Source organism: Dendrobates tinctorius, unplaced genomic scaffold (genome assembly GCF_039654945.1).
Source record: "Dendrobates tinctorius isolate UK_male_01 unplaced genomic scaffold, ASM3965494v1 ptg000014l, whole genome shotgun sequence".
NCBI lineage: Eukaryota > Metazoa > Chordata > Amphibia > Anura > Dendrobatidae > Dendrobates > Dendrobates tinctorius.
The window spans coordinates 30,934,726-31,006,814 of NW_027361682.1; the positions used below are offsets into that span (position 1 = coordinate 30,934,726).

General features: G+C 45.3%; 1 protein-coding gene across 1 annotated transcript; it reads right to left on the minus strand.

Moving 5' to 3' along the window:
• Positions 1–27,650: 27,650 nt before the first annotated feature.
• Positions 27,651–56,147, minus strand: FSCN2 (fascin actin-bundling protein 2, retinal). The gene is made up of 5 exons (XM_073560563.1): positions 54,967–56,147; positions 36,190–36,346; positions 35,512–35,633; positions 29,397–29,564; positions 27,651–28,379 (listed from the first exon to the last, which is right to left on the minus strand). The coding sequence occupies exons 1-5, from the start codon at positions 55,790–55,792 to the stop codon at positions 28,174–28,176; spliced, it is 1,479 nt and encodes a 492-aa protein (XP_073416664.1). The 5' UTR covers positions 55,793–56,147; the 3' UTR covers positions 27,651–28,173.
• Positions 56,148–72,089: the final 15,942 nt, after the last annotated feature.

Sequence of the window (72,089 nt, forward strand, 5' to 3'; positions counted from 1 at the left end):
TTATACTGTAGGAACAAGGGAAGCGCAAATAGGGTCTTATCCGATGGTAAGAGATATATGATTATATATTATCAACTCACCCGCTCCAGGAAAGAAAAAGCATGTAGGATATGCGTTCAGCTGCTGCACGTCCACGGGTCAATCCAGTGACCATAAGTTTTATACATCTCTCACATAGGTTATCACCCAGGTTCCTGACTATCAAATTTACATATACTTTTCATTTTTAGATATGTAAAACCATCTTACTTGGATTTAGCAGTAAAATGTGTGATCCACTCGATTAATGTGGACACTGTGGCATGACATAGGCAATTATTACTGCCCTTGCTACCCAGCTTTCCCAGATTCCTGAATGGAAAAACTGAATTTCATCTCAACTGTAATGTGAAAAACCATTTTATTTAGATCTGATATTGTATCTTGTGATCCTCTCTGTTGGTTTCAGCCTTTTACCACAACAGTGGCAATCATTACTGTTCTTGTTACTCAGCTTTCCCAGATTCATGAAATGAAAAAAAAAGTCTACATTTCAACTATAGAAAAAGACTTTCTTTGGATCTATCAGTATAAAGTATAATCCATTTGGTTGGATCAGCCATGTTACATGACATAGGCGATCAATCATTACTGCTCTTGTTACACCACAGCTTTCCCAGATTACTGAATGGTAAAACTGAATTTCATATTGTCTATAGTGAGTGAATCCATTTTATTTAGATGTGACATTGTAACTTGTGATTCTCATGGTCAATTCAGGCCTTGTAGTATGATCGAGGTGATCATTACTGCCCCTGTTACCCAGCTTTCCCAGATTCCTGAATGGTAAAACTGAATTTAATATTATCTATAGTGAGTGAATCCATTTTATTTAGATCTGACATTGTAACTTGTGATTCTCTTGGTCAAGCCTAGCATAACAGACGCAATCATTACTGGCCCTGTTACCGAGCTTTCCCAGATTCCTGAATGGAGAAAAAAATCTACATTTCATGTCAACTATACAAAAATATTTTATTTGGATCTAACAGAATAAAGTATGATCCCTGTGGATGGTTCAGCCCTGGTGACATGACAGTCCATTATTACAGCTCTTACTGTAATATTATTATCCAGCTTTCCCAGATTCCTGAATGCCAGATCTATATTTCATGTCTCTGTGAAATCATGATGTTAATTTCTTCTTGTAATTTGTGTTCTTCAGGGTTGATTTGGCTCTGAATAGAGGCGGTTCATTTACCTGTGGCGGGTTTATCCCATCTGATGGGTCGTGACTGCGGCCCAGCCCTGATGTGCACTCAGTGGCGGAGCGGAGGAATGCGCTCTTGCTCTGGCACGCCGTCCCTTACTTTAAAGTTTCTACACTGTCTTTCAGGTATGTTTCCTTATAAGGAGCCAGAAGGAGCCGGTGACATCACTGGGAGCTGTCCTCGCCGCTGCAGCTTGTGGCTTTGACATCCTAGAGGGCAAAGTCGCAGAAGCCGTTGGCAGCCATCTGTGCCAGCTGCCTATAAATCTGCTGACTAATCCCAACACAGAGAACTGCCTCACCCTCTGTACCCATCAGTCACATCCAGCAAGTGCAGAAATATCCATGCCCTTATGTATTGGGGGCCCACAAGCTGCCGGTAATGCCCCTTGATTACATATATATGTCCCGTGTATGGGATTGCTTTTTCATGCGATTGCCTATTTTAGAGGTCAGCATCCTGCAGCAGTCCAGCTGCTGTAAAACTACACTTCCCAGCATGCCCTGACCCTAACCTCTACCAATGGTGGAGTCGAGTGGAGCAAAAAAACAATTGTCGGGCCTCGTCAAACCTCAGACTACCTGTCGACATCCTCGTTATCAGGGAAGTTTGTAGGTAGTAGGAGGGTCGCAAGGCTCTGATCCGGTCGCCATGGGCTACCGCTGTGGCCACTGGACCAATTTTTTTGCCAATCTTTTTGCTCAACACTCTTAATATCGAAGCGGAGGGGCTGCAAGGGTGAGAACAGTCAAAAATTCACTTGCTCGCCGTAGCCATTAGCGTTAAAGCCATGTTGTGTGCGGTCACCATTTTGGTTCCCTGAAATCATGGATGGAAAAATCTGGCTAATTTCTTAAAGATATATCCTCCACTTCCAGCATTAGGCGTCTGGTTAGTTCACAGACAGCCCCTTAGTGTTGTACAAGAGCGTTCGTTAATATTGGCTATCACCCAGCTTTCCATGGATACTGAATGGTAAACTAGACAGAAGTGAAATCAAATATAGATATTTAATGTTTTTTTTTTTTTTAAGAGGGAAAGACTTTTAACGAAGCCACATAGACATGATTGTAAGTAGGGAACATCCCATGTCCTGTCCATTCAGGTTTGGGATCCAGTTCGTGGTTGATGGTAATCTAGATGAATCCCAATAACATTATGTCGGGTTTTAGAAATTGTCATTCACACGCTGCAAAAAAAATAAAATGTCTGGAAATGGGCCCTTAATGGCCTTGTATTTGGAATGTAAAAAGCAAAAAGAATCCCAGGACTCTGGTCACGTCGGTAGTCCAAGGCTACCGGATTAGAGTACTGCAAGCCTCTTCCTACCGTCAGCATGAGACATCATGGGGGCTACAAATCAGCAGAGGCAGTTCGACTGACGTGTCCTACTAGTCTTGGTGCTCAACTTTGCAAACTCCTTGCAGATGTTGTCCTTGGTGGGATTTGAACCCAGGACCCCAGCTCTGCAAGGCTGCAGTGGTAACCACTGAGCCACCGTGCTGCCCCATAACCTGTTTCTATTACACCAGGTTTTACTCACCACTTACAGGAAGTTTTCTGCTAATATTGTGAAGGAGGCCGCCGACAGATTTCACCTTACATGGTTCTTGCTTTGGCTTCCTGTTTGTATTGCAAGCGAAACCTGATGAACCTTTTATGTGATCTTTGCCCTGAGAAACTGCTCCAGTGTTATTCCATAAAAAACCATTTGTGTAACCTGCCTGCAAACACGTTAATCATTTCCATAAAGTCCAGAGGGGCATGTGCCCTGGTGGGCAACTTGGCTCTGGAGAGGGATCACTTGGTGCCCTTATGCAACTACAACCCCCATTAGATACAGCCCTCTACTTGGCACCGAGAACAGCGATGCTTGTGATCCATAACTGCTTCAAGGGCCCAAACATTATCAATGGCGTGATGTAATTGGGGCTCATGAGCTTCACTGCCGGCATAAAAATGAAAAAACTCTGCAACTTTTACATTTACTTTACATATCAATGCCTCTACATTGACAGGATCTGTGCTTGCTGTCAGTGGATGACCTGGCTCCCATAGTCCCATGCCTAGGAGCACTCCAGCCATTGCCAGACATCTCTGGCCACGGATTATGTCATAGACGATAAAAGAGAAGTCGGACATGTTGGATCTATCTGTCAGGGGAGAATCAGAGCCCCCCCATACACACTAGATCAAACACGTTGAAATCGACAGATTCATTCTAAGTGTATGCACGCTTGACTAGGTTAAGCGTACATGTGTTTTCAATAGCAAAAGAGAAATAAGCAGTTGCAGTGGCGAGTTGGGTCACCCTCGTGCACACCAGATCCATCCCACCTTCAATGGATCCTGTATTCTCAAACTGGAGGGTCCATGTGCAGCACAGGCGCGTCTCTCTGCGCTCCACATGGACCTCATATGCCCTAATAGGGTAACTAAGGGTTACCACTTTAACGCATTACTACCATGGAACACTCCATGTAGATGGCACAGGGCCATATCGGGTTATTCGCCTTGGCCATGAAGCAGACATTAACCCAGTGCGGTCCGGATGGGTATAGCGCTCCGGACTTGCTCTATTCGTTACACGGCCTTTGTTTTTAAATGGGAATACTATGCAGCGCGGACGCGCCTCGTGGACCAATCCTTGACTTCCTCCTTCCAGGCTCTGTCCTTATAAGGCGAAACTTTAGAAATGTTTCTGTGTGAACTCTCCCTTACCCCTCCCCGCTCACTGAGAGCCCAGCTCGGAGCCGCTGGCTGCCTGACATTCCTCTGACATTACTGCATAGTGTTGGAGAACATCCCTGCTAGGAGCTGTACTGCACCTCTCCCCATACTCTACTTGCTATACCTCCTCTAACCCTTTTATATAAAGGCGTAGGAGCATTTAAAGAGACAATGTCTCAAAGGGGGAAGCACATGCAATAAATGTTATATATTTATTTTACTCTCTTTACAGACATCATCATCACAGTCCCCATTGGGGCTTACTATATAGATTCCCTATCATTATGTCTTTGGAGTGTGGGAGGAAACCCACGCAAACACGGGGAGAACATACAAACTCCTTGCAGATGTTGTCCTTGGTCGGACTTGAACCCAGGACCACCAGAGCAGCAAAGCTACAGTGCTAACCAATGATATATATGAGATTTTTATGAATTCTCTGTTAATCAGACCACTACATTCAGGTGCTAAGCGGCTGATAACAAAGGACAATAGCATAGATTTTTAGTGGGGTCCGCCTGTGTCCTGTTTTATATTCGCAGTGTTACATGAGCAGCTGCTGTGTACCAAGGGAACATGTACTCTGTATCCAGAGCTGTCACGGTGACTTCCGCAGGCCTTGGACGGTGGCCCCTGCATTATTCAAATGGTTTCAATGTCCCTCCTGAATGTTGATTTCCCTTTTTTGCTTTTTTTGTTTTTTTATTTTAGGGCATTTAGCCAAAGACAGAAGTAATTCTGTCAGTAGTGAAAGGGGCCAGGTTCCTCTCATGGCTAGTGTTAACAGTACGAGACAATGAACTGGCGTAGATCCTGAAATGTACCCATCTCTTCTTGTTTGTTTTTTGCTGTTTGTTTTTTTACAAATGCCTAACTTTTATATGATATGGCTAAAAGTTTGTGAACCCCTGAAAAATTACCTCTGTGACACTAGAAGAGGAAGTTCCATGAAATCAAAATCCAAATTGGTTCCCGGAAGAGTAGCTGAACTGAAGCTTGTGCGGTTTTCTGACTGCACCCTGCTTGGCACTTTTATATGTTTACTGTGGTTGTCTCTAGTATGGGGGTTCTCTCGTTAGCACTGTTCTGAAGGCACTGAGGCTGTAAACATGGTATTGGGAATATTGTAGCACTGTTATGGTGGCACTCTTGGTTGAACTTTAATGAGGGCATGGACGTAATGTAGTACTGCTGGTTGGCATTGTTATGGCACCATCTTTAGTAGCACTGTTAGCTAGGAGGCTATGAAGGCTCTCTCCCTGGCACTGTTGTGAAGGCTCTCTCCCTGGCACTGTTATGAAGGTTCTTTCCCTGGCACTGTTATGAAGGCTCTCTCCTTGGCACTGTTATGAAGATTCACTCCCTGGCACTGTTATGAAGATTCACTCCCTGGCACTGTTATGAAGATTCACTCCCTGGCACTGTTAAGTCTCTCTCCCTGGCACTGTTATGAAGGTTCTTTCCCTGGCACTGTAATGAAGGCTCTCTCCTTGGCACCACTATGAAGGCTCTCTCCCTGGCACTGTTATGAAGGTTCTTTCCCTGCCACTGTTATGAAGGCTCTCTCCCTAGCACTGTTATGAAGGCTCTCTCCCTAGCACTGTAATGAAGGCTCTCTCGCTTGCACTGTAATGAAGGCTCTCTCGCTTGCACTGTAATGAAGGCTCTCTCCCTGGCACTGTATTGAAGGCTCTCTCCCTGGCACTGTAATGAAGGCTCTCGCTATGACACTGTTTTGAATGCTCTCTCCCTGGCACTGTAATGAAGGCTCTCTCCCTGGCGCTGTAATGAAGGCTCTCTCCCTGGCACTGTAATGAAGGCTCTCTCCCTGGCACTGTAATGAAGGCTCTCTCCCTGGCACTGTAATGAAGGCTCTATCCCTGGCACTGTTTTGAAGGCTCTCTCCCTAGCACTGTAATGAATGCTTTCTCCCTGGCACTGTTTTGAAGGCTCTCTCCCTGGCATTGCTATGAAGTCTCTCTCCATTGCACTGTAATGAAGGCTCTCTCCCTGGCACTGTTATGAAGGCTCTATACCTGGCACTGCTATGAAGTCTCTCTCCCTAGCACTGTTATGAAGGCTTTCTCCCTGGCACTGTAATGCAGGATCTCTCTGACACTGTTTTGAAGGTGGGTCGCCCTCCCAGGGCCGTGGGGCACTCTGTACTGGGCCGGTGTCAGTGTGATGTGTCACAGCAGCAGTGACCCGGCCCGTGGCCCTGGGCGCCCAAGTAATGGGGGAGGAGGTAGTGTAGTTTAAGTGGAATGGAATAGTTCGTGACGCCACCTGTGGTGTTCGGCAAGTGAGATGTTAGGCTGACGCTGCAGGCGGATCCTCTGGGGCTGGTGATGTGTTGTAGCATAGATGGTGTAGCTCTCCACAGGTGAAGCTGTAGCCCCAGGGCCGTGTAGTTGTAATGGTTGAGGAGAGGCGCAGGCAGTGTAAAGGATGGTACCCAGATGTAGCAGTGCTAAACGGGTTGACGCAAGAATGAATGGAGGACACCGGGGCTTGTAGTTCCAAAGCTTTACTCACAGTCTGCGGTACACAATGGTGCCTGCCTCCGGGCCGTGTCCTCCGGGTCAGAGACTCAGCCAACCTCCAGGCAAGATGGAAAGCTCCTCTCCAACACTCCGCCAACATGTACCTTTCCTGAACGACTCCTCTATTGCGCCCTAAAGTGAGAAGATCTCCAGAACCGTGGTACACTGGAGTTCCTCTTTACAGATGTTCCCAAGAACTCTTCTTGAACGGCAGACAGCTGTAGCCTGCTTCAGGGACTCCCTTCTCCTGAGTCCCGGCTCTCTATCCGATTGCTGTTGTGCCCCAAGTCTTAGATGGGAGTAATGCATTTACAGCCAACTACTCCACCAGTGTCTGCTGCAGAACCATAAGTGTCCATACAACCTTGGGGACCTGGCCCCGGCCTTGTGCTGAGAACCTATAGGCAGGGTTCCTCTTCCAACCCACGTCCTCTCTGTTCTCCTACTCCTTCGTTCCGTACTTGTCTTTCTCTCTTGTAGAACTGAAACCTAAGCTTCCATGTCTTTCTCCTTTTCCTTTCCCGTGCCAGCTGGCTCAGATCACTGAGGCAGCTGCAGCACTCCTTCCTCCATCCTTTCTTCCAGGGATCCTCACTCCTGTCTGAGTGACTTCTTACCCGCCTGACCTGCCAGACTGAACCTGTCATCCTACACTTTCCCACTCTTTTATGTATCTAAACTCCACCCACCTCCCAGCACATCCAGTGTTCCATGCAGGGAACCACCAAGGCACTCCTAATGTCTAGGAGGAAAGAGACACCTCAATGTGGTTGTGCAGAACTACCCTGTTGTGTGGGGTGCGAGTGTTGGAGTGTGGAAAGGAGCTCCCAACTTACCTAGGTGGTGGGGTACTACACCTTAGGAGAAGGTGCATTACCTCTGTGGCGACTGAGCCTCCGGGGCACCACATACCCCCCTATTAAACACAGCACGTCCGCGGGCTGCAAAACAAACAAAGCTGACAGTACAGGAACATACAAATTTTTGTAACGCTGCATAAACATTTCTTATATTAAACTTCCTAATATAGGAGGCATTGTTTCTTGAACGTTGCAAACAATTCTTAACTATCTAAATTTCAAGTCAAAAGTGCAATTTTTCATACTTTACGTAATTATAAGTGCTATCATCTGTGACTCACTATCACTTCAGTACTAGTCATCTTTCCTTCTCTAGTACACATTTTCTACTTTCTTAGTGACACCTGTGATACCTGGTTCACCGTTTACATTTACATTTCTTTATTCCAATCTCTCATTCCTATTCTATATAAAAGCCATTTCCTAGTTACTAATACTCTCATAAGACACATCATTATCAAAAACATTTCACATTAAAACTTTCAACAGTTATTCTTGTAAATACTGGACACCGCTCCCAGTCGGGATCTCTTGCAGTGTCCTTTGAGGCAGACATCATCTTCGCAAAGTGTCCTTATGTAAAATCTTGACATCATCTTCGCAAAGTGTCCTTATGTAAAACCAAGAGAGGGCACCTAAAGAGGTGCAACTATTTACAAGTAAGAGTTTTTGGATCACTCCAAGTTCATGATTGCTAGTTCACTTTGAAGAACGCTGCCAATCCAAACAGGGCAACTCTGGAAAAAAAACAAAACCATGGTAGAAAAACAAAAAGGCACAGCGGTGCTAAACTAACCCTCCTGGGTCACGAGAGTTACTGTAAATCACTAATGCTGGTCCCCTCCTGGGGCTCTGGAAGCTAATTGGGAACTGCTACCAGATGTGGTATCTTCATCTTGATTCTGGTTTCTTGCTATAGGGCACAGAGCTGTGGTAAAGGGAACCCATGATGCATCTCAATGCCCATCAACTGCTCCTCCTCAATAGGTGATTCCGCTGCTCTGGTACGAGGCCTAGCACCGAGGGATTCCGCAGCTTGTCGGCGCTGATAAGCAACTATACGAGGGTTGGGCCGCCAAGGGATCCCGAGGTCACTATCCCAAAGCGACTGAGACTCATCTATTCCCCGAAGATGTTGAATCGTGCGCACCTGTTCCAGCCGTACCCTTCTCAGTAGGGACCTCTTCCACCTCCCCATCTCTGACTGACTAGCGCCCCCAGCGGACTCTTCCAACTGCCCCATTTCGAGTTGTCGCAAACCCGCCTCAGACAACATGAATTCGGAGGTCAACCCATTAGGAGGGCCGGGGTATATACCTGGTGCCTCCTGGTGCTGCGGCCTCTGCTCCGCTGCAGGCATGGTGGCAAAGGGGTGCCGCCCGGTGAGACACCGGGGATGGTGGTGGAGCCAATGGCAGCTCCGGCTCAGCGGGGGTCGCTGGTGGGACCTGCACAGCCGCGTCAGGTCCGGGCAGGGGCTTCTCTTCCTCTGCTTCAGCTCCCTGGGCTATGTATAACTCCTCTGACTGTAGCGGCAGAGAGGGAAGAGGGCACGCTGCCGGTGACATGGCAGCGGTCGCAGGCTCCACAGGGTCTGCCAGGAAAAGGTCCGGCGTAGCAGCGGCTGGTACCGGTGTCGCGGGTACCGCAGGTGTAGGCCCCTCCTGGGCGCGCTGCAGATTCAATGTCCATAATGCTTCCTGCCTCAGTTGCAGGCGGCGCGTCAGCTGGGCAATTTCGTCCTACAGCTGCTGGCGGTTCATCTCTGAGATGGGGTCGAAGCCTTCAGCCATGGCGCCGGGGAGGTCGAACTTAACCTCCACGCGCTCTACAGGCCTCCTTCCCTCTCTCTCCAAAATGGCGTTCTAGAATTCTTCCTTGCTTGGCCCCTTTCCCGCCACTGGCTTCTTCTGACCCTCCTAGCTGTCTACAAATATCTAAAGGGCTGTCGCATTGTAGAAGGATCAACTTTATTCTCATTTGCACAAGGAAAGACTAGAAGCAATGGGATGAAACTGAATGGGAGGAGACACAGATTGGATATTAGAAAAAACTTTTTGACAGTTAGAGTGATCAATGAGTGGAACAGGCTGCCACAAGAAGTGGTGAGTTCTCCTTCAATGTAAGTCTTCAAACAGAGGCTGGACAGACATCTGACTGGGATGATTTAGCGAATCCTGCTTTGAGCAGGGGGTTGGACCAGATGGCCCAGGAGGTCCCTTCCAACTCTACGATTCTATGATTCCTTCCGGGGGCGGTGTCTTCCAGTGCCTCCATACCAAGCCAGCATACGAACCCCTCGGGGGGTGGGCCATGTCGCTGTCACATAGTAATTCAGGCAGGGGAGGCCCAAGACTCTTCGCGGTCTTTTCCTAGGACCTCATCTCTTCACGCCCTTCTTCGCTTCAGCGGCCATTTTTAATATTCATGTCACAGTCTATTAATTTGGGTCTTCTACACATTTTCAAAAGTTCAAAGTCCAACAAATCTCAGGCACACAGAACCCGATGGCATCGGGTCTCGTCATCCTGTTCGTGATGCCAAGTTGGGTCGCCCTCCCAGGGCCGTGGGGCACTCGGTACTGGGCCGGAGTCAGTGGGATGTGTCACAGAAGCGGTGACCCGGCCCGTGGCCCTAGGCACCCAAGTAATGGGGGGAGGTAGTGTAGCTTAAGTGGAATGGAATAGTTCGTGACGCCACCTGTGGTGTTCGGCAAGTGAGATGTTAGGCCAACGCCGCAGGCGGATCCTCTGGGGCTGGTGATGTGTTGCAGCATAGATGGTGTAGCTCCCCACAGGTGAAGCTGTAGCCCCAGGGCCGTGTAGTTGTAATGGTTGAGGAGAGGCGCAGGCAGTGTAAAGGATGGTACCCAGATGTAGCAGTGCTAATCGGGTTGGCGCAAGAATGAATGGAGGACACCGGGGCTTGTAGTTCCAAAGCTTTGCTCACAGTCTGCGGTACACAATGGTGCCTGCCTCCGGGCCGTGTCCTCCGGGTCAGAGACTCAGCCAACCTCCAGGCAAGATGGAAAGCTCCTCTCCAACACTCCGCCAACATGTACCTTTCCTGAACGACTCCTCTGTTGCGCCCTAAAGTGTGAAGATCTCCAGAACCGTGGTACACTGGAGTTCCTCTTTACAGATGTTCCCAAGAACTCTACTTGAACAGCAGACAGCTGTAGCCTGTTTCGGGGACTCCCTTCTCCTGACTCCCGGCTCTCTATCCGATTGCTATTGTGCCCCAAGTCTTAGATGGGAGAAATGCATTTACAGCCAACTACTCCACCGGTGTCTACTACAGAACGATAAGTGTCGTTACAACCTTGGGGATCGGGCCCCGGCCTTGCACTGAGAACCTATAGGCAGGGTTCCTCTTCCAACCCACGTCCTCTCTGTTCTCCTACTCCTTCGTTCAGTACTTGTCTTTCTCTCTTATGGAAGCTTAGGTTTCAGTTCTATGTCTTTCTCCTTCTTTTCCTTTCCCGTGTCAGCTGGCTCAGATCACTGAGGCAGCTGCAGCACTCCTTCCTCCATCTCTTCTTCCAGGGATCCTCATTCCTGTCTGAGTTACTTCTTACCCGCCTGACCTTTTGCCAGACTGAACCTGTCATCCTACACTTTCCCACTCTTTTATGTATCTAAACTCCACCCACCTCCCAGCACATCCAGTGTTCCAAGCAGGGAACCACCAAAGGTGCTCTGCTACTCTCTAAGCACTGAGCCGCAATGTGGTTGTGCAGAACTACCCTGTTGTGTGGGGTGCGAGTGTTGGAGTGTGGAAAGGAGTTACCACCTTACCTGGATGGTGGGGCACTACACCTTAGGAGAAGGTGCAGTACCTCTGTGGCGACTGAGCCTCAGGGGCGCCACAAAGGCTCTCTCCCTGGCACTGTTTTGAAGGTTCTCTCCCTAACACTGTAATGTAGGCTCTCTCCCTGGCACTAATTAAGACGCTCTTCCTGGAACTGTTTTGAAGGCTCTCTCCCTGGCACTGAAATGAAGACTGTTTTCCTGGCACTGTTTTGAAGGCTCTCTCCCTGGCACTGTAATGAAGGCTCTCTCCCTGACACTGTTTTGAAGGCTGTCTCCCTGGCACTGCTATGAAGTCTCTCTCCCTAGCACTGTAATGAAGGCTCTCTCCCTTGCACTGTAATGAAGGCTCTCTCCCTGGCACTGTTATGAAGGCTCTCTCCCTGGCGCTGTAATAAAGGCTCTCCCTGGCACTGTAATGAAGGCTCTCTCTCTGACACTGTTTTAAAGGCTCTCTCCCTGGCACTGTAATGAAGACTCTCTTCCTGTCACTGTAATAAAGACTCTCTTCCTGTCACTGTAATAAAGACTCTCTTCCTGGCACTGTAATAAAGACTCTCTTCCTGGCACTGTAATAAAGACTCTCTCCCTGGCACTGTAATAAAGACTCTCTCCCTGGCACTGTAATAAAGACTCTCTTCCTGTCACTGTAATAAAGACTCTCTTCCTGGCACTGTAATAAAGACTCTCTCCCTGGCACTGTAATGAAGGCTCTCTCCCTGGCACCGCTGTGAAGACTCTCTCCCTGGCACTGTAGTGAATGCTCTCTCCCTGGCACTGTAATGAATGCTCTCTCCCTGGCACTGTTATGAAGGCTCTCTCCCTGGCACTGTTATGAAGGCTCTCGCTATGACACTGTAATGAAGGCTCTCCCTGGCACTGTATTGAAGGCTCTCTCCCTGGCACTGTAATGAAGGCTCTCGCTATGACACTGTATTGAAGGCTCTCGCTATGACACTGTTTTGAAGGCTCTCTCCCTGCCACTGTAATGAAGGCTCTCTCCCTGCCACTGTAATGAAGGCTCTCTCCCTGCCACTGTAATGAAGGCTCTCTCCCTTGCACTGTAATGAAGGCTCTCTCCCTTGCACTGTAATGAAGGCTCTCTCCCTTGCACTGTAATGAAGGCTCTCTCCCTTGCACTGTAATGAAGGCTCTCTCCCTGCCACTGTAATGAAGGCTCTCTCCCTGCCACTGTAATGAAGGCTCTCTCCCTTGCACTGTAATGAAGACTCTCTCCCTTGCACTGTAATGAAGGCTCTCTCCCTGGCACTGTAATGAAGGCTCTCTCTCTGACACTGTTTTGAAGGCTCTCTCCCTGGCACTCTAATGAAGACTCTCTTCCTTGCACTGTTTTGAAGGCTCTCTCCCTGGCACTGTAATGAATGCACTCTCTCTGACACTGTTTTGAAGGCTCTCTCCTTGGCACTGCTATGAAGTGTCTCTCCCTAGCATTGTTATGAAGGCTCTCTCCCTGGCACTGTAAGGAAGGCTCTCTCCCTAGCATTGTTATGCAGGCTCTCTCCCTGTCACTGTAATGAAGACTCTCTTCCTGGCACTGTTTTGAAGGCTCTCTCTCCCTGGCACTGTAATGAATGCACTCTCTCTGACACTGTTATGAAGGCTCTCTCCCTGGCACTGCTATAAAGTGTCTCTACCTAGCACTGTTATGAAGGCTTTCTCCCTGGCACTCTAATGAAGTCTCTCTCCCTGGCACTGCTATGAAGGCTCTTTACCTGGCACTGCTATGAAGTCTCTCTCCCTAGCACTGTTATGTGTTTACTCAGGCCCTGTAATGGGAAGACACTGTTAAAGGGACACTGCCCCTTCAGCAATGTCACTACTGGTATGGGGGCACTGTGGCTTGCACTGTTATGAGGTCCTTCTTCTTAGCAATGCTGCCTAAATACCGTTATTGGTGATGTTAGACTGGCTCACATATGGGGGCACCCTGGGTAGAAGTGAGAATGAGGGGGGCATTTTCAATAAGTCGAAGCATTGTATTTGGCGCTCACATTCCTGGCCCAGTACAGGGAGTGGAGCCACTATCACTGGAGGTCTATGGTACCTGGCAGCGCCCTGATATCAATGGAATTCCTTGAGATGAATTAACTTTATCTTTGTTGCATAAAGTTTACAGAGACGTTGTCCGTCCAGAGCCCTGGGAAATGTGCAAGGAGTCGTCTGGAGACGGCTGAAGGGAAACTCACTCTGCAGATTATCACCATACGAAGAAGGGGTGGCCTTTTACGTTCCTCTACATTCCTGCATAATATTAAATTAGGGTAATTGTCCCCCACCCCAGGCGACACCTAATGTGGATGCTCAAGTTAGGAATGACTGCAGTGCACCTCATTTTTTTTTTTTTTAAACTACAGTATGTCCATTCTTTCAGCACTTCTTTTTCCATTGAATGGATAAAATGATGCTGAAAAAAGCACGTAATGTGCGCAGCGTTTCTCCTTTAAGCTCTTTGTGTTTTTCATGCTGCAAAAAAGCACTTTGTGAACATACCATAGCAAATCCTGCTCACCATCCTGCCAGCTACCACTCATAGGTGGTACTTGTGAGAGTTTCTTTTGTTCTGTGAGAGAAAGCTTTTTTGCATATTTTTCTCCCATGGAGCATTGCCTGAGCAGTCCATACTCCCAATCCTCCCCCAACAATGTATCAAGGGAGATAAATACATTTTGGTAAATAGGACCCTACATTTGTCAAAGACGATTGCCTGTCTGGGGGTCCCCTATACACATTTAATGCTAGTCGATAGGATCCACTATAAACTTGTGATTGGTGAGGGGGAGAGAAAAAATGGTGAGATTTTCGATTTTCCTACAGTTTTGCTGTGATTACAAAAAAAAATTCATATCATGAACTAGTTGTCTACATACTATGGATGAAGATTCGCAGGACCTGGTCTAGCTGACACATCAGTAGCCCATGGCTGCCAGACCAAGGACCTGTCAACCTCTCACAAGCCACGTGCCCCTCTGCTTTGTAGTCCACCACCATGTTGTGACTTTGCTGGGCCTACTAATCAGAAAGGGCTCCATGGATGCTGCAGAGGATCTCTGGGCTCTGGTTCGGACCACCGTTGAGGCCAGTGGACCAGGGTCTCTTTGATTCTGGAATTGTTTTTTTTTTTTTTTTTTTTTTTTTTTTTAATCTTAGTTTACGTGAAACTGAAAAGTGCTGCAGTTTGAGGTGAAACGACTTGGAAGTTTTGATGCTTTTTTCACCACATGGCCATAAGCAACTGATGTAGTAATAATAATTTTATTTCTATAGCGCCAACATATTCTGTAGCACTTTACATTATAGAGGGGACTTCTACAGACAATAAAAGACATTACAGCATACCAATAAACACATAGATCAAAAAAGATACCAAGAGGAATAAGGGCCCCTGCTCGCAAGCTTACAATCTATAAGTAAATATACCTTTAGTATAAAGACCGCCCGGCATGGATTGCAGATGTCTGGCGGTCATTGTGTCCAGCAGCTCTTGCCTCTCACATGTGTTAAGTGGAGAACATGTGGCCTCTCTTAAATGTCCATATAAGGAACGGTATATAGACGCCTTGTGAATACAAAATGCTGCCGCCTCCTAATGTACAGTAAAGTGCTGCAAACCAAGCAGGAAGCCAGTGGTTATCACAGGGGGCCGGAAACAATACGCCCGGTCATGTGACTGCCATGCAGCACCAGGTAGAAAAGAACAACAATAATAATAATAAATAAAATATTATATTAATAAAAAAAAAATTGAAAAAAAGAGGTTATGCACGATCTGACTGCTGCCAAGCTGCACTCCCATTATCTGCTGACAGGATGAATCCAGCTTTGAGCTTGAGTTCCACAGAACTGACAGCACCGAAGGGCGATGAGACTTGGCAAGAGGTTTCCAGACAAATCAGATTATATATGTATCAATTTAGGGGGCGAGCCAGCGTTTAAATGAATTGTCTGATTGTGACCAAAAATATTTTTTTCCTTGGATTGTCCCAAAAATAAAACTATAAAGATATGGGATTTAAAACCGTTTGGAATCCGGAGCAGTTTCAGCAATCTGGAAAAGTTGGGTGGGAGTCTCCCTGTTGATAGTTTTGCTTTGGTGGTAATTTTGACATAAAAAGCAATCCCCTAATAAAAATGTTAACAACCTGAGCTCCTGTCATGCAGGGGGCAGGTAGGTGACAATGTATAAATGGATACTTCCAAGAATGCAGATCACGGAACAAGGAGAGAATGCAAGGAGGTTTCTGCTCTGAAACCCGCAGATTTGTGAGTGTAGTTTAAGTCCTCATTCAGACATCTGCTTCTTTTCACACAAAAAAAAATGCATGTGAACAGCCCCTTAGACTATAATGGATACTTGTCCTGTCCGTGAAAAATCCGCAGAATAGTGAGTGCAGCTCTGGAGTATAAGGGTATGTGCCCACGATTGGAGTTGCTGCAGGTTTGACGCTGCGTATTTATGCAGCGTCAAACCCGCAGCAGTCTGCTGTTACAGCATAGTGGAGGGGATTTCAAGAAATCCCATGTCCATTATGCAACCACAGTCGCACACGGAGAAGGACATGTGGTGCGTCTCTCCAGCATGTCAGTTTATCTTATGGAGACATGAGTCTCCGCAAGAGAAATTACATCAATAGAATATATTGAACGCAAATAGTGAGTGCAGCTTTGGGGTATAATACAGGATGTAACTCAGGATCAGGGCTGGCGTTAGGAGCAGGCAGATCAGGCAGCTGCGTAGGGCCCCTGCTCTCCCAGGGGCCCCCAGCTAGTGGCACATCATGCATCCGCTATGGGGTCCCTGTGAGGCAGGGGGGCCCCACCTGCCCTCAGCGCCGACTCCCCCCGCCGCCGCATTGAACTGTACCGGCGTCATAGACGCTGGTAGAGTTCACAGCAATGATGGAGGAGAGAGCGTAGTCGACGCTCCCTCTCCCATCATTCCCCGCTCTGCCTCTGACACAGCGGGTGCGCGATGACGTCACATCATCGCGCGCTCACTGTGTACCAGGCAGAGCAGGAGCCGGGAGCAGCACGAGGAGAAGGTGAGGAGTGTTTTTTTTTTTTTTCTAATGCAACAGTGAGTACTGTACCTTGGTGCTGTGCTGGAGGGGGCTGTATACCGCTGTGCTGTGCTGGAGGGGAGCTGTATACCATGGTGCTGTGCTGAGGGGAGCTATATACCATGATGCTGTGCTGTGCTGGGGGGTGTTGTGAATTCTCTTTCTGGACTCCCTCTGGTGGTTACTGAAGGTAGTGGAGCTGGTCAGATTGACAGAGGTGTTGCGAGTTCTCTTTCTAGGCTCCCTCTGGTAGTTGCTGGAGGTAGTGGAGCTGGTTAGATTGATAGAGGCTTACCACCTTATAATGATGATGACAATTGGAGTTCTGGGGTTTCTGACTGGTGTATTTAAGACAGCTGACTTCCTTCAATCCCTGCTGGTGATTTTCTTCCTGTGCCTTCTGAGGTCTGATGTCTCCTGCTCTGTTCCTGCATGGTTCAGCTAAGTGGTTCATTTGCTAATCTTTTTGCATTTGATCTGGTTTTGTCTATCTCTGCTTAGTGCGGGTCAGCTTGCTCCTGCTGGGGCTGTGCTGGATCACCGCCCATATGTTACTGCTTGTGTTAGCTTTTTTTTGTCCCCTGTTATATTGGTCTATTTTTGCTTTCCTTTCAGTGTATACCAGAGTGCTGATATAGTGGGGGCAAAGTCGTGTGACTTCAGTGTTTTTTGTGCATCAGACGTGTTGGATTTTTCAGGGTTTTTGCGTGATTGCAGACAGTGTGTTTCCTTTCCTGTCCTGTCTAGTCAGTTTGGGCCCCATCATTTGCTCAGTCTATTTTTCTGCCTGCATATGTATTTTCATCTTGCCTCACCGACTATATGTTTGGGGGCTGTCTATTCCTTTGGGGTCTGCTCCGGGGCAGTTTAGATTTCACCTTTCTTGCTTTAGGCTGAGTTAGTTCTCCGACTGTGCCGAGGCGTCTAGGGCATCATAGGTACGCTCCACGGCTAATGCTAGTTGTGTGGATAGGATCATTGGTCTGCAATCTGCTTAGATACCAACCTCTCTGGTTTTCTGTGGCTTAGCCTGGTCCTGCTATCCTCCTTAGTGACCCATTCATAACAGGGGGGGCTGTATACCATGGTGTTGCATGCCATGGTGCTGGGCTGGGGGGGCTGTATTCCGCGGTGCGGTGCAGTGCTCTGCTGGGGGGGAGGGGGGCTGTATACCATGGTGCTGTGCTAGGGGGGCTTTATACCATGGTGCTGTGGGGAGGGGGGCTGTATACCATGGTGTGCTGGAGGGGGGCTGTATACCATGGTGCTGTGCTGGGGGGAGGGGGCTCTATACCTTGGTGCTGTGCTGTATACCATGGTGCTGGGGTGTGCTGTGCTGTATACCATGGTGCTGTGCTGGGGGGGCTGTGCTGTATACTATGGTGCTGTGCTGGGGGGGCTGTGCTGTATACTATGGTGCTGTGCTGGGAGGGCTGTGCTGTATTCTATGGTGCTGTGCTGGGCGGTGTACTGTATACTATGGTGCTGTGCTGGGGGGGCTGTGCTGTATACCATGGTGCTGTGCTGGGGGGCTGTGCTGTATACCATGAGGCTGTGCTGGAGGGCTGTGCTGTATACCATGTGGGGCTGTGCTATATACCGTGGTGCTGGGGGGGCTGTGCTGTATACCATGTGGGGCTGTGCTGGGGGAGAGGGGGGCTGTGCTGTATACCATGTGGGGTTGTGCTGTATACCATGGTGCTGGGGGAGGGGGGCTGTGCTGTATACCATGTGGGGCTGTGCTGGGGGAGAGGGGGGCTGTGCTGTATACCGTGTGGAGCTGTGCCGTATACCATGTGGGGTTGTGCTGAGTCTAAGAGCAGATCCTGCTTGAAACGTGTACAAAGCCTCTCTGGATTATCCCCATGCAGTAATTCCTTTGGATATACAGATTTTAGATCACAAGCAGCCATGTATTTAATTTTTAATAATACCAAATACATTTTTCGAATTTTACTTCTTGGAACTGGACTTTTTCTTTCTTTGTTGTGCTGTATACCATGGTGCTGTGCTGGGGGAGGGGGAGGCTGTTCTGTATACCATGTGGGGCTGTGCTATATACCATGGTGCAGTCCTGTATACCATGTGGGTCTGTGCTATATACCATGTGGTGCTGTGCTATATACCATGTGCGCTGTGTTATATACTATGTGGCTGTGCTATATACTATGTGGCTGTGTTATATACCATGGGGAGTACATTATATTCTATGGGGGAGGCTGTGTTATACAGTATAATATGGGGAGCTACATTATATTCTATGGGGAGGTGGGCTGTATTCTATTCGGGGCTACATTATATTCAATGAGGGGCTGTATTATATTTATTATATCCTGTGGGGGTTATTGCATCATACTCTACGAGGGGGCTACATTATAGAATATGAGGAGGCTACATTGTATTCTATGGGGGGCTAGATTATATTCTATGGGGGGGCTGCATTATACTCTGAGGGGGCTGCCATATAGTCTATGGAGAGGCTGCATTATATTCTTTGTGGAGGTTACATTGTATTCTGTCTGGTGGCTGTATTATGCTCTAGGGGGTGGCTGCATTATACTACAAGAGGGGGGCTGCATTATATTCTATGGGGGGGTTAAATTATATTGTATGGCAGGGCTGCATTATACTCTATGGGGTGGTTGCATTATGCTCTATGAGGTGGCTGCATTATACTATATGTGGGCTGCATTATACTGTATCAAGGACTATGGGGAATACGTTATACTATCAAGAACTATGGGGTGCATTATACTATGGAAAGTGAATTGTACTACATGGATGACTGGCGTTGTATTATACTATATGGAGCACTATGAGGAGTGTATTATACTATGGAGGACTGAGCAGTGTATTTTAATATATGGAGGACTATGAGGAGTGTATTATTTTATATGGAGGACTGAGTGTATTTTAATATATGGAGGACTATGGGGCACATTATATTATATGGAGGACTATGGGGTGTAAACTGTAGAAGTGCTGCTGATAACATGATACTGTATCGGGACAGATTGATCTATTAGTGATTGTTCTGTCCCCATCATTCTTTCTCAGACGGTGGAAAGACGCCGGGAAACAAGTGTTGAACGACATAAATATTGTCGATCACACTCAGTTAGTGGCCTGAACTCAGCGCATGTAACTACAATCGAAATGGTTCTGTGTGATGTGCAATATGTCAGCATTTGGGCCCCATTTTAAACTTTGCCTAGGGCCCCACTTTGACTAAAACCGGCCCTGCTCAGGATCAGTGCAAGATCAGTAATGTGACTGCACCAGCAGAATAGTGAGTGCAGCTCTGGAGTATAATACAGGATGTAACTCATGATCAGTACAGGATAAGTAATGTAATGTATGTACACAGTGACTGCACCAGCAGAATAGTGAGTGCAGCTCTGGAGTATAATACAGGATGTAACTCAGGATCAGTAATGTAATGTATGTACACAAGAGCGGGCCCATCCTCTGGTGTAAGCTGCAGAGTATGGCCTCAGGGGGCACCATTTATACCATTGGCGATTGGCACTAGCTGGGCATACGGGGCTTTCAGGTGAGCAGCCGTGTGTTTCACTATGATGGTGAGGATCTATATTGCGCAGCACACGATCTATAGTCACATCCTGTTCTGCTTCCTCCTTCATGTGCACAGCGCGGACGTCTCTGTATCTCCTTATATAGAGAAATACGTGGCACTGAATGTGAACACATCCTGTAAACACCAATAACAACAGGGGGCATTGCAGGAGATACTGATAATCCCATACATTACTGTCCAGAGGTGATCCTGCACAGTAATGCCCGCCATCACTCGCCTCTGATTGTAACATCGCTGCTGGCATCATTGGTGTTAGTCAGAAGTGCAGCCAGGTGGAGACGAGGTCTATAATAGGCAGAGGGTTCATGAATAGACCTTGTGCAAAAAGGAGAAAAAAACGCCACTATTCATAACACACACAGGTTGAAACAATAACGGCACACACCTCTCGCGATTATTAGAGAACTTCTGGTGCTTCACCAAATACAAGATTTTCGTGAAACTTCAAAGAGAGGAAAGGCGGCACCCGCTGTCACGTAAAAACGTCTTTTATTGCAGAATCATTAAAAAATGGATGCAGGAGAATGCAGGTGCAAGAGACGGCTGTTTCACACACTATGGTGCTTTAACAGGTCCAAACAACATCATGAACAGACCGTGGTATTGCACTCGTAACTTGCCGCATGGTGCCTACTCATTACTGCAAGTTATAGAGACTAGGTGAGAATATTACCTGATTAGATAAAGACTGAGTATAGCCTCAGTGCAGACTGTCTCGGGTAAGTGCAGACTATATGTAGACTAGTAGACTTTATTCTGAGTAAGTGCAGAATAAAGACTGTGAAGAGCTGGCACAGGGTAGGCCAATATATAGGAAGAGTAGGTGCAGGCTATGGAAAGGGTAGGCCAATCTATGGGTAGGGTAGGTGCAGGCTATGGGAAGGGCAGACTCTGGCTACAGGATGGGTAGGCACAGGCTATGAGAAGGGCAGGCGCGGGCTGTGGGAAGGATAGGCTTGGTCTATACAAAGACAATGAAGGCTTGATGAGGATTTAGGTGAATATGATCCAGACTTGACATACTGTACACTAAGGTAAAGATTTGGTACACACTAAATGGAAGTGGTAACAGCTAGTTAAAGATTACATGCATAACCAAAAGTGTATAGAGATTACATGTGGACCCCGGGTGTACACAGAATACATGCAGACCCCGGGTGTGTACAGATTACATTCAGACCCAGGATGTATACACATTATATGCAGCCTCGGGGTGTGTACAGATTGTATGCAAACCCCGGGTGTGAGCAGATTACATGCAGATGTCGGGTGTGTACAAATTACATGCAGACCTAGGATATTATACAGTACATACAACATGCAGACCCTGGGCGTGTACAGATTGTAGGCAGACCCCGGGTGTGTGCCGATTACATGCAGACCTCGGGTGTATACAGATTACATGCAGTTCCTGGGTGTGTGCAGATTACATGCAGACCTCGGATGTATACACATAAAATGCAGACCCCGGGTGTGTGCAGATTACATGCAGACCTCGGATGTATACACATAAAATGCAGACCCCAGGTGTGTGCAGATTACATGCAGACCTCGGATGTATACACATAACATGCAGACCTCAGGTGTGTGGAGATTACATCCAGACCTCGGATGTATACACATAAAATACAGACCTCGGGTGTGTACAGGTTACATGCAGACCCCGGGTGTGTGCAGATTACATGCAGACCTCGGATGTATACACATAACATGCAGACCTCGGGTGTGTACCGGTTACATGCAGACCCTGGGTGTGTACAGATTGTATGCAGACCTCGGATGTATACACATAACATGCAGACCTCAGGTGTGTGCAGATTACATGCAGACCTTGGGTCTGTACAGATTACATGCAGACCTCAGATATATACACATGCAGACCTCGGGTGTGTACAGATTACATGCAGACCTCAGATATATACACATAACATGCAGACCTCGGGTGTGTACAGCTTACATGCAGACCTCGGATGTATACACATAAAATGCAGACCTCAGGTGTGTGTAGATTACATACAGACCTCGGATATATACACATAACATGCAGACCTCGGGTGTGTACAGATTACATGCAGAACTCGGATGTATACACATAACATGCAGACCTCGGGTGTGTACAGGTTACATGCAGACCCTGGGTGTGTACAGATTGTATGCAGACTTCGGATGTATACACATAACATGCAGACCTCGGGTGAGTACAGGTTACATGCAGACCCCGGTTGTGTGCAGATTACATGCAGACCTCGGATGTATACACATAACATGCAGACATCGGGTGTGTACAGGTTACATGCAGACCCTGGGTGTGTACAGATTGTATGCAGACCTCGGATGTATGCACATAACATGCAGACCTCAGGTGTGTGCAGATTACATGCAGACCTCAGATATATACACATAACATGCAGACCTCGGGTGTGTACAGATTACATGCAGACCTCGGGTGTGTACGGGTTACATGCAGACCCTGGGTGTGTACAGATTGTATGCAGACCTCGGATGTATACACATAACATGCAGACCTCGGGTGTGTACAGATTACATGCAGACCTTTGAAGTATACACATAACATGCAGACCTCGGGTGTGTACAGATTACATGCAGACCTCAGATATATACACATAACATGCAGACCTCGGGTGTGTACAGATTACATGCAGACCTCGGATGTGTACAGATTACATGCAGACCTTTGAAGTATACACATAACATGCCGACCTCGGGTGTGTACAGATTACATGCAGACCTCAGATATATACACATAACATGCAGACCTCGGGTGTGTACAGATTACATGCAGACCTCGGATGTGTACAGATTACATGCAGACCTTTGAAGTATACACATAACATGCAGACCTCGGATGTGTACAGATTACATGCAGACCTTTGAAGTATACACATAACATGCAGACCTCGGGTGTGTACAGATTACATGCAGACCTCAGATATATACACATAACATGCAGACCTCGGGTGTGTACAGATTACATGCAGACCTCGGATGTGTACAGATTACATGCAGACCTTTGAAGTATACACATAACATGCAGACCTCGGGTGTGTACAGATTACATGCAGACCTTTGAAGTATACACATAACATGCAGACCTCAGGTGTGTTTCAATGTGAAGCAAAAAAAGAAGAAATATGCAGCACTCCCCAATGTAGCTGAAAAACTGTGAGTCTTTATTTCACATAATTTCCATCAAATGTGTGGACATGCAGGACGTGGAGGAATGCTAGGGGAGGGAGGTGCCGGACAACGTAAAAGTGAGTAATCGCGAAACGGCCGTTGTCCGGCACCTCCCTCCCCTAGCATTCCTCCACGTCCTGCATGTCCACACATTTGATGGAAATTATGTGAAATAAAGACTCACAGTTTTCAGCTACATTGGTGAGTGCTGCATATTTCTTCTTTTTTTGCTTCACATTGAAATATTCATGTTTTTTCACGCAAGCACCTCTATTTTTGACTGAATCATATGCCGCAATACTTCAGATAAATAGCTCCGTCTGGTAATGTGGTGATTTGTGTGCCCTAGTATGCCGTTCATCTGTTTCCTCTTTGCTGAGACCTCAGGTGTGTGCAGATTACATGCAGACCTCGGGTGTGTACAGATTGTATGCAGACCCAGGGTGTATACACATTACATGCAGACCTCAGCTGTATGCACATTACATGAAGACCCCTGGTGTGTGCAGATTACATGCAGACAGTGTCTGAATGTGGTGACAAGGGCCTACCACAAACATTTGAATTATGCCAAGTACTACCCATACAGTGAGGTTGGGGGCCTAGAGCTACACAGGAGCCCACCGGGGGATTCCTCTGTTACCCTGTGGGCCAGTCCGAGCCTGAATGCAGACCTTGGATGTATACACGTAGCATGCAGACCCCGGGTGTATGCACATAACATGCAGACCTTGGGTGTGTACAGATTACATGCAGACCTCGGATGTGTACAGATTACATGCAGACCTTTAAAGTATACACATAACATGCAGACCTCGGGTGTGTACAGATTACATGCAGACCTCAGATATATACACACAACATGCAGACCTCGGGTGTGTGCAGATTACATGCAGACGTCGGGTGTGTACAGATTACATGCAGACCTTTGAAGTATACACATAACATGCAGACCTCGGGTGTGTACAAATTACATGCAGACCTCAGATATATATACATAACATGCAGACCTCCGGAGTGTGCAGATTACATGCAGACCTCAGATATATACACATAACATGCAGACCTCGGGTGTGTACAGGTTACATGCAGACCCTGGGTGTGTACACATTACATGCAGACCTCAGATATATACACATGCAGACCTCGGGTGTGTACAGATTACATGCAGACCTCGGATGTATACACATAACATGCAGACTTCGGGTGTGTACAGGTTACATGCAGACCCTGGGTGTGTACAGGTTACATGCAGACCTCAGGTGTGTACAGGTTACATGCAGACCTTTGAAGTATACACATAACATGCAGACCTCGGGTGTGTACAGATTACCTGCAGACCTCGGAAGTATACACATAACATGCAGAACTCGGGTGTGTACAGATTGTATGCAGACCCAGGGTGTATACACATTACATGCAGACCTCAGCTGTATACACATTGCATGAAGACCCCTGGTGTGTGCAGATTACATGCAGACAGTGTCTGAATGTGGTGACAAGGGCCCACCACAAACATTTGAATTATGCCAAGTACTGCCCATACAGTGAGGTTGGGGGCCCAGAGCTACACAGGAGCCCACCGGGGGATTCCTCTGTTACCCTGTGGGCCAGTCCGAGCCTGAATGCAGACCTTGGATGTATACACGTAGCATGCAGACCCCGGGTGTATGCACATAACATGCAGACTCTGGTTGTGTGCAGATTGTATGCAGACCCTGGGTGTGTACACATTACGTGCAGACCCCGGGTGTATGCACACAACATGCAGACTCTGGGTGTGTACAGATTGTATGCAGACCCTGGGTGTGTACACATTACATGCAGAACCCAGATGTATACACATTACTTGCAGACCCCAGGTGTGTGCAGATTACATGCAGACCCCGGGTGTGTACACATTACATGCAGACCAGGGGGTGTATAGATTATGTATGTTTATGGATGACAGTAACAGTATAAATATAGATGTTTCTGCTTACAGGATTACAGGTTGCAGCACATAAAGGGTTAAGTAAATTCTATTGACAATGAGGAAAAAAAAAGCATTAGTTCCTCTGAGCTAAAATACTAGTGGCCATAAAGGGACTTCCAATTTAGGGAAGGAGTTTGTGCAGTGGGAGGGCCCTGGACTGTGAGAGCAAAGGGTGCGCTCCTCTCATCTCCCCACATATGGTAATGGCAAGGTCTGGTCCACCACTGTTACTGACCCTCCCACTGCATGGCCATTGTGCAGAAGAGGACAGGGGTGACGGGCACCCTCAGCGCCTGCCTGACCGCAGCTCAGGGTGCATTGTGCAAGCCTGGCGTCATTACTGCTGGGTAGGCGGTTAACCCCGAGGGCTTGAGCAACAACAAGGACCTAATGTATGATTTAGGCCTCCTGACATAAGGATTTGATCATTTAAAGGGATTGTCCACTTTGAGCGCAAACATTTATAATTTTTTTTTTACATGGGCTCATAAATTCGGACCATGATTCTTTGCAGCAAATGCCACATAACACCTTTACCAGGAGGTGCGGCTGCGCGTCCACTTTTGCTTCTTTATGTGTGGGAGGGGCAGTGACAACCACTCTGGCCCCTGTTTCTCATCCTCATTTTTTTGCCATCCTTTAAGCACCCGCCACGCAAATACCGGCTGCCAAACCACAGACACAGCGGCACCCCAAATTCAGAATGCTCATGGTTGATTTAGTTAAAGGGAGTGTCCAGGATTCGAAAAACATGGTTACTTTCTTCCAGAATCAGCGCCACCCCTGTCTGCTGGTTGTGTCTGGTATTGCAGCTCAGCTCCACTGAACATGTTGGATGTCCAGCCATGACCGAGGTTCGCTCGGTGCCTCTACTGTACTGCACCACCATAGAAGTGAATGGTGACTCCTACATGGCTCTGGGCCAAGCAAGTTGCAAAAAATCCAACGGTGTGAGTTCTTCCGACCTGCTTGTTGCCCCAGCAGTGACCCCATTCATTTCCATAGTGCTGTGATGTAGCAGCCGCATCGGGCCAGCCTCAGTCATGGCCTGTAGCCCTAGCCTACAGAAATGGGCCCGTATACATTGCCCTATAGTATGGGGTCCTTTTCGCACAATAGTTAGCGACTTGTGGGGTTTTGTCTTCTCGCTGCTTTGAAAAATGGTTCTTAATGTTCATTGTAGAGAAAAAAGAATGAAAGCATTTCTTCACACACGGTCACGGAGCTGCAGCTCTATAAACGGCGTGACCGCTTGAGCCTTCGCTTTATTGTGTGCATGTATCTTAAAAAAAAAAAAAAAAAAAAGGTTTTTTTTTTTTGTTTGTTTTTTTACTGGCCACACCATAATAGCAGTATAAGCTTACTTCCTGCTGAAATTAACCCGTTCTGTGCCACTGCACATGCAAGAGAGATGATGATGCTTTGCTGCATGGCTAGCGAGGCCTGAGGGACTTTTTAAAGAGGGGCATTGTGTCACTCGGGTTACAACACATTAGGAGGCATTCCGACATCACATGCATGCCCTAGTACGACTGCTATTGGTTTTGGCACAATCAGCATGCATGGTAATCTGACTATAAAGAGGACCCAGTGTGGTTGCCATGGGTTACAGCGCATTCAGCATGCATTCTGTGGCGAGTGCTTTAGTTAGGTTGCTATGGGTTACAGCACATCAGAGGGAGGAATCTCACTATATGCAGGATTCAGATTGATTGCTAAGGGTTACAACACATTTAGTGCATTCTGCAAATGTGGTGCCTTCACATTGATCGCTAAGGGCTGCAACATTTGGGCATGCAGTCTGACAAAACATGGATGCTTTATTTGGGTTGCTATGGGTTACAGCGTATTGGGGGGAGATCTTACTATTTAGAAGATCCAGTTTGGTTGCTATGGGTTACAACCCTTTAGGGGAAATTCTAGTGCTACTAAGTTGCTCCATTTTGGTTGCTGTGGGTTACAACACATTAGTGAAGCATTCTAACACCACACGGATGCACTAGTTGAGTTGCCATGGGTTACAGCGCATTGAGAGTGCATTCTGTGACGACATAGGTGGTTTAGTTGGGTTGCTATGGGTTACAGCACATTATTGATCATCCTGTGATTGTTTGGTACCTCAAGATTGGCTACCATGTGTTACAGCATATTATAGGGGGATCCAGCTTGGTTGCTATGGGTTACAGCTAATTTGAAGTGTATTCTATGACCACATAGATGTTTTTGTTTGGTTGCAGCCCATTATTGAGGTAATTTGGTCACTATATAAGGATCCAGTTTGGTTGCTACAGGTTGCCGAACATTTTAAGAACATTTAATCACTCTGTAGAGGATCAGCTTGGTTGCTATGAGTTACAGTACATTAGGGAGTGCAATCTATGACTAAATGGATGCTTTAGTTTGGTTGCTGAGGGTTATAGCACATTGTGGGGTATATGGTCACTATGTTGAGGATCCAGTTTGATTGCTATTGTTTACTAATTCACCCATGAGTTAAGCAAGTAACCCATTTTTTGCCAAATCCATGACTTGGATGTATAAATATCTGTCATGTTGGTCACACATGAGACGTATTCTGGAGTCACAGACTGAGAGCCACAAACTTTTCATGGATTTGCCAACATGTTCATCTTTATTGATATTATGAGTGAATGCAGCAGCACCTCAATTAAAAATGTTATAAAAAAAGACCCCCTATCCTGTAGAAGGAGGGCCGCTCGCCCTGAGCTGCGTATAGCGTTCTCTTAACCCCCAGGGGGCTGCATTGGTCGCCACTCTGCTAAATTACGCAGTATGTAATCGCTGCGATTGTCCAGCACGTGTCCACATTTCTATTATTGGTCCCTCTAAATCTTGTGCCAGAGAAGTAGAGGCTAATTTTCATATCTAAAACTAAGCTAATTATAATAAATTATTTAGATAATTACATGCATTTCCCATGAGCCTAGTGGGATGTTGTCTGTGGAGGGCCATTATGTCCATAGGACATTGTGAACCACCAATTAGAAGCTGGTCACCATTTGGCCCACTGCTTGCCTCTCTACGAACTCATTTGTTGCACCAGTCTATGACCCTGGTCCTCGAAGCTGACAATCTAATGTCCTCTAGACCTAAGCTGTGGTGGCTGGTGACTCAGTATTCCCAGAGGGTGGCAGAGATTACAGATTCTGCATCTGCCTTTAGGGTGCCTGCTTGGTCCCCACGTAGATATTTGCCATTTTTGCCCTTAATGGCCACACGGTTATATTCTCGAAACTCGAAGAAGAAATCCTCGGACATGTCTCCATCGGAGCAAATCATGCCATTGCTGGAGATGTACCAGAACTTCCCACCCTGACCTGTAAGAAATAAAGCAGAAATTTAGTTTTATGAACTACAAAAGAAATAAACACACAATACAGAGAAAACTATTGGGACACACACCCGTCTTAATTATTAAATTCACACTTTTCAGCCAGTCCCAGTGTATAACATCCAGCCCCTTACATCCAGTGCATAACCTCCAATCCCATTGAATCCAGTGTATAACCTCCGGCCCCTCTCCCCCAGTGTATAACATCCAGCCATTGCCCCTGACACAAACTATTTGGCCCCATGCTCTGATGTATGACATTTGGTCCCTCGCTCCTGGTGTATAATATCTGGCCCCTGGTATATAATGTCCAGCCCCTCGCCCCGCCATGCCATTGGCCTTTACTAACATGATATAATGGCTTATGGTAAAAAGCTACCTGATTATTATTATTATAATACCAGAGTGGTGTTCAAGCAGCTGCATGCAGCCTTACTTCACCAAGCACAATGCCGAGCGTGAGATGGAATGGTGTAAAGCCACCACTACTGGACTCTAGAGGACGTGTTCTGTGCAGTGACGGATCACACTTCTCTATCTATCATCGGATGGACGATTCCCGTTTTGGTGAATGCCAGGAGATCGTTACCCGCCTCACTGCATTATGCTGCTGTACAGTTTCATGGAGAAGGGATAATGCTATAGCAGCACTTTTCAGGGTTCAGCCTCTGCTCTTTAGCTTCAGTGAAGACATTTAGGATTTTTGTAGCTTCCAACTTTATGGGAACACAAAGCAAGGTCCATAAAGAGATAGCGTGAGTTTGGTAGGAAAAACATGACCGTCCACACAGAACCCAGACCACAAACTAATCCAACACCTTTGGGAAAAACTAGACTGGAGATTGTGAGCCTATAGATTTAGAATGGAAGGTCATGGAAGCTCCTGTAGGTGTCCCAACACTTTGGTTCATATATTGTATGAATATTGATATGAGAGAAATAAATATTATAGTTATATATAGATGGACAGATACACATGACTAGATTGTATGGGATATCTAACCTTTAATTTGGTAGGCTCCGTTATTAAATATGATCTGGAAGACGTCGTAAGATGAGCGGTTTGCATCCAGAGTATTTGAGGTTTTATGGTAGCAGACAAATCCCAGATCTCCACGAAGGACCAGAATCGGTCTGTTGATTAGTTTCAGTGTGAACTCTTCATCTTCACCTGCAGAAACATGGAGGCCAAGTTGTTAGTCACACTAGTCATTCATCTATGCACCCACCAACATTGTCCAGTCATGATGATAGGGAATGGTCTGGAGACCCCAGTAGCCAGCCACCAGCCCAATGTAATGATTCAGTCATGTTTGTGGGGGGAAGGTGTGTGGAAAAGAAGAGCTTGATATCTATCAAAAGTGTTAGACCACCTAAGTTTTCCAGGCAGAGGAATAACTTGAAGAACCTGGCCCCTAAGCAAAATCTATAACCTGGCCCTCACCTACCATGTGCCATTTATAATACTGGTGCCTTTTTATGTATAAGACGGGTCGATATAATTAAATGAGCCACTAAAAAGCCTCATGAAAAAGCCGGTCTAATTGGCCATGTTACATTCTGTCACCTCGCCTCATACAATACATCCTGCTGAGTAACAGATGTTCCTCATAATTTCCATAATCAATGCCTGCACGCTGCCCCCCATAGTCATGGATTACACTGGTGAGATTATCCCTTTTTCTTTCTTTTGTTTTACTGTCTCTTTAAGAGCTCAGATTGACATGTACGAAACCTCAATAAAAAGATATTTAAAGGGGATTGTCCAGTTTTGGAAGTGCAGGGGTTGTAGAATGTGACCTATCACTGTTTAAAATGTAATAACTTAAAAAGGAATTCCATTTTTAGGTATTTTATAAAAAGAATTTATAAAAAGATGTGACACGCAATTGTAGAAAGGAATAGATGTGGCGCTCAGTAAAGCCACTTAAACATGTTACTGGCTGTAGATTTCTGTAACTTGGACTATTCTGTTTATGGCCATTACTATTTTTTTTCTAGAGTTCGAGATTGTGCTTTCCATTCAGGAGAATAAAAATTGTGCCACGCAAAAAAGGTGCACAAAGATGCGATCACCACCATAGGAGAAAGCCCCCAAGAAACTTTCCTTTGGCTCTCCGGACCAGAAGGCCATAGTGAGAAATAGGAGACGGTGGCCTCACACTTGGCGAAGTTTGGTGAGAGGCCTGTCTTGCTCCCAGCATCCACATTGGCTGCCCTCCCTGGGGAACTCAGAGCTCAGTCTAGATTGGCTTTCGACTTTACTACTGGAACTCTCTACGGAACGATCTCCCTCTAACCAAACTTTCTTCTTTTCATTTCTTCTTGAAGGCAGCAGCCAGGGTTATATTTCTGTTCAGCCGCTTCACCAGTGCCTCCACCGTGTTCCAGTCATTGCACTGGTTGCCCATTTGCTACAGAATACAATACAAGCCTAACTCTCACCCACAAAGCTCTCCACAGTTCTGGATGACCCTATTATCTCCTCCCTCATCTCTGTCTATCACCCTACCCGTGCCCTCTGTTCCATAACTGATCTAAGCCTAACATCCCTCATAATCCGAACCTCCCAGTTCCGCAGTTCCGACTCCAAAACTTATTTTGTGCTGCTCCAGTTTTCTGCAATGCATTACCCCGGACGATACAACTGATTCTTAGCCCCCTCATTTTTAAGCATGCTTTAAAAACACATCTCTTTAGACAGGCCTATCCCCTCAATTCACCAACCTAACTCTCCTCTTCCCTTCGAACCTGATCTCTCCTATTCATCTATGTCTGCACCCTCCATGCACCCAATAGTACTTGACAACTACCTAGACAGATCCTGACTGGTGATCGGATCATGCAGCTTATTTGAAACATCCTATTTATTATAATGATGGCTGGACCATATATGACAAGCACTTTTTATATATTGTGTCCCCCTATTTCCTAGAGTAAACAGACTGTATATTTGTGAGCAGGAACCTTGCTCCACCAGTAACTGGTGAACTGTGTTACTTTGTGATGTCTTTATTATTTTTACATGTCCCTGCTTCTTTGTAAAGTGCTGCAGAATGTGTAGGCGCTATATAAATAAAATTATTATTTTTATTATTTCCTGCCGGAGGGGCAGTGCCAGAGTGGTGCAGAACCTGATGGCCACACACTCTTACCCTACACTGGTCAGGAGTGAAGCTCATATATGGTACCGCACTCTTCAAAGTAATTTTGAGAAAACCCATGTGAAAAAGTGGACACAGAGGATAAATTAAATAAGCAATTTAATGTGTGTAAGGGAAGAGTCAGACAGTCGTATAACTCAAAACAGGATCGGAGTGGCCAGCTGCTCTCCCGACCCAAGTGTGACAACTCCATAGAAACACATGCTGTCACGCTTGGGTCGGGAGAGCCGCTGGCCAATCCAAGCATTGCGTTGCGATCCTTTTCCAAGTTACACGGCTGTCTGACATTTCCCTGGGACTGGGAATTAAAAAATTGCTCTACCTAGCCAGAAGGCTCGGAATAAGGGTAGCTGCTCACGAAAATTAAAGTGAAGTGCTGTGTATGTGCACCATCACTTAAGTTACGTCCCACAAACCTGTGAGTTCAAGCACCCCAGGGACACCACTTCTGGGGCACTACTACACCTTTGGCTTGTAAGCTGCTCATCCCATGGCTTTGGGGGTTAGGGACATCTGCAGTTGGCTACACGGGTAGCAGGTTAGCACAAAGCCTGTATGTTATTTCCAACTTTGCATGGGCTCCCTCCATATTGATATGGCATTGTGAGCCCCAATGGGGACAGTGGTGACTATGTCTGTAGAGTACTACAAAATATGATGGCGCTATATTAGAAAGCATAATAGAAAAAAAAAAATATAAGCCACCCTGCGTACATTCCGAAGCTTCCACCCAGTGTGCATTATTGTAACCACCTTACATCGGCAAGCCAAGCCCACAGATAAGAGCAGACACTACAAAAGGTCGAGTGGGATATACTGTAGAGCTGAGCGGGATATACGGTAAGTAGTAATAGGATGTTAAATTTTGGGAGTTTCTGGCTGTAGTTGCTCAGACCTGTCTCACTGACATCTAGGAGGCAAGAACACACATTGGGGTTACGCTTGGGGTGATAGAATGATGACTGACTCTTGTGTCGTAAAACATTGACACACTGAAGGTTATGAAGTGCAGCAATATAGGGTGATAAAAATATAATTCTTTGGGTCTCAGATCATTGACACACTTGAAAAATATGACACAAAACCACTGGAGGAGGTAAGATAATGATACATTGACATTGGGGTAGATGATAATGTCTTGGGGTCCAAAACAATAACAAATGAGGATGAATGAACTCATGGAGATCAACATCCAACACTGCGGAGACACCATCACGTGTTTCTCAACGCAGTGATTCTAGAGCACTGCCCCCATCCCTTATGGGAAATATGCAAAACATGCAAAACAGAAGCTGGGGAGACACCATCACATGTTTCTCAACGCAAGCAATGACCAGCCAGGTCTTTCCCCGGGAAGGAACAACCACGGGAAGGGCAGTCTCCAATGAAGGAAGCCACCTATGCCAAAACATGGTATCCATCCACAGACAGCTGTTTCGGGGTATTGCCCCTCATCAGTGTGGAGTAGGAAACTGGCTGGTAGGAGCAATGCCTAGTAAAAGACTGTGAAAAATGAGGATGAATGAACTCATGGAGATCAACATCCAACACTGCGGAGACACCATCACGTGTTTCTCAACGCAGTGATTCTAGAGCACTGCCCCCATCCCTTATGGGAAATATGCAAAACAGAAGCCGCAGAGACACCATCACATGTTTCTCAACGCAAGCAATGACCAGCCAGGTCTTTCCCCGGGAAGGAACAACCACGGGAAGGGCAGTCTCCAATGAAGGAAGCCACCTATGCCAAAACATGGTATCCATCCACCGACAGCTGTTTCGGGGTATTGCCCCTCATCAGTGTGGAGTAGGAAACTGGCTGGTAGGAGCAGTGTTGGATGTTGATCTCCATGAGTTCATTCATCCTCATTTTTCACAGTCTTTTACTAGGCATTGCTCCTACCAGCCAGTTTCCTACTCCACACTGATGAGGGGCAATACCCCGAAACAGCTGTCTGTGGATGGATACCATGTTTTGGCATAGGTGGCTTCCTTCATTGGAGACTGCCCTTCCCGTGGTTGTTCCTTCCCGGGGAAAGACCTGACTGGTCATTGCTTGCGTTGAGAAACATGTGATGGTGTCTCCGCGGCTTCTGTTTTGCATGTTTTGCATATTTCCCATAAGGGATGGGGGCAGTGCTCTAGAATCACTGCGTTGAGAAACACGTGATGGTGTCTCCGCAGTGTTGGATGTTGATCTCCATGAGTTCATTCATCCTCATTTTTCACAGTCTTTTACTAGGCATTGCTCCTACCAGCCAGTTTCCTACTCCACACTGATGAGGGGCAATACCCCGAAACAGCTGTCTGTGGATGGATACCATGTTTTGGCATAGTTGGCTTCCTTCATTGGAGACTGCCCTTCCTGTGGTTGTTCCTTCCCGGGGAAAGACCTGGCTGGTCATTGCTTGCGTTGAGAAACATGTGATGGTGTCTCCGCGGCTTCTGTTTTGCATGTTTTGCATATTTCCCATAAGGGATGGGGGCAGTGCTCTAGAATCACTGCGTTGAGAAACACGTGATGGTGTCTCTGCAGTGTTGGATGTTGATCTCCATGAGTTCATTCATCCTCATTTTTCACAGTCTTTTACTAGGCATTGCTCCTACCAGCCAGTTTCCTACTCCACACTGATGAGGGGCAATACCCCGAAACAGCTGTCTGTGGATGGATACCATGTTTTGGCATAGATGGCTTCCTTCATTGGAGACTGCCCTTCCCGTGGTTGTTCCTTCCCGGGGAAAGACCTGGCTGGTCATTGCTTGCGTTGAGAAACATGTGATGGTGTCTCCGCGGCTTCTGTTTTGCAAAACAATGACACACTGACGCTCTGTATCCCCAAATTTTACACATTAGTAGTTAGGGTCATATTGACACAGCAATTATAGAATGCAGACAAACTGATACAGGGCACATAACACTGATACGGGGGATTTAGAACAATGACACACTGACACAGGGGGGTATAGAGCAATGACACTGACACTGGGGACATAGAGTAATGACACACTGACACTGGTGCCATAGAGCACTAACACTGGGCATTCAGTAAAGACAATGACATTGAGGTTGTAGAGCAATAACACACTGACACTGGGGTATAGAGAACTGACACTGGGAGTATAGAAATATGACATACTGACACTGGGGTATAGAGCAATGACACACTGACACTGGGTGCATAGAACAATGACATACTGAGACTTGGGCATAGGGTAATGACACACTGACATTGGGGGTACAGAGAAATAACACTGACACTGGGGGCATAAAGCAATGACACAGACATTGGGAGTGTAGAGCAGAGACGCTGACACTGGAAGTATAGAGCACTGACACTAAGAGCATAGAATAATGACACACTGACAATGGGGTATAGAGAAATGACGCTGTCAATGGGGGGTATAGAGCAATGACACACAGACACTGGGAGTGTAGAGCAGAGACACTGACCCTGGACGTGTAGAGCAATGACACACTGACACTGGGAGTATAGAGCAAATACACTGACACTGGAGGTAGAGAGCACTGACACTTGAAGCCAAAGTAATGACACATTGACACTGGAGGTATAGAGCACTGACACTGGAAGCACAAAGTAATGACACACTGACACTGGGGGTAAAGAGCAATGACACACTGACACTTGGACCCCAAGATGAAATCCACACTATTTGTTTAGAAAGGCTGCATTCACACATCCGTGTGTCACAGTCCGAGTGCAGACCAAGATTTACAGATTGGTCACTGGTCTCCTGACCCAAACATGGCAGCCTTATATATGTCTATGAGGTTGTCAGTTTCATGTCAGGGGACCCACAACCTGTCTGTGAATCAAAGTCCATGCCTTATACATGTGTGAATGCGTCGAAAAAGACAGCCCTCCTCCTGGTCGCATCACCGGTTCCTTGTACCATACTAACTGCATTAAACAGACATGTTTTCTATGCACTCACCAACTGAGTCGCACACAGCTGCCAGCTGCCCGTTCTTCTTGGTACAGATGTACTTCCCATTACTGGCCCTCAGCGCGACTCTCCGACCCCTCCATTCAATATCAAACATTGTGTTGGCAGCTCTGTGAGTGAAACAAGAAGAAATCCCTATTATAAGCTATTGCCCTGTTGACTTTATTACACTCCAGAGCTGCAATTAGAAATCTGCAGGCTGGTATTGAAATTTGTCAAAGGGTTTGTTGACAGACCCAACTCTGCCACATGACGGTGTTATCAAACGTTTTCAAGAATGCTAAGTAACCAATGAAACTATGCTGAGACACTGAACAAGCAGCTAATGCAGAGACGTGAGCTCTTTAGTTTGACAGAACCTTTTCTTTAAAAAAACTACGTGGGACAGTGGAGACTGTCTTCTGAAAACCGTGCCACTTGTGTCTACAGCTTGTGTGATGTTCTGTCCCATTCCTATTTAGTTGAACATCAACATCGGACACAGGTGTGGAGCTATTTCTAAGAGAAAGCAGACATGATTTTCTAATCTTCGGCCCACGCGACTCCGATGTAACATTGCTCCCAGTATACTTCCTTGGTTCAGCAAAACGGAAGCTGCTTGGACGTATGGAAGAACTTCAAGATTCAGTTTTGGCAAAGAGCTTTACTCATACAGCAAGGACTTACGTTTCAGTGGCCGTGGACTGGATCCCACCGTGACTCACTAGGGTCCAATACTTGCCAGAATTGGTATGGAAACTACACTTTTTTGTTTCCTTATTGATCTGCATCTGGAAGGTTTCATAGTCCGTCTCCTCATCTTGGTTGGCAGAGACATTTACTCCTGGAGATGGGAAATAATAGATTTATTTACAAGGCAAGAAGTTATTAAAGGGGTTTTTTTAAATACATAATTACAGTACAGGTAACAATAACACATTTTCCTCCATCTTCCTGGTATGTCATTAAAGAAAAAAATTGAACTACTCTCTTACCAAAACAGCATCACTCCAGTGGACTGCGGGGCTTGTATCACAGCTCGGCTATGCTTGCGTGAATGGGGCTGGGCTGCGATATCAAGCACTTTTTGTGGTCAGTATAAGCACTGTTTTTCAAAGAAAGCACCCATGTCTAATTAATCTTTGAGAACCCCTTTAAGATGCTATTTCTGTAGATTTCCATCCAGATTTGCAACCATGTTTCAAAGCAGCAATGTAAAGCACAGGATGCTGTTTTGTTCATCAGCCGGGGTCTCACTTTTTAGACATTTATAGAAACATTATAAATGTCTTGTCTATACATCTCTAAGAAGGTATTATGAGTGCCTGGTGAAGTCAAGGTGTGTCCTTGATCTACCATAGGTATCCAATAGACAATAAAAGGTCTAAAGCACCATCTTGACAGGTGCAACACGTACGTGACATGGTTCATGGACTCACTGTGCCACGGAGCCGCACTTAACTAGGAAGGTTGTGACTAAGTACGGTAGCTACCTTGCCTTTGCGAGAGCTCCTGATGGTGGAATTAGACTTAAGCTGCAAGTAGCTGCCAGGTACCACTCCTAGGCAGTCTCCGATACTGCAGCTGTCTGGCAGATACGGACTGGACTCTGAAAACTGGCAGGACAGGATACGGATTCTGTTCAGACTAAACAAGTTCTAGATCCTTGGGCAGAAAGGGTACTGACACGGAATCACAGACAGCGCTGGATTCTGATATTGGAACATGCTCAAACAGTACGGATTCTGGAACACTAACCAGGATAGACACTGGTACAGGTTCAAGTACCGCGGGAATGGTTTCGGGTACCGCTGGTACCTCCTACTGAGGAGGATGACTTTTATACAATATGCTTCCCAGCTATTGGCTGAGAGCATTTCAAAGTACGCACGCTGCCTCCTTATCAACAGGAGAGTGCAAGTGCACTAGGTGCGTAGCCGGGAAGCCTGTGCGGTGTGCACAGGATCAGGACAAAGAGCACGAGGAAGAGGGATTATGCCAGGGTGCTAGCATTAGAGTTATAGCAGGACTTTGGATGATTCTTGGCTGTTTGGATGGTATACTAATCCAATATTAATGTATGTATAATACTAAACGTTTTAGGCGGATGTGGAAAGAAATGCTACAAAGTTACAATACTTAAAAAAAATAAAACTGTTAATAGTTTATTTTTATCAATTAACAAAATGCAAAGTGAATGAACAGAAGAGAAATGTAAATCAATCAATATTTTCTGTTCCCACCCTTTGTCTTGATAAGTTCTTCTCAATATATTTGAACACAGTTTTTGAGGGAATACAGCAGGGAGATTGGTGCAAACATCTTGGAGAACTAACCACAGATCTTCCATGCATGTAGGTTTGGGCAAAAACCTTTTAACTCTTCATGTGATCCCAGACAAAGTTCATGATGGTGAGTAAGATCAGGGCTCTGTGGAGGACATGTCATCACTTCGAGGACACGTTGATCTTTTTAACGTTGAGGAAAGATCTTAATGACATTCACTGGATGTTTGGGGTCGCTGTCCTACTGCAGAATAAATTTGGAGCCAATCAGACATCTCCATGATGGTATTTCATGATGGATAAGTATCTGCCTGTATTTCTGAGCATTGAGGACACCATTAATTAACCACCCGCCTACTCCTTCTCCAGCCTGGACTTATTACTGGAGGATGACTCATTATCTTTCATATAAGAACACTCACTACTAATCATTTCCCTTTGCCCAGGAGTAAAAGATTTATCCTAATCATCAGACTCCTCTTCCCCCTGAAACTCCATCTCCTCAACATGAAGCACTGGATCAGGACAATTGCTCCCATCTTTTGGAAAATCACTCAAGATGGTATCAAGAGCTTCACTCAATCATCCTGAGAGGAGCCATGAGACTCTCTCTTCCAGCTTCACAACTGCTCCCTTTTCTCATGTGTACCTTTTTCTCCACCTTTTTCCACATATCCAAATGGAAACTTTTTTCCATGCATCTCAACACTATCAATAGAATTATCCACATTCATGTCCCTGGGGAATATTTTTCCACCTTCCTGTGGACTAATTTCTTTAGCAAAATGCCTTTCAAGCCCATACATAGTGTATCTATAGATTTTTTTTTTTACTAAGGTCGCTCTTGGACTATTCAGGAAGCTGGATGAAAACTCATGTAGCTTACCTTCTCCAGTTCATTATGGCACATACACAATTGATCCCTCAACTTTTCACGCTCTAATTTAGGAAGGAGGCTCCATTTCATTTCCCAAAAAGGCTTAAAAGCTTCACAGCATTCATAAAACTGTTCTGTGAAATGAGTAAAGTGGAATCTCTTTGAGATGGCCATACAAAATGTTATGGTGTTTTAAACAGGTGGTCTTCAGCAAAAAAAAACAACAAACAATGTACAGGGGAAATGAAAAATCTGCAGACAAGAATTGTGGTTAAGATAAAGGTGTGGGCTTCTCAAATAAGTCATTTTTTCGAAAACCTGTGCTGTAGGGTATCATATGCTATGGTAGGTCTCACCCATTTGCCCAGTATTTTTATAAGACCTTAATCTTTCAAGAAAGCTTGTGGCCAATTCTCCACCAAGAATAGAGAGTGGACTTGTTCTTGCAATTGTTGATGATGTCAGTAGTAGGATGCCACCAGTAAAGCCCATCATACAAATTATATTGATGTACTCAGTGGACAGCTATCTCTCCCACCTTCCCAATACCTTGGAGGTGCTCAGTTCTCTATGAGACTCCTCTGGCAGTGGCTTATCTCCCAGAGAACAAAAGGATTCTGGGCTTCCTGCTGTGGAGACGAGTGACGCGTGGAGCCAGGCGGGAGGACGTCAGGATCGCCTCGTCTGACAGGTAAGTAGCGACCCCTGCGATGTCGCTGGTGAGATCTGCCTGTGTGGCAGCTCACTAGCGACCACTTAGCGATGCACCAGCGATCCTGACAGTGTCATATCGCTGGTCGGGATCGCTGGTGCATCACTAAGTGTGACAGTACGTGGACAGTTAGAAATACAACCTGGAGGATCCTTCTCTCCCTTGACATTATCTGCTGGGGGATAGTTGAGAGGTTGTTGGACAATTTCTACGATCTTAAGGGGCCTTAAGACATTTATAAAGAGGAATAAATCAGCACTGTGATGTCTGATGTATATGAAATGCAAAGTCAACAAGATGGTGGTCATAGTATATCCAAACAGAAGGTCAAGTGCATCAGTTAAGAAAATTATGCATTTTGGTGCCTACGAGTTCTTGGTGTAAGGTCAGTTGACCAGGACAATACAGTACATCTCATGGTGTTACCTAGTGGGTACCGATGTGGTATCCACGAACATAATGTTTTGTACTGCCAAATACTCTGCTCATAGGGCATTAGTTTGGGAGCTGTGTGTTTAGAGCCTCATTGAGGTTGGTTATGGCCTCCGCCGGGGGCCTCTTTGTCTACTCTCCCATGTACGTTATTATCATTCAAGCACCACTTAGGTAGCTCTTCACGGGCATAGATAATTAAAGTGGGATTGACGATAGGAGAGTAAAGGGATCAGAGGCCACCCGAGAGCTGTCTACCAGCATGCTACCTCCTCTTTGTGCATGGACTACCATCCCTGTGAGAGGTGCTGAATGATTGCATTGTTATCACATGAAACCATGTGGCTGGAGAGGAACGTCTGCAATTTGGTGCGATCCAGGACAAACTGCAATTTTCCTGAAGAACTTTACAAGGACTGAGCGGAGTTAACACATTGCGTGTTTGCAGCCTCCATCTCTTGCATTTTTATGTATGTACAGAATGCAATGCTTATATACTGTATGATACCACATAATGTTCTCATGTCTCAGTTTTCCCCAGATAGCTACATTTTGTTTGGAATTGCATTCCTTAGGTTGAAATACTATTTTTTTATACATTTCTTGCAAACATATGTTTCATGTTAAATAAAGGATTTACTGTATTTAGTACCCAGGGGAAACAAGTACCGTACTAGCTTTCCTAGGTCAAAAACTGGATTAAAAACCCAGCTTTTGGTGGACTTTGTCCGCTCATCTCTATCACTCTAATAGCTGATATCAGTGAAGTTTTTTTCTGTCTTGACATTCCTTGGAATAGCATCATGTCAACACCATAGCCTACTACTAAGGTACTTCCATGGGGACAAACTGACTGAGTGCCAAAGAGGTTTCTTTTGACATCAGAGAAGTATTCATAGGCATATCTTTCTTTTGCGATGCATGAAAAAGCATGCTTGAGTGATGTTCAGTACAGAAAAAAATATATAAAGTGCTGTCAGTGAGAGAAACAAAATAGGAATCTTGTGGGTATGATACCTTTTAATGGCTAACAAATAATAGTGAATGTTGTTACAAAGCAAGCTTTCGGGACTGCTTATGTCCCTTCAGCAGGCTGATATCAGCAGGCTGATATCAGCCTGATGAAGGGACATAAGCAGTCCCGAAAGCTTGCTTTGTAACAACATTCACTATTATTTGTTAGCCATTAAAAGGTATCATACCCACAAGATTCCTATTTTGTTTCTCTCACTGACAGCACTTTATATATTTTTTTTCTACTGGCTAACACGGTACCAAACCACTTTTTTCGTTCAGTACAGAAGCATACAGCATGTTTTTTTTTTCCTGGGAGCCTTTGAGCAATGTACTCCAGAGCCTATGTAGTGGCATATGTTGGAGGTATACATTAGAAAACACTCTGACAGAAGGATGGAACACAATGTGAACAGTCCTTGTAAAAAGCAATGTCTTTGAGGCTTTTGTGCCATATTCTAGACATGAACTAAGGCTTGACAATCCCCTACAACTTCAAAGAGGGTACTTGTACCAAGAGGATGTTGAGAAAATACCCTTTCCCATTGGAATGAAAAGTATGTTAGAACTTCAAAGGTTGGAGGCTGCCAGACACTTGGGTTTTCAGTTCTTGGTTGAGTTGTCTAAGTATAAAAGTTAATTTCAGAGCAATCTCCTTTAAAATTATTGAGAAGAGAATGACACCACCATTGTCATGGCCTCTCCTGTTTGGATCTCCTAAACTCTGTGTCTACTTGTCACCCTGTATTATTGTGTTTTTGCTCCCTCTGTACAGGCCCAAGTTGTTATTCTCTTCAGGCAGGAGTTATCAGATGAACTGCCTTTAATCCTTCTCGTGCCATGCCATGCTTAGTAGCCTTCACAAATTGTTTCCTTGAGATTTAGCTCATCACTGGCTTGTTGGCACTTTTCTGCCACCTCCTTTCGCCCAATCCGGTAAGACTTCAAATTCCCTCCCTAAACAATTGGCACTAATTGAGCCAGTTAATCTGATTGCGGCTCTTTCCATCTGGCTAGCTGTTCCAGCTCTTGCGACCCTCACCCTCTTTTAATCTTGGCTGTTAGCCTTCGTTCTGCATAATCAGCTTTGAACGGGCTCAGCCCACTTCTCAGAATGCATGTATGTGCCCCTCCTTCACCGTAGAAAATATCTCAATGTAGACATTAGTCGTCTTAAACCATGTTGCCAACCACAGAGAATATAAAACAACATAAATAGACAGTTGCATTGCCCAAAGTGCTGTGAATCATCAGTATAATTTCATAAGAGCGGGAAAGCCTTAACTCTTGGCTCAGTAAACATTACTGTTAGGAAATTTCCTATAGGAGTCAGATCTGCCTCAGGTAAGTAACTTTTCCATGACTTGCCTGGCACAGACTAGTAATTGAAATCATGAGAAAAAAAGAAAATTATTGATAACCATACAGAGACATAATAGAAATATTTCTTAAAGAAACTCCATATTTCATTGTTTCGAAGATGAGCAAATTGATTCACAGGACCTTGTTCCAGTGGCCAACGTCGTTAGTCCATAACCACCACACAGGAGCCCCATTAAGCTTTTCCTATCTGTCGGCATACTTGGCCACCTCTTCTAGTTTGTAGATCCGGTGTTGTCATTACAGCATGACACATACATGACGCCGCATTGGTCCTACGAATCAGTTCAACCAGGTAAGAAGAGACATGTAGGGTTTCCATCTAGATCTCAAACGTGACCACTGGACAGAAACCCTGCTAACCTCCTAAAACCTTGAAGCATCCTCAGCAACCTTTTCCAATTTGTAGGTCATCGTGACACACACATAATATAATGCTGGTCCTACGAATCTAAAGAGGTGCTGTTGACCATGGCTTCCAGACATGAGCCCTGCGAGCCTTCTCGTGCAGGACCCATACCGACGGACAGCGTGGGTCCCAGAGGAGAAGGCTCACAGGGCTCATGTTTGGAGGCCAGGACTACAAATGTGGCCGCTAGAACAGAGCCCTACAAATTGATTTGATTCGCATTGGTCTTCATAGGTCACACTTCTGTTAGCCAAGGATGAAAGCTATGCCAGCATATCTTTCACTGTCACATGAACCAGGGAAGTGGTTTGAAGCTTCTCATCCCCAATGCAAATTCCTGAAACCATCCAATGCAAGTTAAAGAGCTTTTCCCTCTTTGATGGCAGATGTGACATCGGGTTTCCTTAGGCATTTTGGCCTCGATGTAATTGGTAGGTGTGCACCCATTCCAGCTGTACCACTGATGCCACCCTTTGTAAAACACAGATGGTCCTGATGGCAACTTATCACAATTAGTATCATGGTTGTGGCTCTTTCAACCATTTGAGTTTTTTCCTCAAAAATAGCCCTTTTGAATGGTATATTATTTTTCACTTGATCAACAAAATAAAATCGCATAGCTTGGCAATGGTAAGGGTGGAACTAATTATGATTAGTGACCTTTTACCTGACCGTGAAACATCTCAATACTCAGGTAGCTTAATATGTTTGTTTTTTTTCTGCAGTGTTGTCAATTTTGTTATCACCTCACTATTATGGTTAATGTACTATAAGTTACTCTGGTTCAGTTGTATTTTTTAATGAAAGCTTTACATAGCTCTTCTGTCTCATTCAAACCTCAAGCTAATGATCTGTCCTTCCTCCATGCTTTACACTTCAGCTTTCCTGAACATGAGTCCCCATACTTTATTTTCATTCCAGAAAGATTATCAATTCCAACCAAGTAAACCTCAAGTGAGACGATCAAGTAGTGGCTAGAGGGATCTCTTTGGTGGATCTTGAAGGACAGACAATGACTGAATGCTACAATTGTCCATGTTACATGAGGAAAGTGTCTGAGTATTTGCCTGACCAAAGCTGTCATCACTGCGAGGAGAAACCGTGCAATATATGAGAGCAGCACTTGAATTATTAATAGGTGAAGGAGACGGTCTCTCTGCATTTCCTGAGCCAACACAGTGGTCTATTCTTACACTGCTTTTAAGGAAAATATCATTTATGTCCAATTTAGATCCCATTAGATGTTTTGAACGATAGACTGAGAATCTCAGAGACTTTGGTCAGTCCATGTGTAATATACCGGAACTCACATTGAAGGGGTTGTATGCAGTTGCCGCACCTTCATTGATTTTCTCAACACAGTACTATGCGTATAGGAGTTTCTGTGCCAGGGGCTTTAGCTAAAGGCCCTGTCACACACAGTGATCTCGCTAGCGAGATCGCTGATTTTGTGATGACATAGCGATCTCACCTGCGAGATCGCTGTGTGTGACAGGGATCAGCGACCGCCCCCCCCTGCCGGGTATCGCTGATCGTGCACTATCGGCCTAGGCCATTTTTTGATCATTGCTCTCCTGCTGGCCAGCGCGCATCGCTGCATGTGGCAGCGGGAGCCAACGATCAGCAAGGCTCCCAGCGCTCTAAGTAGGCACTGGGAGCTGGTCTCTAAGGTAAATATCGGGTTAATAAGCGGCGAGTGTCACTTAGTTACCCGATGTGTACCTTAGAAACCTGCGTGCTCGCAGCTCCCGGCGCAAGGACGCAGGTTTCTAAGGTACACATCGGGTAACTAAGTGACACGCGCCGCTTAGTAACCCGATATTTACCTTATATACCAGCGTCCTCGCTGGTGCTGATCGCTATTGAAGCTGCCTGTTTGGCAGCTCACCAGCAATCATGTAGCGATGCACCAGCGATCCTGACAAGGTCGAATCGTTGTCGGGATCGCTGGTGCATCTTTAAGTGTAACGGTACCCTAAGCCTGCATGGTTGGTCCCCCATTGATGGTCTATCGTAAAGCTTGCCAAACTTTAGAAATAGCTATGGGTTAAACGCCCAACTAAATGTACATATTTTCTGAATGGGGAGAAGGGTACAAGCCATTGCCAAACTCTTCTTAATCCCAATAGCAGATGTCAGGGGACACCTCTACACATTAGATGGTCAGTTGTGTGGCCCGCTCAAAGTTTTCAGTCAGCAGACAGCCATCATCTCCCGACTCCCCATACCCACAAGCTCATGGCTGAGCATTCGCGTTTTCAATGAGGTGAGAGGAGAAAGCTGCTGGCAATTGATTTTCTTCCCTGAAAAAAAGGATCGAGTACTGAAATTCCCACTGCCCGATCCTTCTCTCCACCAACATCATCTGTCTAGGAACAGTCTACAGAGTAGACTCACGTATGCATCAGATGGTGGGGCGGTCCATCCAAAATCAGCAGCTGACTTTCATCTAACATCTATGAGAGCCTTAAAGGGGTTCTTTCGTTAATTCAAGTTAACACCTATCTTGCGGATAGAGTTCACAAAAAGAATCCAGTCGGCACTCAAATGTATTGAGGTGATTGTGTCCAGGGATGGCGTCAAGCTTGAAATCACTACACAATTGTGCCAGTCTTCTTACTACTGATTTCAATCCTTAGGATAGGTGATAACTTGCTGATTGATGAGTGTCTCACTTCTGGGACACACTCCGATAGGCACATCGGGGAAATTCTATCCCCAACAAGGAACTATAATCCCTGTAGGGAATAAATGGAGCGCAGGTCGCACGTGCACACTGCTACTCCATCCTTACGGAGAAAATAATTCCCCATTCTGCCAATCGCGGCGGGTCCGAACAGTTGTGCCACCACTAATCAACAAATCATCTATCTTGTGGATAGTTGATAACTTATTTTTACTGTACAGCCCCTTTATGTCCCAATAATGCTATGTTCGCCTGACTTGCAAACTTATATTTTATCTATATTTACCTATATTTTATGGGATTGTGTTCCAGGCTGATTATCTAGGTACATCCCTGCCAGCACCTTTCTCCTGATTAGTATCACCAGAGAGCTACACCCTCTTTCTTTCTTTTGTGCGGTGGATGTGGCCATTCTGGCACAGTGAGATTTTCACTTTATGTCTCTGAGTCTGTGTCCTTAAAATGGGAGCCACCTCACTTTGATGACAGTGAAGAAGGAAAAGACACCAAGTAATCGCACGCACTTGTGAACTTGTAATGTGAGAAAGTGACCAGGAAACCAGACTACGCTTCTGAAAGTTGTCATAGTTGACCTGCACCTCATTGAAATGACGCTGGTAGAATTTGAAAAAAAACCCCTGCAGAACTTTGGAAAAAAATGTCCCCCACTGAACCTCATGTGATAGGAGACAACTGAGATTTAACACTATACAGTATTAAAGGGCATCAAAAACATGAAGCAATCTGCAGATTTATAAGCAAAGTTGCTAAATGGAAAGGGACAATCGACAGCAACCCCCTTCAAGATAATGACTCTCCCCACTGGGCAACCTTCTGTAACACTTAAATAAAACTATGGTAAAGAGAGCCAACCAGTCCTGCTGGGAATCATGGGAGCCTTTGCCTTTTCTGATGACCTGTTTAATGGAAATTGCCTAAAGACAGAACCCATTTGGAGATTACTAGTAGGTAGTGACTTCCACACTGTAATCTCTTGAACCATACAATCTCGTGTGGAATTGAAATGAAGGTTTTAATAGAGAGAAAATCCACCAGTCTTACTGACTGTGTGGATCTTGGGAGCTTTTTTTTATTAGTTGTTCTCTGATGGGTAAATGATGAACATTTACATCGATGAACATCCATTGATTTAAACAGAAATTTGGACTGAGAAATGAGTTCGATGTGACTTTTTAGCTCTTTGAGAGCATTTGAGAGAGATACAACACTTGATTTGGTTGGTGGTCTCACTCAATCACTGACATCCGTCTACCGCGTAGAGAGAAGGCTGTCAATCAATGAGTGACTCCACCCTCTGGACTCAGGATGTATTTCTCCAATACTGGGAAGGTTTCAGTAGCCTGAGAAATAAGAGTGTATCTGCTATATAGGAAAACTATGTGGCCACTGTTTGCCCCTTGGAGAGACAGGGATCAGCCCTCTTTGCTACTAGTTTGTAAGAATCTGCTCATATAATTTTTTCTATCACTTATTAAAAGTCAGAATTGACAGTGAAGGCCTACATGATGTGCATGAGAAACTATACTTGAGATGGTTTCAGCTTTTCAGGACATTACTAGGGTGGAGTTGACCTGTTGACTTGGTTACTGTAAGTTGCTCTTGACAGGGTATCAGATGTGAACAAACAAGAGTTGTGTTACTTGTGGCCACGGCTCCGAGCATCATCTTACACATTAGGCTGTAGCTGAAAAGATCACGGTCTAAAGAGCTTGTTTGTTGCTCGTGGATGCTCAACCAGCCCTGTACCCCTCAGGAAACATAAAATGGTCATCCACTATAAATAAAGACTAATAAATTAAAAGTTCTGTAACTAACTAAACTCTGGGGCGTAGCTGTAAGGGGTGCAGAGCTGACACCCTGGTTCTGGTGCCTGAGGTGGGTCCATGAGCCCCAATATATTAAGCATAGTTCATGGGGGCCATGTTACAGATTTTTCAGTGGAATCCAGGAACTTCAAGTTCGACCTCTGTCTAATTTACTTATGCTTCGATTTGTCCCTATTTTCAAGATATCTGACTGCTTGTTGTCAGTGAAGGATGGTATTGTTGCCTACATCTAGAACCCCTTTAAAGAACATTTAGTCAGTACGAGTGACCGGTTCATTAAGCTGTTCGATTAATATCCCATTTAGTTGTTTCTAATTTTATCTTACACACTAGTCAACCCCTTTCCCTTTGGGTCATATAGACGTCATAGAAGGGGCCTCCCACTTGGAACCGACCTCAATATGGGCAGACCCTAGAACTACTTATGCAGAGGAAATGTCTGGCTTGACGTGGTTTCTGCTGGAAAAATCAGATGTTTGCTGTTTTGGCTCTAAACTGAGGGGCACTTTTTTAAGTTTTTTTTAAGGGGCCAATAGATCCTACATTCTACATTCAGCTACATTCACCCCTTCATCATACTAGTCTATCTAAGCATCACACTGGTCATAAATCATAAGAATCAGGATGAACATCATTCACCATTACTGACGCAATGTGACGATAGTTTGGTAATGGTCATGTCTATGGCTAGGCTTCACAAAAACTGCTTCTTTGTATGCAATCTATGGTGGACTCCTGGTTTAGCCCTTTCCAATGGGCATGTATTTATTGGTCGCAGTTAGAGGAAACTTCTTTAGCCATAATTGAGCCTTATTGCTCTTGCATGATTAAGTCAGGAGTGTGATAAATAAATCTTATATATCCATATTATCTGAGTAACATAACCCGGGTAACATACATATGTGTCCTGTAATAATTATCTCTTAAGATGAAAGGCTCCCTGGCCAATAAACTGCACAGGCATGATTATCATCGCTCATCATCCTCTAATTATATCATTTCCGCAGATTGCTGGGAGAAATTATCAATGAGTAACAATGTCTAAAAGGCTAAGGACTATGCACAGTGGACCTGATCATATCCCAGGACAATGACTGCTCCCAAGTGTCTAGAATCCATCAATATATTTACATTATGGACTGTCCAGGTAAAAGAAGATGGAATCAAATACCCAAACAAAATCAAACTCCCTTCTGAACCAAAGCCAATGGATGACCTGGCTCCGAATAATAATAATAATAATAAAAAATGTTATTTCTATAGCGCCGACATATTCCGCAGCACTTTACATTTCAGAGGGGACTTGTACAGACAATAGACATTACAGCATAACAATAATCACATAGATTATAACAAATACCAAGAGGAATGAGGGCTCTGCTCGCAAGCTTACAGTCTATGAGGAAAGAGGTAGACACGAAAGGTGGGTGGTAACGGTTGCCCTGATTGTATGGACCAGCCATAATGTTAAGTGTGTAACAGTACAAACACAGAGGGCTAATGGATGCATAAAGCATGTGGGAACATGATGCAGGGAACCTGGTTATGGTAAAACTTTTGGCTGTGCCACACAGGGATAGATTAGGTTAATGTGTTGGGCGATAGGCCAGTCTGAATAAATGCGTTTTCAGGGCACGCTTAAAAGTGTGGGGATTTGGGACTAATCGTATTGACCTGGGTAGTGCATTCCAAAGAATTGGCACAGCACGTGTAACGTCTTGGAGATGGGAGTGGGAGGTTCTGATTATTGAGGATGCTAACCTCAGGTCATCAGCAGAACGGAGGGCGCGGATAGGATGGTATACTGAAACAAGGATGGAGATGTAGGGTGGTGCTGAGCCATGGAGGGCTTTGTGGGTGAGGGTAATAAGTTTATACTGAATTCTGGAGTGGATGGGTAGCCAGTGTAATGACTGGCACAAGGTAGAGAAAAATGAGGATGAATGAACTCATGGAGATCAACATCCAACACTGCGGAGACACCATCACATGTTTCTCAACGCAGTGATTCTAGGGCAATGCCCCCACCATTATGGGAAATATGTAAATATATGCAAAACACAAGCCGCGGAGACACCATCAGATGTTTCTCAACGCAAGCAATGACTAGCCAGGTCTTTCCCCGGGAGGGAACCACGGGAAGGGCAGTCTCCAATGAAGGAAACCACCTATGCCAAAACATGGTATCCATCCACAGACAGCTGTTTCGGGGTATTGCCCCTCATCAGTGTGGATTAGGAAACTGGCCACTAGGAGCAATGCCTAGTAGAAGACTGTGAAAAATGAGGATGAATGAACTCATGGAGATCAACATCCAACACTGCGGAGACACCATCACATGTTTCTCAACGCAGTGATTCTAGGGCAATGCCCCCACCCTTATGGGAAATGTGTAAATATATGCAAAACACATAAAACAGCTGTCTGTGGATGGATACCATGTTTTGGCATAGGTGGTTTCCTTCATTGGAGACTGCCCTTTCCGTGGTTGTTCCCTCCCGGGGAAAGACCTGGCTAGTCATTGCTTGCGTTGAGAAACATGTGATGGTGTCTCCACGGCTTGTGTTTTGCATATATTTACATATTTCCCATAAGGGTGGGGGCATTGCCCTAGAATCACTGCGTTGAGAAACATGCGATGGTGTCTCCGCAGTGTTGGATGTTAATCTCCATGAGTTCATTCATTCTCATTTTTCACAGTCTTCTACTAGGCATTGCTCCTACTGGCCAGTTCCCTACTCCACACTGATGAGGGGCAATACCCCGAAAGAGCTGTCTGTGGATGGATACCATGTTTTGGCATAGGTGGTTTCCTTCATTGGCGACTGCCCTTCTCGTGGTTGTTCCCTCCCGGGGAAAGACCTAGCTAGTCATTGCTTGCGTTGAGAAACATGTGATGGAGTCTCCGCGGCTTGTGTTTTGGCACAAGGTAGAGGCATGAATCATCTGCTGCCCCATCCTTTGTAGAAGAAAGGGTCCTGGATATGTGGTCACTTTACAAATTAAGGTTTTCTGTGGACAAAGTGAGCCGTGTACTGATTGCGAGAGGAAAAAAAGTTCCAGCGTTGGTTCACATGACCGTATAAGAAGGCTTGGCTGTTTTTCATTTTACTCATATGACTTCATTCTAAATTATTTGGTAATTTTATGTTTCTTTGGACAAAGGAAACCTATGGATCCCATGGAGGGTAGGGAATGGGTCAAGCCGAACTTGGTCTATCCTCTGTAGCACTGGTCCCCAACGTTTCATACTTGGACAGCCACATACAGCTCTGACAGAGTGATATCCTGTTTCCGAACCCAATAAAGTAGTGACACTCATAGTCTTCATTATAGGTATGTCAGCCAAAGTTTTCCTACAGAGGTCACACTGACGCCACATACTTGCATACAGGAGTTCCCATCATACCCCCTTTTGGTATTCTCGCGTCAAGCACTCCAATCACACTACCACATCCATCTCCTCCAACTGTCAGCATAATCCTATCTCCATCTTGCCATACTTAATTTATATCTCCACCCCTAAGGCTAGCATATGTGCATTCAGATTTTCTTTTCTGTGTGGGTCTACTCACAAAAGTCATTATCTGGAGACATACCCTAGCTGTTTGCTAGACCTGGTGCTACTGCACCAAAGCCACACATCATGAGCACACGAGTCACATGTGGCTCCCAAGCCACAGGTTCAGGACTCCTGCTCTGCTGGGTCCACAGTGAATAGATAGGATGCCTCCATGATATGAATGCCCTTGACTTGATTGTTTTTTGCATTCGTCTTAGAAACCAGTCAATCAACTTCTGAGATTGAAGTTAATAGGCAGCAGCATTGACGGTCATCTTGCTTCGGTGCTTGCAATGGGTCAACCACAGTGCCAGTCAGCACCCTAATAAGTTTTAGTTATTGACCCCATAAATGCCAGACAGAACTTTTTGCTAGCCTGAACGAACACACAAATGAAAAAAAAAACAGTCGTCCCATAGGTCCATTCATTTTGGCCCCACCATTTTTAACTCCAATGTCGGTTACCATACTCTCATAAGGGTCAGCTAAAGGATCATAAGTCAGAAATAATATTCCTGTAAGTATAAGCCACCGTACCCATGGCACAAAAATTCTTCATCTTCTCTGGGACTCTTCTGTTCTTGAGGTTAGTGGGTGTCAAAAATGCTGGACCCCACTGCTTTCTTTGACTTTAACTACAGTAAATCCCTGATTTATTTTCTACTTTCAAAAGACTGAAAATTGTCTGCTTTATTTTTTTACACCAGCGGACTCTCAGTAGGAAACTGTGCAAGCCCTTCTCTCTCCAGACATCTCTGCTGTCCACATGGTCAACAGCGATATGTGCAGCCTGGGGAGAATTACAGTACATGGTGATTATATGGTGTCATTGCCACCCCTGAGCCATGTAAATCACTGCAGTCTGTGCGGACAGCAGGGAATAATCGGTAGCATAGAAATATTTGGATATGTGTGCCATCTTACTCCATCACTGGTTTTCTATAGATATACAGTCCATCTAGCACACTTGCGTAGTTACAGCCGTAAGCTGCACATCGGCTACGAGTGTACTGGCCGAAACGAGATATGAGAGAATCTAATTGAAATATTATTAAATGGCAATTGGTTTTCCAGCTTGAAAAAGAAAAAAAAATCTATATAACATTTGCAGCTACATTGCTCCCACAAGTGCCGTTCGCTGTTTTTGGCTGCATTCACCACATTGCACATGAGTTGAATTTATTTTGCTGCATTTTTCCTAATTTGCAGCTAAAACAATGCATTTTTGCAGAAGCTTCAGAATTGTTGCAAATTGCATTGTTGTTACCATTAAATTTGAAATTGCTATAAAACCGCTTTGTTTTTACCACAATCTTACCCGAATCGAGGAAAAAGAGCAATTTGTGCCGCCATTCTGGTGAAAAAATTGTTGTAAAAGCTATTTTGTTTTAACATGATTTTGAATATTGTCACAAAAGAACATTGCATTTTTACTGCCATATTGGAAAACAGTGCTGAAAATTTGCACCACTGTGCACGCTAAGGGTGTGTGCACACGCTGCGGATTCTGCTGCGGTTCCGCAGTGGATTTGGCCGCTGCGGATCCGCAGCAGTTTTTGCTATGGTGTACAGTACCATAATATCCTAAGGATATTAAAAAATGCAGTGCAGACGGTGCGGATTTTTCCGCGTGGTTTTCCTGCGGTTTCTAAACCGCAGAAAGAATTGACATGTCAATTCTTTCTGCGGATTCCGCTGCGGTTTACCATCTCCTCCATTGTGGAGATGAAAAACCGCAGGGCAAAACCACAGGCCAATCCGCAGGTAAAACCGCAGGTATTTTGACCTGCAGATTTACCTGCGGATTTTACAAAATCTGCCCGGCCAAGTCAGCACCCCAATCCGCAGCGTGTGCACATACCCTAATACTGGTCCTTCTTGACTAGTCAGAGACTACTGGAGGCTAACATGACCACCTGAGAACAGATCGGTCACCAGATTTCACAATAAAAAATGCATTTGTTTTTGAACATGATCACTTAGCCCTGATGAGACTGGCGTCTTTGAAAATTCATATCAGAATAGCTGTATAATCCTGATATCACATTTTAGCATTTTATAAGTCAATCTAGGCAGGGAAACTTTTGAAATGGATTCTAAAGCCATTCTGCCTTGGATTTTCAAAGTAAGTACACCAGTCTTGTCAAGACTTGGAGCTCAATAGTTATACACTTTTTTTATAGGGAAATCCTGGGACAGTTTTCCACTTTTTACAGTATTTTATTATCCCCACATAATAGGTTGGTCACAGTAGTTCAGTAATTTTAGGAGGACCCTGAAATTGGCAGCCATTTAAAAAAAAAAAAAAAAAACATATACAGAAACAACAGAAAGAATTCTATCTAAGGGTCCCTTTACATTTAGCGATGCACCAGCGATCCCGACAATGATACGACCCGGTCAGGATCGCTGGTGCATCGCTAAATGGTCGCTAGTGAGCTGCCAAACAGGCAGATCTCACCAGCAATGCAGCAGTGATAAGCGATCCGTCGGCGGTCGCTGTTACCTTTCACACTGCAGCGATGATGACGACTTCTGCCTGCGTCCATGCGTCGCCAACGACGTCGCTCGTCGGCGCCGAACACAGCGATGCGCGCAGGCCAGCGGGACGCCAACGATCAGAAAATGGCCTGGGACATTCGAGCACGATCAGCGATATCCAGCGGGGGGGCCGGTCGCAGGTACATGTCACACAAAGCGAGATCGCTAGCAATCTCGCTATGTGTGAAAGGCCCTTTAATTTTTTTTTTTGAAGAAGCACCTTACCCTCCACCTTTAGAAAGGGAAGTGACACCTGCGATTTACCCCAGTAGTGTTTTTTCTCCTAGTGTGTTGTCAGTACTTGACACCTCCATTAGTTATAGGAGTCTGCAGTAACATGTGCTCCAGACCATGCAGTGTGACTTTTCTATGTAGGTGGATTTGCTTTTTAGCAGATTGGGCACACGTGTCACTTGTATATCCACAAAGGAGGATAATAATAATAATTATTCTAATGGGAGGGCCACCAGCTCCCATAGCTATAAATATCCATGGAAAGGATGTGGAATTTTTCACCTTATTATGACTCACTCGATCTATGGTATTGTACAAAAGATCCATAATATCCCCCTAAAAACCACGTCCTTGAGGTGTCCTCCATCAAGATATTACCAATATTACAGCTTTCACATGGGTTAGTTTCTCAGCACCCCTATGTGGCATATGTGTATTGTTATAATTGTTACACTTACCCTCTTTAAAGTGGACCTGTACTTCCCCACAAAAAAAAATCTATTCATGTATTTAGATTATCCATCTACAGGATATTATTACCTAAGTAATACCTTGATCTAGTTGCCAGAAATTCTACATTATTGGACAAGTGCATAGACAAACGAGCTGCCCATAGAACTGTGCAAACTATTGATTCTGTATTGCTGCTATGATGCAATTAGTATTACCTCCACTAAGGAATGAATTTTCCCTCTTTTCGGTTAATTTACCCTCAACACTTGCATTACTATATTATAAATATATATATATATATATATTATAAACTTTGGGAATCAACATAGATGGTAGGAATCATATATCCTGCACAGGAGACTCAAATTCAGCAACACCACATCTTGGCCAACTCAACCAAGCTGTGACCAAGATCCAGTCAATCTGGTGTCCCAGGTGTCTGACTCCTGTCTTTCTTATTTGTATATCGTAAACAGATATTTTGGATCCACACATTTTTAAGGAACAAGAATCTCTTAATTTAGAGGGTTACATTATGAAGGATCTTAAAAAAAAAACACTGAAAGAAGATAAACAACTAAACCTCGTTGGCATGTCACCTTATCCAGCTAATTGAGGCAGATTTTCACATGTGGGATGTCTGAGATATAGAAAGGAATGCATCCAAAAGAGAGCCCTTGCCAACCTCCACGAATTTGATCTTGTTTTTCCAAAACCACTTTGGGAGAGAAATGTAATTTATCAATACGTTTTACATTTCTAGAATGTTTTGTGATATTTTATAAATCTGTCACCACTTGGACTTGAGAAGTTTCCCTCTAGTTCTTTTGTGCCTTCTATATCCACCAGACATCTTACATTAAAAATCTACTTAAGACTCAGTTCTAAAATTTCAGCGTGAAATTCCATTAACTAATTGGTTATACAGTAATATAAGGGCACACAGATCAGTATTACACCAAGGAAAGGTACACTGATATATTGACCAATGACTTCACAAATGTAATTGACATGAAAAATTTAGGAGATTACCTTGTCTGATAGAGATGTATCTTTTGTTGGAGGCCATAAAGACAACCTGTGGATGACTTTCTTCAAGATCAAAAAGTTCATCTTTGCCAGCTTTGGAGCTCCGCCCAGATTTCAGTGTTCCTGTAGGCCCCATGGGTGTCAAGTACTTCCCACTACAATCTTTGAAGGCCAACTTTCCACCCTTGAACTCCAAAGTATAGCCTGTGCCGTTATCAGGATCTTTAACCAACTTTCCATCATTACGTAGGTACCTGTTGTCACAAGTTTTCAAGCAGTACTTTTTATCCTGAAACACGAGGGTGATGAGGGAGTCCACACCCCATGGTATATTACTGTCTGTAGAAATTTCATCTTCTTGAGGGCTCAAATGTGCGTACCTTCTCCTGCTGACGCTGAGTAAGTTAGCTTGTGGATGAATGGCCAGATGCACTGCCCAGAGCTCTGTCTCCGTGATGGTTTGGGCAAAACATGACAGCTTGTCTTCTGAACCTCCAAAGAACCTCTTGTGTATATCAGACTGAAGGGCCCATCTGCCATCAGACTGGGCAGTTATGGTAAAACGACAATCTCCCTCTGGCTTTTCAGCCTCACACGACACGTTCCCATCTTTGTCAGCGGACAGATATCTTGCCAGGTGGTGGCTTTTGAGGTAGACCACCGAGCTGTCCACCTCGTCCTGCTCTAAAGTCCATATCTGCTTTTTCTTCAGGCTCGGAGCAGAGGCATAAACTTTAAAGCCAAAAGCTTCTGCAGTCAGATACTTGTTATCACAATTTATCAAGCCGAACTGTATTTTCAGAATTTGGTGTATCCCATTAGTTGGCATTTTTTTCTCTGTCTTTCGAAATATCTTGTAGATTCCTAAGCGAAAGTGTTGTGTGTTACCAGCAGTCTGAATGCAAAAGGTAGGCACTTAGCAAGCAGCCCTGAGAGATCTGGATTAAAATGAGTGAACTTAGAAGCACCTCAACGTAACACCCAATGACGCGGTTGTGATCCTCGTCCAGTTGCCCGTACTTTGGGCTGCGTCGGCCGCCTTCCTATAATCTGCACATCGCCATCTCCCTCCCAGTCTGGATGCAGAGAAGCTGGACTTTCCTCTTCACATATTAAGCTTAGGACACAGACTGCTCAGCAAAGTGTTTGCTGCAGCCTGTTTAATTGGCCACATCTAGGATTACAAAAGCTATGTCCCTGGTTTTCAATGAACCGCGAGTCGCCAGTAACCAATAGTGGGGCTATTGCATAAGCCACAAAGGGCCTGTATACCAGGAAACAATGCTCCTTTTGTTGGGTTGCTTCTCAAATATTCAACTCAGCTGAGTGAACACTTTCTCTCTGCTTAGGCAGAAGCTCTTCCATTCCTCCTTCAAAAGCTTCTTTCTCTTCGGGAAGATGTCTTAATTTAGTCTTCCATTGCTGACAATAATAATAAAAAAATTCTTCCTGACTCCCTGTGTCCTTCCTCTGACTAAAATGGTACAGGTGGAAAAAAAAAGAGTCAGGTAATCTAATCCACTCCCTCCTCCTCATCAGCCGAATTCTGTCTGTATCTTTTCCTTTTTACACTCGTCTAATATTACCTGCGTCTCTGATTCCTGCGGCATTCGTGTAGGTCACCTCCTGGTTCCCCATTCGGGAGCCCACAGTATAATCTGCTTAACAATTATCCTGATATTTTTTTCCACGTTTAATCCGTTTAGGCTTCCTATGGCTCCCCACTGTGTTTGCCTCCATCTGTCTATAGTCACTTCTAAATACTCGTACCTGGGATAAGGCGAATCTGCCTGAACCACAGTGAGCGCTGCACGTCATCCTCATCTCCAATCGGTACACGTGAATAACAAATGGGATGCAAAACAAAATGTACGACTTAGTTACAGCCGTAAAAACTCAGGGACTTAAGACTCAAGACAAGGTCATTTTCTGAATCTTATATTTCACCCATAGTGGACGTCATGTACTGATAGCCGAGCGTGCCTGCGTTCTGAATGGGGAGAGGGAAGCAAGATGCTGCCAGACACCACTGACGAAGGCTTATCTTCCCCGAGAACAAAAGGATCGGACATGCTAAGATCCAACAGTCTAATCTGTCTTTCCCTTCCGACATCAGCTGTTGGGGTAAAATCAGGACACCCACATATACATTGTATGATCTCTCAGAAGTGGTAGGTTCGGACATCATGAATTTAATGTGAATGGCCAGTTTAAGGTTGAGGACCTTTTGAAGCAGGGACATGGGGTACTTGGAGTTTGCATATTGTTACCAAAATGGGAATTGCAATACGCACAAACACCACGTTGGTCAACTGTAAAAGTGAGAGTTGAGTATGGATACTAATGAAGAACATGACTGCTGAATTTCCAAGGATGACAAACCTTTAATCTCAGAAACTTATTGAAGCTAGTAAATTCACACTAGCTATACAGTTGGGGTCAAGTTCCCTCAATGTCAAGACACATGCAGTTCAGCAGATTCTTAGTTTGGAGTAGAGATAGCATATGGTGAGAGTAACTGTTCAGTTGGAGGGAATTGGAGCTCAGCTGCATTGGACTACCTGCAGTTGTGGTGGGCAAGTAAATCTTCAGATGCCTACAAAGCTGAGGGCAACTCTGCCAGGCAATAAGATGGCCTTATCTTTGTGTTTTATGTATCTCAATGATCACTGGGACAGCTGTAATGTGACAAAGCTGTTGTGTCCAAGTAGTTGGTACTTCTTGTGACCATTGCACTTGTGTGGGCTCTTTTTCACCATAATGGGATGTACTGTGAGAGCTCTAAATATACAATAAATAATGCTTCTAAATGTTAAGATGTTCATAAGATCTCCCTCGACCATTGTGGGCCTCCTGATGGTGCCTTTGAAAGCTAGAGTGCAGTCTGATGCACAAGCGACCTTCCAGAAGCACCGCTTTATAAGTGATGTTTGGTGGCATCTGAGAGATTTTCCAACTCTTCGGGAGGTGTCCTCTTCTTCCGGGGGAATCTGCAAATATGCATTAAATAGTGACTAAGTGGAATTGAAAGAAACAAGTCTGGTTTCTTCTAGAAACAGCGCCCCTCTTGTCTCCATCATGTAGTCCGATCTCTCCTTACAAGCAGTGATTCAGCATGGGGCCAAGCAGATAAAAGGGGGAAAAAGGAACCAGAAACCATTGCCCTGCAATCAGAGACAGAAGAGGTTACAAATAGGGTGGGGGGTGGGGTTCTATTGCTCCCGATTCCCATATGTGTCAGAGCAAGGAAATCCTTTGGCATGTGGCACCGATCCTGCTGGATATTACAGAAAACACACTCAGATCTGTAATACAAATCTCCTGCATAATGTTTGCTGTCCAAATAGGGTCCTATTGTGCCCGAGCTTTACCAGCATGACCTCATTACTCTGAAAAGAAAACATAAGCTTCTTTTCATCAGATGGCATATTCTGGAGCAGGTGACTTTACTTACTGAGGGCAAATCAAAAACTTACATATAATTCCCCATCCTTACACGTGTAAGTTTAGGGGCCCTAGAAGCAGAGGGTGGTGCTGAAATTTGAGTCAAATACACTTAAAATGATGGGTTACAACGAAACCATCTTTGGTTCTGATCATGGTTGTCCAAGTAATATAGTCATTAAAAGAAGAAACAGATACACTGTGTTCTCTCTGATTGGTAGAGCATGACCTCTATCTTTTCCTGTTGTTTAATATTCCCCCGCTCACTTAGGGTCTGCACTTGGCATTAAAGGGGTTTTCAGAAAATAAAAATATTTTTTAAGAGCTCAGACTCCTTAAAAAAAACCCTGACTTTATGGAGTCTCTCCTTCCTGGCCACATCTTAAATGCCCACTGGCAGAGTCAGGTGACCACTGCGTACATTGATCAAGATGGAATGGGGAAACAGAAACCTATAGGAACTGAGTAAGCTTCAGAACAGGAGCTCAATGAGGGCGAGTATGACTTTTAAAAAATGTTTAAACAGTCTGAGCCCTTTAAAAGAAGTATTTTTTAGGAATCCTTTTTAAGCTTATGTACAAAAATAATTTGGTTATGTAAGGACCTGAATTATGCTGTATCAAACATCATTATATGACAACTTTGGCGTCTTTTAAAAGTAATCAGACTTACTGTATAAGTTGATAAACCCTGATGATAGTGGGAGCCCTGTGAGACCACCATAATACAGCATGGCAACAAAGTGCTGCGGAATATGTCGGCGCTATAGAAATAAGATTTATTATTATTAATACTTGGACCTCTTCTGCATAGTTACAAACCTTTATGTTGAAGTTTAAGTTCCCCCCAAACTCCATCCATTCTGGGAACCCACCCTCTCGGAACCTAAACCCTTTTGGGAACGTCTCTAGCCCACCCATTGTTCACATAAACCCAGGAAATCCAGGAGAGTTACATCTATGCCCATAGTTGTTTTGATAGGAACTATTGTATTCTCAACCTAAGGGTGTAGTGAGAGTTGATGTAATAGTACAGGTTATCGGTTTATTTGTTTAGGATGTACAATTGATCAGTAAAGAGCACTATGCCTCTATAATCACTAGTATTTTGCATTCTTCTTTGGATCACCACTGCAGGACAATAGGGTAAACTATACAGACTTATGTTTTCACATAAATCCCCTGCAGCCCTGCCTATGCTGAGCTTCTCAGCCTTGTAAACATTGAGCTGCTCAGCATTGTAAATATTGGACTATTCAGCATTGTAAACATTGGGCTGCCCCACACTGTAAACATTGGATTGCTCAGCAGTGTAAACAGTGGACAGCTCAGCACTGCAAACATTGGGCAGCTCAGCATTGTAAACATTGGGCTCCTCAGCATTGTAAACATTGGACTCTGCAGCATTGTAATCATTTGACTCCTCAGCATTGTAAACATTGGACTCTGCAGCACTGTAATCATTGGGCTGCTCAGCATTGTAAACAATGGACTCTGCAGCATTGTAATCATTGGACTCCTCAGCATTGTAAGCATTGGACTCTGCAGCATTGTAATCATTGGGCTCCTCAGCATTGTAAACATTGGACTCTGCAGCATTGTAATCATTGGGCTCCTCAGCTTTGTAAACATATAAATATTTGACTGCTCAGCATTGTGAACATTGGACTGCTCACCATTGAAAACATAGGACTGCTCAGCATTGTAAATATTGTGCTGCTCATCACTGTGCACATTGGATTGCTCAGTATTGTGAACATTAGACTCCTTAGCATTCTAACATTGGGGTGTTCAGCATGGGAAACATTGGACTGCTCTGCGTTGTAAACATTGAACAGCTCAGCATTGTAAACACTGGACAGCTCAACATTGTAAACATTGGAATGCCCAGCATTGTAAACATTGGACTGCTCATCATTGTGAACATAAGGCAGGCCCTTAGCATTCCAACACAGGACTGCTCAGCATTGCAAAATGTTGGACTGCTCACCATTGTAAGCATTGGACTACTCATCATTGTACACATTGAACTGCTAACCACAGTAAATATAGGACTCCTCAGCATTGCAAATGCTGGGATGTCAGCATTGTAACCAGAATTGTAAACTTTTAGTTGCTCACCATTGTAAACATATGGCTGCTCATCACTGTAAACATTGTACTGCTCACCACTGTAAACAGTGGACAGCTTACCACTGCAAACATTGGACTGTGCACAGATAAACATTGGACTCAACAGCAATGTAAACAATTGGCTCATCACCATTGTAAACATTGGGCTGCTTGTTAGTGTAAACATTGGGCTGCTCAGCATTGTGAACACAGGGCTGCTCAGCATTGTGGATATTGGACTGCTCACCATTGAAGTTATTGGACTGCTCATTATTGCAAACATCGGACTGATTAGCATTGTGAACATTAGGCACCTCACCATTCTAACATTTGGGTGATCAGCATGGGAAATATTGAACTGCTCAACATTGTAAAATTGTACTGCTCAGCAATGTAAACATTGGGCTGCTCATCACTGTAAACATAGAGCTGCTCACCACAGTAAACATTGGGCAGCTCTGCATTGTTAACATTGGACTGCTCCTCACTGTAAATATTTTACTACTCAGCATTGTAAACTTAGGGCTGCTCACCACTCTTAACATTGTAATCATTGGACTGCTCTTCACTGTGAACATTGGACTGTTCTGCATAGTTAACTTTGTACTGCTCAGCATTGTAAACATTGGACTGCTCATGATTGTTAATATTGGGTTGCTTACTACTGTAAACATTGGGCTGCTCATCACTTTAAAGCTTGGTCTCCTCTCCTATGTAAACATTGAGCTGCTCACCATTTTAAACATTGGGCTGCTCTCTACTATAAACATTGGGCTACCCACTGCTGTAAATATTGGGCTGCTCTCTACTATAAACATTGGGCTACTCACTGCTGTAAATATTGGGCTGCTCTCTACTATAAACATTGGGCTACTCACTGCTGTAAATATTGGGCTGCTCTCTACTATAAACATTGGGCTACTCACTGCTGTAAATATTGGGCTGCTCACCACTGTAAACATGGGGCTGCTCTCTACTATAAACATTGGGCTGCTCACCACTGTAAACATTGGGCTAGTCAGAATTGTAAAAATTGCTGGCAATAAATGTATTTTTTTTGTTCAGTTGTCCTAATGCGTCCTCTATATCTCTAGCATCTAATTGTTCAAAAATAGCTTTGTCTGTCCACACCGTATTATTTTTGGGGGACACATAGGAAGATGTCACCCTGAATGCACCTGTCATGTTCAACAACACACTTTTCTCTCTGCTGACTAATGATAATGGAGTTTATACAATCGGCTGAGCCTTTACTTGTGTCCCTACAGCGAAGCTTGTGTTTCATACAAGCCCTCTCCTTTCCTGAAAATAAGGCCGACAGCTTGGGTTCTAATGATTTTTTCATGCCCGTGTTATCTCTTTCCAGCCGCTGAGGATAGATCACCTCTTCCCTGCTCTTCGGGTGTGCTTTACTGTGCAGGAGAAATGCTGGGTTTAGAGTAACATACCATACTTATATAACACTCAATGTAGCTAAGTGTGGAGCTGCCGATAGAAACTTTAGGATTGTTTTACTTCTCTTCATTTTCTTAGTGTGTAGGCAAAAAAGTTTACCAATTTTTTTTTTTTTTAATATGTTTTCAAAATTTGACAGTTGAAGCCAGGAAACTGTCAGAACCAGAGATCTCATTGCTTCAACCTGAAATGACACATTCAAAAATTTTGCATAAATGACAAAATGTTCATACCACCCTATAGATTAGACAGTCCTACTACTGTGATGAGGGACCTGGAGAAGAGAGAACTATTTCTGAGGTACAAGACTCACAAAAACCAGCTTGGAGTAATGGGTATTGGGCATGTCATCACTGGTGCCCCCTTCAGGATCTGTAGTGCAATTCAGACTCACGGAGAGCAGTTTGTGTCTCACTGCTAAACAGGACGATATACTGTATATGTACATTTTTTTTCCCAACATCTGTATATAAAGCAATGGTAGTCAATGACCTACAACTCGAATATTCCACTTTCCTTATCGAGACTGGTTTTGGTACCTGTGGTATGGCGACTGTCCATGTGGTTAATGGGAGGTATGTATCATATAGGGGCGTAGCCCTGTGATGGAAGCCTGCGCTTGTTTTGGCTCAGCAGATCTACTGCTGAGGTTACTATACATTGGGAAGGCTTCAAGGTGACTTGGAGAGATGGGTGGCTCCAGTCACCTACATACCCCACCCCAGGGGGTGTGTCTCAAGACCCAAGATGGAGACCGTGTGTTTGTGCACGGGCGGCAGTGCAGGCTAGAGAGCCAGGGTGAGGAGACCTGTGAGCTACCTCTGGAGAAGATGCCTCTGAGCATAGGTGGTATCCGGGAACTTATACGGTCGTCACGGACAGTGAACAGACACTGATCTGTATTAGGCTTCTTTTACACTTCCCAGTTTTTTTGCGGTCCGCAAATACGGTGTACCACAAAAACAAGCTACCGTTGTTTTTGCAGACCATTGAAATCTATTGCGGCCGTGTCCGTAAGCTGTGAAAAATATCGAGCAAGCTCGATATTTTTTCACAGCCGTATCTATGGCCCTCACGGCCATACGGCACTCCGATGAATTTTTGCGGCCCCATAGAAATCTATTGGGGCCACAAAAACAGCCCGCAAAAACACGGCAAGTGTAAAACAACCCTTAGGCACACCAGGGCTCAGCGAGGACCGTGGGTACTGTAAAGCCGAACGGTGCATGGGGTGCTGCATGTTACAAAGTACATGAAGAGAGGTTTATGCTGTGTCTTAATAAACTGAATGGACTTTTTAACCCTGAGTGTCCCAGCGTATGCCTCAACGACCAGCCAAGTGTGTACTCCCCATCCACAGATAGTGGAGACACGTTACAGTTGGTGATAGGTTGCGGGCATCGGTCCAGGAGGTACCTGGGAGAACTCCGGGTGACTTGCTGTGGATTGGGGGGTCCACAAAATCTGCAGAGCAGTGCAGAGCGGTGAGCAGCCATGCAGAGAGGTGCAGAGCCTTGCAGAACGGAGCGGAGCCTCACTGTGAGGAACTGTTGGCATAGATAGACTGCCGTTCACAGGCGGTAAGGGGCCTGAGAGGGCCATGTGGGGGTGCTCTGGTGGCCTTGTTGCTAGGAGCAACAGATGAGGCCTACAGCCTGGTTGCTGGGGGCAACGATATAGCTGCAACAGCACATGGAAGCAAGCGTCTGGCTGTAACTCAGTGGGGTTACAAAGATTAAAGCTTCTAGTTGTAACTCAGCGGGGTTACAAAGCTTGTCAAGACCCTCATCCAAGGTTTGCTGTGGGTCGGTGTGCAGTGCCAGGAGGCCCAGCGACAGCTGTGGGAGGCGAAGCAGCCATGTGTGAAGTGGTTTACAGTAATGCTCTCAGGGAGTTCTGTCACTCCGTGATCCGTGCACATCAGCAGGAGCTGGTGTGGTGTCCACGGAAAGTATCTTCTATAGACTGGGAGTCCCAAAAGTCGGCGGTATCGCAAAAGGGGGTAGTTACCCAAAGGGTGGTATCCAAAAAGGGGCCGGTATCCAAAAAGGGGGTGGAGTCCCAAAAGGGGCGGTAACCCAAACAGGGATGGTTGCCCACAAAGGGGTGGAGTCCCAGAAGGGGGAGGTGACCCAAACAGGGATAGTGGCCGAAAGAGGGGTGTAGTCTCAAAAGGGGGCGGCAGCCCAAAAAGAAGTGGCAGTGAATGCGCAACAGGACTGTTGTCGGGAGCAATGTTTGAACAGCGCATGTCCGGGATTATGTGCTAGCTATCTGATGAGATGTCACAGAGGTGTACTGTGAAAGTCAATGGAGAGAGTGTGAGTGGACTTATAGACTCAGGGAGCCCGGTGACTATGGTGAGCACCACACTTCCTGTCTGATTCCCGGAAGGAAGTTGGAAGTCCACTGCATCCATGGGGTCCCTAGGGATTATCCGGTGTCCAGGGTAATCATCGAGACACCCACGATTATCACCAGCCATGACGTCCCTGTAGTCCTGGACTTGACAATACCTTATAGGCCGGGAGTTTAAATTGTTTTGGGACTTTTGGGAGATGCATAAAGGGGAGGAGGAAGCGCCCCCACAGGTCGATGTCCCAGAGTTAGGGGTTACCGGGGAAAAGTGTGGGTTTGGCCAACTCAGGGATTTAGCTGGGGGACCAAATATGTGACGATTGAAAGCGGGATAGCAACAGGAAAGAGGTCCGACACCTGTTTTAGTGGGGACTTGTTCCTGGGTGACAAGGTGAGTGGTGGTGACGCCATACCCAGGCATAAACTTTTACAGGCATAAAGCCCCTAGAGACTTAAGCTCCATTGCCTATTCCAATTTCTTCCGGATTCACCAGAGCACTACACGTGTTATAGACAGTTGGTCATTGCAGTAACCTCCAAAATCACTGCCTTGTAATAGGATCTTATATAATTCTCCACTTTTAACTTCATCATCTGCAGCAGTCGGCAGACTGACGAAGGCCAATTGTAGGCCGAAACGTCCTTTGTGACTGCCACAATAAAAACTTATTTTCAAAAAGGATCATTCAGTTGAGTGCCAAGTTACTTTATTATTCACTTGGGTCTGGGTAACCTACTTGTGCACCTTGTAGTAGTGCCACGCTATACTTTACACTTTACCACTGACAAACCCCTGCACAGAGGTAGTCAATGATGTGGTGGAAAATGACAATTGCGCCAAAACTCTGGAAAGGGAAGGCAGTTGTGCTGAGGCATGTGACACTAGGACAGTAGGTGGTGAGGACTCCAGAGAACCCAAGGCTTGGGAGATGGAGTCTGGGAACAAGGACACTGAATCTTTAGAGAGCCCAGCAGAGACCCTAAAGGCAGTTGAAGATAATGGAGAAAAGGTCCTGAGGCAAGCGGCTGAACACCGAGTGGATGAGCTAGAGAAGGAAGTCTTGCAGCTCAGATGTCACCTGCCAATGTTTCAAACCATGAAACCAGGCCATTTGGGAAGATATGGAGGTGCTCAGAGAAGCATTAAGAGGACTTCAACAAGAGAAAGAGATAGTGGTCACAGACTTACAGCGGCCATGCCAGAGTGGTAAGGAGGCGGAGCTGCAAATGCCCATCATAGTGAGGGGTCCTGAAGAGTGTAAATCTCAGGGAGAGTTTGCACTAAAAGCTGAAAAAGACAATCACCCAGTCGTGGCAGCTGACTTGATGGAAAAGTTCAAGGCAAAGCAGGAGCCGTCCGTCCATGAAGAGAATGAGATCTCGCTCTTTAAGTGCATAGTCGAAGTACCAGAGGACGTGTGAGAAGCTTGTGCCAATGAGGTGGTGCATAAAGGATTTAGAAAGGCGGTGGAAGCGTGTAGTGTGAACTGGGCGCCAGAGACTAAACAGTTGATTATCCTGTCAACTATGGAAGTCACAATGAAGCGAGTGGCTATCCTGAGTGACATGCACCTACAATTTCTTTGCACCAAACAGATGATCCTGGTGAGGAATGAGGAAGCCGCTCGACGCCTGGAGTGTGCAAACAAAGCTCAAAGTCGTTGCAATTGGTGGAGGACATCTTTCAAGTGCCCAAAAATCTGGTGAGAAAGGTTATTGGGATACTTGGAGGAGTCATGCAGGAAATCATAGATAAGTCCGGTGTGGCGAGGTTGAGGATTTCGGCTGATGACGAAGCCCAGGTAGGTGGTGAAGATGGGATGGTCCCATTCTTCGTTGTCGGAACAATGGAGAGCCTTAATGCTCCTGGAATATCGCATGGCGTACCCAAGAGAGGTTGAGCAGCTAAGACTTGAGAGACTGCAAATTAATAAACAGCTGCAGGAAATGCGAAGAAGATGGTGGACAATTTCAACCCGAGGTATGGAGAGAGTAGGGGGTTCTCTAAAGGGTGAAAGTGCTCAACCTGAAGATAAATGGAATCACTGCTCTCTGGGGAATAAAAACAATAGGAGAAAGTGCCAACAGAGAGACAACCAAAGTGGCCTGAAGGAAGAGCTAGAGGTGGTGACTCTTCTGTTAGCTCAGTGCTGAGTGGCCTAGGCAAGAGACCCGTAGCGGACGTGGAGACAAAGAGTCAGACCAGACAGAAGGTTTGGGTCCCAAGGCATTGCAACACTGTACTGACCGCCGGAGATGGGGGTGGTCCGACAAAGGGGCAACTCTGTCAGATTATCAGATGAGGTGATGGAGTCGGATGACAGATGATTCCAAAAGGGTTCAGTGACAGGGCCCGATTGTGGCAGACGGTATGATTTTCAGAGGCGACCGAGAAGGGTCTCTGGTCGGGTAATAGAAAGTGACAAGCCCCATGGCTTTAGACAAAGGGGGGGGTATGTGGTATGGCGACTGCTCATGTGGTTAATGGGAGGTAGGTATCCCATAGGTGCGTGGCCTTGTGATGGAAGCCTGCACTTGTTTTGGCTCAGCAGATCTACTGCTGAGGTTACTATACATTGGGAATGCTTCCAGGTTACTTGTTGAGATGTGTGGTTCCAGTCACCTACATACCCCACCCCAGGGGGTGTGTCTCAAGACCCAAGATGGAGACCGTGTGTTTGTGGACGGGCGGCAGTGCTGCCTAGGCTGAGCTAGAGTGAGGAGGCCTGTGATCTACCTCTGTAGAGGACACCTCTGAAGATAAGAGTTATCCGGGAATGTGTGCAGTCGTCACAGACAGTTAATGGACACTAATCCGTATTAGGCACACAAGGGCTCAGCGAGGACTGTGGGTACTGTAGAGCCAAAAGGTTGCCGGGCGGTGCATGGGGTGCTGCATGTTACCAAGTTCATGAAGAGAGGTTTATTTTTTGTCTTAATAAACCAAATAAACCGAATGGTCTTTTTAATCCTGAGTGTCCCAGCGTATGCCTCAACGACCAGCCAAGTGAGTACTCCCCATCCACAATAGTGGAGACACGTTACAGTACCCCAATAATAAACTTATGAACTGCAGAGAAAAGTGCCGTACCTTGAAGCTTGTGGGCCGCAATGTAGAATCTCCAACAGGGCCCCCAACTATTACAGGTGTTTACTAGTAATCATCTTTTCATATGGGCCTAAGGTCCTTCTAAATATGTAAATGAGCTTTTAAGATCTACCTGAAAATAGGTCTCCCTGAAAATCTGCCTCAAGGGCTTATTTTAAATTAAAGGGGCCACTACCAGTGTGAGACATGTAGATCAGGAGAGCAGACTGTCAGCCATTATATGTCTTACACTGGTAGTGCCCCTTTTAATTTAAAATAAGCTCTGGAGGCAGATTCTCAGGGAGATCTATGTCCAGCCCATAGATCTTATCAGCTCATTTACATATTAATAAAAATGTGGATTTCTCTGTAATAAAACATCACATCACAGATATCAAGGTATCATTTTTAGTTTATATGCTCTGCAGGCTCATATAGACAGCTTAGGAGGGTTGATCCCTCTGACAGATTCCCTTTGAGACTTAAGGCCCCGTCACACTAAGCGACTCACCAGCGATCCCGACACCGATATGAAGGTGTCAGGATCGCTAGTAAGTCGCTATGTGATCGCTGGTGAGCTGTCACACAGACAGCTTCACCAGCGATCAGCACAGCGATGCCGAGCGCCCGGCATCGCTGGCTATCGCTGTAGAAAATAGTATCAAAATAAAAAATATAGTTATTCTCACCTTCCGACGTCCCGTTCAGCCATCCTGCATCTCTCCACGCTCCGGTCCCAGTGATCCTTTGCACGAATGACCGCGAGATGTCACGGTCTCGAGGGTTAACAAAGTCTCGCGGTAATTCGTGCAAATGATCACTGGGACCGGAGCGTGGAGAGAGGCAGGATGGCTGAACGGGACGTCGGAAGGTGAGAATAACTATATTTTTTTTATTATTTTTTACACCTGATCGCTGGTCTCCCGCCTGTCACACACAGCGATGCGTGCTGGCCAGCGGGAGACCAGCGACCAAAGAAATGTCCAGAGGTTTCTTCCAGCGATCAGCGATACCGGCAGGGGGGCCGCTCGCTGATCGCTGTCACACACAGCGATCTCGCTGGTAAGATCGCTGTTACGTCACAAAAGTTGTGACTCTCGCTACCGAGATCGCTTAGTGAGACGGGGCCTTTATTCACACAGTGGTAGTTTAGGTGTATTTTATGGGCTACGTTACAGCTTCACCTCCCATCCTAACATCAGGTCTCCTGACCTGACTGGCCTTATAAGCTTATATGAAGCTATTAGTTGGAGTCAGGAGACTTACGGTCACAACATGGACAGTAAAATACATCCACCTATTGGTTGTGTGAAAAAACACTCACTTTAATAATGGGTGGCGAGTGTCTATGTAAGGATTTCCCTTTCACAGGTTTTAGAATATTAGCAGACATGGCCATTGGGATGTAATGTGAGGATCATAAAAAAAGAAGATGGACTCCCTGATGCAAGGAGGCATCAAATCTCATGTGTCCATTACTACTACAAATAAAATTATTTTGGGAAAACAAGAGGGTCTTGACAAATCTTTCCTCTGCCTGGCAGGCAGCTTGCTGCAGCAGAAGCCTCCCACCAATATTTTATTAAGCTAAGCCCCCATGTCCTTCTGGTCACTATAGAAGGTTTGAGGGTACCAGAAGGTCTGCACTGGGGCTTTCTAAGGTTTTAACCTAATTCCCTTCTAGGCACAGCGCCCCTTTAAATGAATGAAATAAAAGGCACAGCAAGGCAGTACAGCCCTACACCAAAGGACACATTGCCAGTAAAATCCATAATACTCTCCCCTCCCATAATAATAAGGCAGGCTGGTAGCATATGTCAATAGGAATATTAATAAGGCTCCTAGCGTTTGTGTTTCTTCTCAGCGGCCGTCCTGCCCATCATAAAGTTGTCATATCTACAGTATAATTAGTCAGACTCTTTTATACACACAGGTTTATTTCCGTCCCGGTAATAATACGCTTCTTTTCCCCAGGTGTATCCTCTGCATATTAAATACTGAACAATATAAACTTATGCATCAGCTTTCTATAGTTTTTAGAAAAGAAGTGATGCTATACCGTAACCAGCAAATATCAAATCTAATATATTTTTAATTTATTTTGTGTTTTTACTTATTTTTTAGCATGAAGTTTCTTCTTGTAATGTAGAAATTATCAGATGCTACATGGAAACCATCAACAAGGGGCAGTACGGTAGCTCAGTGGTTAGCACTGCAGTCCTGGGTTCGAATCCCACCAAGGACAACATCTGCAAGGAGTTTGTATGTTCTCCCCGTGTTTGCGTGGGTTTCCTCTGGGTTCTCCGGTTTCTTCCCACATTCCAAAGACATACAGATAGGGAATTTAGATTGTGAGCCCCCATCGGGGACAGTGATGATAATATGTGCAAACTGTAAAGCGCTGCAGAATATGTTAGCGCTATATAAAAATAAAGATTATTATTACAAGCTGCTGTTGTTATAATTTGTTTGTTCAAGTAATGACCATGAATGTGGTCACATAGAAATACAGCAAGAACCTTTACAAAAAGAAAGGAAGGGTAAAAAATAGTAAAAAGATGTCTACTCAACAATTCTAACCTCATGGCTCAAGTAGGGGTGACCTCAGTGGTCAAGCGATAAAAGAATAGGAAGTCACCCCTTTCTTTCCTGCTAAAGACGATCAAGGTGGCATATGCAGGAGCCACAGAGGTTATAGAGGGTAAGTATACATCTTTTTTTTCACCCATCCTTGCCATTTTTTAAAAAAAGTCAGACCATCCCTTTTAAGGGACTAGGCCGCAATTCTTAATTTGCATTTTTAAATGATGACATGGCCCCAATGTGTCTGGAATTCTTAGCTATGACAATAATGGCACTGAGACGGACTTCATCGACTTTAATGAGGGCTGTCAAGGTAGCCAATTTTTTTTTTTTTTCCTTTTTTTTTTATGGAGCGGAACCTGCAATCGAGACCCCAAATAGCAGGAATGAAAGGATGTGCTACAAAGGACTCTTAAGTCTACCCAGCACTGTGATCGCACACTGCCAGTCCCCGTGACTGGCACTGTGGCATATAAATAGACCTGCGTGTGTGGCACGACTTCCAGGGCATGCCCTGGTAGGCTGCCAGGCTTGTGGCACACCTTGTGGATTCAGATGCACACTGCAGACACCTGTCGTAACCTGCACCACGCAGGATGTACAGGCCATGGAAAGTATCCAAGAGAAACCGCACTCATTAACGTCTCGGCAAGTCATCACCAGCTGCCAGCAATTGTGTTATCAGCAGGGAGCAAAAATAAAAAGGCTCAGAATGCAATTCCACAACATAGGCCGGGGTCACACTTGCGAGAAACTCGCACTAGTATCGCGTCTCAATACCCGGCACTTGGGACCGGAGTGTGCGCCTTGCATAGAAATACATGCAGCCGCACACTCTGGTCCTGAGTGCCGGCAGCAGTGCCAGGTATTGATACGCGGTACTAGTGCGAGTTTCTTGCAAGTGTGACTCCGACCTTAGGCTAAGAGCGTCACTTCATTTAGTGAAATAAAGGTCATTACCCCTGCAATTCCAATGCATTTTATTTTTATTTTTTTATAGGCATACATCTACCATCATAAACAATGTTGTAAATTTACTGTTCAGGTTGTTACGGTCGTGCAAATACAAAACATGCGTATATTAATTAAAGGTTTGAAATATTTTACAATCACAATATTTATATAAGAAGATAAGTTAACAGCATTTAACCTGCTTGTTGATGGCTTCCAGGTAGTAACAAATTTTTAGCCTAGATTACAGAAAGTAAAGAAGTTGTTTTGACAGTCCTAATAGTAGTGACCCCAAATCTGACCAATGCGTTTCGGCCTTATTCTAGAGGCCTCATCATGTGAATATTTACAGGGGTAAGTACATATAGACAGAGAAAATTAAATAAGTCATGCAGTGGTGCTATCATTAGGTCATAGGTGGTTTTGCCTAGAAGTCGCCTAATAGCTTGTGCAGCGAATGGAAGCGGAGGCAGAGATGGTGAAGTTCACATTCGTTTTTATTTTTTAAGTGGAACCTCGGGACCACGGTCCGGGGGGCTCCGAAAGGGGCGTGACTTATGAGCCCCAGGCACCCGTAGTAAAGCCCCTCAGGCAGGGCCAGAATGGAATACCCGGAGGACACAGGTGCTACCTCCAGTTAGACCCCAAACACGTGGCAGCTCTCCCAGCGGGACCAAAAGGGATAACAAAGGTTACAGCAGAATCCGTAATGAGACGGGTCCTGGATCCGGTTAGTTGGTAAGGAGTCGGTTCCAGTGACCTTCACACAGTCCTTGGACTCGGATGGCTGTAGGCGGAACGGGATGGCTTAGGCCCAGATGGTTGCTGATATAACCAGGTAACACAGAATACTGATATGCTGTGGAAACAGAGAGCATTAGACAATGCACAGAGACTGCAGATGCAGCGCAGACAGGTTAGCATGAGAACCGGATGAAGCAATGATAGATACTTGTTGCTCCGGCGCTCTCCCTATGGAGGAGAGGCCAGAAATAGCAGACAGCGCGCTGCCATTTTTTGATTGCATTTTTTTTAATAATACACGCCGCCCCTTTAAGAAGGCAAGTGAGCGGGCGGGCGTGCCCTAATAGTCTTAGCTACAGATCTCCTCACAGGACGCCAGGAGGAGGAGGCAG

Bases quoted from the DNA above. Each gene is read 5' to 3' on its own strand.
- FSCN2 (XM_073560563.1), bottom strand. From the start codon at position 55,792: ATGCCAACTAATGGGATACACCAAATTCTGAAAATACAGTTCGGCTTG. The intron at 35,634-36,189 runs GTAAGTCCTTGC...TTTCACTCACAG, and splicing joins CAGTCCACGGCCACTGAAAC to AGCTGCCAACACAATGTTTG. The intron at 28,380-29,396 runs GTTAGATATCCC...TATTTCTTACAG, and splicing joins CGGAGCCTACCAAATTAAAG to GTCAGGGTGGGAAGTTCTGG.